Raw genomic sequence first — 72,089 nt, 5'->3', positions numbered from 1 at the left:
TCAGGTGCATGCAGCTCAGCACGCAGCTCTCCTCTCTGCCTGCCATACTTGGAAATAGCTGCTTGAGCTCGCTCCACTTCATCTCGCCAATAACGACGCGAAGCCAAGACTCTTAAAGAGGTCAGATGAAAAAGACCTTTTTTTTTTAAAAAAAAAATGATTACAGCTTTCACATTTACAACACGATAAACCACTAAAACTCTCCTGCAGCACGACAGAAGCTCAGGCCGATTACGCAAGTCAGCTCAGGCACGGAAGGAGTTAACACATCTGCAGTGGGCTACCTCTGTGTGAACCATGGTGGCTGTGGGGTCCTTCACACAGAGCTGCAGTTCAGCTTTCACATGCAATTACGTATTCATGCAAATTGTACCCACTTGCCCGAACTTTCACTTGGTGAAACCACTTAAGCAATATTTGATACTGACCATTTAAATGATGATAAACGACAGGATCGGGAAACTTAATTATGAGTTTCCTCTCCAGTCAGGAAAGAGTTGGAGCTTAAAAAAAAAAAATGAGATGCCACTGCTTATGAACATGTGGTGAGAACCCATGCAGGTAAAAATACATTCTGACAAAAGCACAAGAAGCTTCTTGTTATGATTTCACCAGGAAATGGTTCGTTGGATCTAAAGACAAGCGCCCTCATTCAGCTGCAAGTGCAGCCTCACCTCAGGAGTTAGTAAAGGGCCAGTGACTCAGAGGAAGCCTGCACTTTGCTATGAATGACCGTCTGTGACTCAGATTGTCACGAACAGGTGGATTCAGTTTGGTCCACAGTGAGTTCTCCTGTGAATACGAGCAAGAGAAGCTCACACCTTCACAGCACCACGCAGATGCAGAGCCTCGTCACCGAGAGTCAGGGTGTCTGCTCCACTTCTCCAAAGTAGGATCACATAGCAGAGAAGAATCCATTAGTCCAATCTGGACTTTGGATGACTCCCCGGCAGGACCGATCCCCCCCCCCCCCCCCCCCCCCCCCCCCGTTATAGCCTCCTCACCCCTCCAGTTCTCTTCCTTTTACTCCTACGCCCCCCACCCCCCTCACTGACTCTGCTGCCAGGAACTAAGATGTATGGGCCTCTGCAGAAAACCGCCTCCAAGGTAGCACCTCTCGCGACTGCCAGCAAAAATAAGACATTGTGCTCTCCCTCCTACCTCCTCCCTCCCCCCCGTCACGTCTCAACAACAGTCCCCCCACATCACAGTGCTCAGAGAGCTGCCAGGAGCTGCAGCCAACAGCTACACTCTGCTTTGGCCCCTTTTTTTTCCTCCTCTGCTCCAGAGAAGTTTACTTTGCACAAGACACAATTCATGCAGATATGAGGCGGCCAGTTGGAGAGGTAATGTGTGCTGTCGGGGATGGGTTACTATGTACACAGTGGAGCACAGCACTTGTTGCGTTTATTGACGTTTGGATTAAAATAGGGAATTACATGGGCTGGAGAGAGAGTCCAGGCTTGCCTGTAATTACTGACAAAATCAGTCAGAAATTACACTTTAAGAAAGGAATGTATCACCATCATGTATCATCAGTAGCATAAGGGAGATTTAACCACTCTTCTCTGGTTGATGCATCCTAATTCTGATGAATTGTGTGGTTTTAAAATCTACTTTCATAGTGATTAGAGCCACTACTTAAGGAGTTTCACATGAAGACACTGTGAGTCTGATTCACCAACATCCTGTAAAAACATGGTAAGGCTGCATGCTCCCAAAAACGGATGGCGCTTTCAGTTTGCGTGCGTTTTGCAGGTGAAACTCAGAATAACATCAAGAGTGACAGCAAGCACAAACAGGAGTTTCCTAATGAGGGTTTTGCACACAGGCTCTGTTTACATGTGGGACTTTCTGCTGGAAACAGTATCACTTCCTTGTTTGTTTGCTTGAGTGGCACAAAATGAAATGCGATCCCGTGGAGTTAGTTGTTATGGCAAAAGAAAACAGAAAAATGCAATTTGGGAGATGATCTGTCGTAAAAATCAACGTTTGGGGGAAAAAGAAAGAGCAGAAGAAGTCCCAACAATAGGTACAACACCAAAAATATCTTATGATGAAGTTCACAAATACAAGTCGTGATATGTTTGTTCTTTGCTACACACTGCCTTGTTCTCATCCACGCCTCCATCCCACAGTTTTTTTGTTTTTTTCACCAGGCAAAGCATCCATTTCATCGTCACATGCTACTATTCTTGGTCATTTTCCACTCCAGGTTGATGGTTTGATGCACAGGTAAATGCTCCGCGTGCCAGCAACAAAAAGGAAATCAGCGGGCAAAGAAAGTGTGTAAAAATAGTACAAGATTAACTGTATGATTTTTAAACTTGTTTAAATTATTATTTAATCTAAGCAAATAGGTTAAAGTCACAGTCGTAACTTCAGTTTGTCTTCATAATCCAATGTTCATTTCAAATAAAGTCCATTTAGATTCAACAAACATTAGTTTTGAACATCACTTTGTTCTTTTAATCATTTTGGTCATGCTAATAATTAATTTAATTAGATTATATATTCATGAGTTTATATTAGGAAGTTCAGGATTCAACTAATAATTTACAAAACCAAGAGAAATTGATACCTGCTCACCATATATATGAGGCTTACTGCAGGTTTACTCTATTTCTCAACTGAATCCATGTTGATTGGCCTACATTAATTCACAGTGCCAGGAAATGAAGTTATGTAAAACAAAATATATGAGTCGATGTGTTGACCCTGCAACATTAACTTTGGATGACCTCGGGACTTGGCGTTTACATTTGCATACATCAGAGTAATAATAAAAATAATAAGAATAATAATAGGGGGGAAAATGTGAGAGACTCACACATTCAGCTGGAATGTAACATTTCATGCTGTAATCCCAGGCATGATTCATGCCTGTAACTCAGAAATAATCTTGAATAAGCCTTGCCGTGACATTAACACAAGTCTATTTATAACACGGTTCCAAACCTCCAAATCCAAGAGAAGTCTCTTTCTCAAAATAATATCTAATTTTAGAAAATGCTTATTGTCGTTTTATAGGACATTTAATGATTAGAAGGACCAAAAAAGAACAAAAAAGCACATTAATTTTATTATAGTCCTGGGGATTTCCTGTAAGTGAAACACTGGCCTTCCTTCAACTCCATTGCTTTAGTCTTTAACAACCAGGACAAACCTACAATTAGTTCAGCATCATGTCTTTTAATGTCTGCAAACTTTACCGTGAGTAGGTTTTCTGTAAAAACATCTTAAAGCGCTTTGATATCTGACAACTTCCACCCAGCCAGCACACACACTATAAAGCCACGCGATCCTAACCGAGACATGCGCATGAGGAGATGACATCTGTCTTTGTACTTGTGGTAGGTCGCTGATATTCGGAGGGACCAACTTGAAAGTATCGAAGCGTGAATGCTCACTGACGTAATGGATACATCTGTATTTTAGGTCGAGCAATGGCTGACTGCTTCCTCCTGAGTGGACCAGCTGAGAAAACACTCGTCGCTACACACTCTGCGACATGAAAAAAAATAAATAAATAAAATTATTTAAAAAATCCCTCGCTCTCTTCCCATGGCACCCATTTGGTCCGGCCCAGGGCTAGTATCACACCTACTACTCATTTCATAATATATTGCTGCGTGTACTGGGAACAGCTGAACATGCAGCACATCGTGGGATGATTTATGAAAAGTGGAGAGAGTTAGAGCAGATCCTGATTCCACAGGTTGAAGTGTCTTTAGCACTCCAATTCGTTGATATCCAGTTCCACCATGGAGATTGACAACATGGGAAAATGTACCATAAATTATCCATCTATCCAGCCATCTTTTTCCCTACATTGGTTCGTAGTTTAGAGACCAAAGAGGCCACCCAAAATGGAACGAAAGATTTCTGTTTTCACTTGGAAATGTTGTCGTGTAAATATGATCTTATTTTGTCTTCTTCTTTCTCCCCTTCTCTAATGGTACTTAATAAATAACCGCTGGTCTTCGCACACATTTCACCCTCGTTCTTTCTCCTTGGTAGTTTAGTCTCACTGCTATCATCAGCCTCTATTATAGAAGAGGTTTGTTTGCATTAAGCCATGGGGGGGGGGGGGGGGGGGGGGTGTACAGGAGTGAAATAATGTGCACTTTTAAAGTGCTTGGTGGGATTAAATGAAAACTACAGAGTATCACTTAATGTTACTGTCAGGATTAATGCTCTTGGCTGGTCAAATGTATCTATGTGATCAATGTTACTTCACCAGCAGAACAAACAAAACACATCAAATTAATGTATTTTAAAGCCTCCGCAATGCTGCACTTTACTTACTTCATTTTTATATTAAGAAATAACCATAGCCAGATGGAACACTCAATAAAAAGCATGATAAAGATAGGATGAAGTAAACCATTTGAAAGCTTTTACATGAAATATTATGAAAACAAAATATTATCAACCCTGCAACATCTCATCTGCTACACTTTTGTATAATAACCTATTTTCAAATTAAAGTTTCTCTTCTGCACAAAGATATTGTCAAGCATTGCTGATCAGCGAAGGACTCATTAGTCCAGACACAATTGTTTAAGTCACGGTCATTTGCTTTTTAAGAAGCACTTGGAAAGGGGAAGTGGAGCAAGCAGCCAACAAAGCCATGCTGCTGAGGCAAAAACCCCAAAGGTTTAATCATCCAAACACAGAGGTAAACCTGAAGCACAAGGAACCTAGAAAGCACAAGAACACAACCAATGTGTAAATACAGACCAACTGGCAAACAAGATGCACAAGAAAAGCTCCAATATATACCACAGTGACCAGCTGAAGACAATCACACACTCAGACAGGTAAACACATCAGGGAGCAACAATCAGACATGAGGAGAAGTCAAAGAGCCTGAGGCCACGTTTAAATGTACTCGGGTTTTCACAAAAACAGAGATTTACTCCTCTATGTTTACAAAAAAAAATAGTTATTTACGTGGACCCAGATATACCTCGGTTCAGAGCTACTATGGGCATGCCAAACCTGTAGGGGGCAGTGTAACGAGAAGCATGAAGCCATGATAGCCAATCAGAGTCTTGGAAACCCCCCCATCCTTAGTCGACAGTGGAAGTGCTGCTGCTACTGTACATGAGCGCAACGTCCATAGTAAGCAGTTCTTCTGCACATGCACAAAAAGAACAATGTTTGCCTCCAGAGTGTCATGACTCCCGGTCCGTATTCTCATGGCACTTTTTTTTTAATCATTGAGAGTCACCATAATAGCAATCCAACTTTATTGTCTGTTTTTTCGAATGTCCATATTATCACTATTGTAAATGTTTAGAGTGAATAGTCCTTTGCGTACGGGTGTGTGTGGTTTCATTACCAAAACAACCAACTGCACCAACTGACCTGGCAAACTCGCTGCACTGTTTCTACGTTTCTGCTGTTACTGTGTAACCGGACCTCGTATTCAGAACGTTACCATGTAAATATGAAACTTCTCTGAAGCAAAACCATGAAGGCGATGCATCTTCACTTGAAACATTGTCACGTAAACGGGGGAAGAGTTACAATCTCAAAATAAAACAAGAACACTAAACGTGAATCATGACAGAAATATTGTATCTGTGTTCATCACTTATTTATGATGATTTACTGAACTGAATCGTCTTTCTCACAAATCACAACCTTCATACATCAGAATCTCCATATTGCAATGAAGCCTAGTTTTTATATTTTTTACCAAATATAATAACAACATTGCAATGAAGCTTAAGAGAGCTGCCTTTGTGACTAACTGAAGAATAAAAGTCCCCAGTTTTCATTGTATGAAGCAATGGATTTCCCAACGTCTGTGGTGACTTGTGGATGACCATGTCCCCACTCATAAAGCCTGTGTGGTCACAAAGTGGTTTTAATAGCACGAGAGCGGTGCTAATCATTATTCAGTGGCCTTATTTAAACCAGGTTTCATTTTGATGATGATTTCGCTTTTATGAAACACTCTATCATCTCGCAAGGTTAGCATGTAAAGGCTAATTAATGACAAAGATGACTCATTCACTTCAAGTTTTGAGGAGAACTAAAAAAGTGAATTCAAGCTTTGAGCAAGTCTATGGCAGTGGGTGCAATTATGAGGAACTGAGAATTCGTTTAGATCGTGGTGGAAGTGGGAGCTTTGCACCGGGAAGGAGGGCGAGCTTACAGAGGTGGGTCTGTGATCACTCAAAGTCAAATGATCTTATTCTTATTTCTGTTGGTACCAATAGACATAAATCAAAACACTCCTTCTCGCAACGTCATCATGATCGTTTCGATAAGTTAGCGGCTGAAAAGAAAGTAATAGCTGTACAGCAAATGTGTATAAATATTAGGGATGTCCCGATCACACTTATTTGCCCCCGATACCGATCCGATTTTTCAGAATTGAGTATCGGCCGATACCGATACTTTCCCGATCCGATCCTCACATTACTATTGCAAAGATACTCAATAGTCTATTTTTGGAGCTACTAAGATGTCTGAAGCTAAAAGCACTATTGGCAGAAGCTTTGTTTAGCTAGAAATTATTGTAAAACTCACTTATTGAATCAAAATTCTTCTCTTTCTCTTTAGTTGTTGTTGTAAACTGAGGGTACATCCACACAATGAAAAAAACGATATTTTTCCTCCCTGGCCTTCTCCCAAAAAACTTCCGTCCACACCTCACTATGAACACGGTTCAACACGAGGCTTCAGGGCATGTAGTACACATGCCAGGCCTTTAGGGGTGCTGTGACTCACCAAACACAATAAAAAAGCAGAAGAAAACAGACCACATAGAAATTTAGAAGTAGACTTCTCACACATAAACCACTATATATAACTCTAGTTTTATAGGTCTATGGCCCCACTCCGCCTGCATCTAGCTTCTGCAGGAGCTTGTAGTCCGTGATTGTTGTGGTTATTAGGTGACGTTGCGGACCGCGTTTTTTTTTTTTTTAGATCGGCGGGGTGATCGGCTGGATTTGCCGATCCCCGATCACTCACAAATCACTAATATCGGCCCCGATCCGATATCTACCGATCAGATCGGGACATCCCTAATAAATATAGAATGAAAATAATTTACACACCTTAAATTTCATTTGATTTGACCCTAACAGCACGAATAAAAGAAGAGACAAGATGTTATTCTTGTGCATGCCTCGATGAGGCAAGGCTCAAAGCTTACTATTCTTAGGGTCGCGTTTATTTTTCTGCTTCTTCTTCTTCTTCTTCTTCTGCTTAAGAACTTTGCCGCGTCACTAGTCTCGCACCATTTGGGAGCACGTAAACACAAAGCACATGAAAACGTGCGGAAAATTCAGGAATGGTGTGCTGTGACTTTTACAATCGGTACGGCTAAGCGTTTCTGAAAAGAAATCGCCAAAAACAGCTAGGTAGATAACAGGTTAGTTAGCATACTAACAAAGTTTGTTCAATTGAGCTGATATTTGGGGGATGGCCTAAAGCAGGGGTGCCCAAGTTCGGTCCGGGAGGGCCGGAGTCCTGCAGGGTTTCGCTCTCTCCTAGTTGAAGCACACCTGATTGCAATGAAAGGCTCGTTATTGAGCTTTTTCACAACCTTGGTGATGACATCATCCTTAGATTCAGGCAAGCTGAAACAGGGAGAGAACTAAAACAAGCAGGACACCGGCGCTCCAGGACTGAACTTGGGCACCCCTGGCCTAAAGGGTGGGCTAGGGTTATGGATCACTCGCTAATTAGCCGGGCTATGCCCACTTTTGACCCCACCCTAGGGTTAGGGTTACTGGTCCAGGCTGAATGCGGCATGCTTTGCTTTATCTAAACACCGCCCCCACCTTCCAGGCCCACTATAATAGATAGTAGGGGGTATCGGTCGGCAGCGGGAGGCAGGCACAAAAAACTTCCTCTGGAATTTTCGAGTATATCATATATAGTTTAACTTTTTATTTCTACTGCAGCTGCGTGTTAATCGATTTAACCAACCAGACGTTGCTTGCTCAGTGGGCAGTTTCACTATGTATTGTCGCCGGAGTTTTGTGGAGAATATGAAAACTATACATTTTTGGAAAGCTTATTTTATTGGCAATCAGAAAAACAATGTTTCCATTTGCCCTGATACCTGTATGGCGGCCATCTTCGATTCTACAAAATGGCTTCCGTCAATATCGCCACAAAATTCCAACGAAAGTTAAAATCCAAACACAGTGAACCTGACTATGATTATTAAATACGTTCTCAAATGACCTTTTAACAGTGTGGGAGTTTTTAAAGTCAAAGTTGTGAGAGATTTTGCAATGCCTATAGCTTAATCCACTCGGAAAGGTTTTTGTGTGTCTGTATGTGGAGTAAAACGTTGGAACAAACTGGGAGTACAATTCAAGCAATGTCAATCTGATTTAAACTGTTATATAAACATCAGATCTGGTCTCAATATAGAGGGTGGGTCTTAATTGAAATTTTACATAATACTCTAACTACTATTATTGATATGTGTTTTTTGTTTTCTTACCATTGTTGGTATTTTGTTGATTACCATTGCTGGCATGTCCTATTTATTAGTCTTTTTGTTTTCTTACCATTATTGTATAGTTTATTATATTTCCTCCCTGTATAAAACAGTCAAATATAATTTCTTTACCACACAAACAAACCTTGTGCCTCTAGCAAGGGGGCTGCCAGGGGGAAATACACTTTGCAGCAATTATGCTCTGTGAAAACTTTATTCTTCTCCGTGTCCTTTCGTTGCCATTAAACTAGCTTCTTGCGCTCTAGAACAGGAAGTTGCGCTTTCAGAATAAAAGCATCAACACACAAAACAGGAAGTTGACTTTAGCAGATAGAAAAATGAACTCGGGGTTATTTACATTCCTATATAAAGTTTCCTATTCTTCATTTCTTATTTGTCATCATGCCATCATATGAGGCTGGTTGGCTGTGGGAAGCCGAGGCAGATCACATGCTAAGTCACATCGCAAGCAGCCAGGATGCCCAGAGGCTTAAGTGAAGTCACATGGTATGTTATCAGCATTGTTTATTATGGTAAGCACATTGTATGTGTGTTCCTTCTGGACGGATAGAAGCAGCTGGGATCCGTTGGTCTGGTAGAGCAAGCAGATTCAAAGCCAGCTTCTCTCACCCCAACTCATGTCATCAGTCTGTGTTTTTTTTGATGCCACCTGATTCGATATTAAACATTTTTAACCAAACAAAGAAGCATCGTTGCAGCAAGACCTTTTCCCCGACCGAAGGCCCTTCAGTTGGTACTTTGTTGATTCCCATTGCTGGTATGTGTTATTTATTCAATTGCTGTATGATTTATTCAATAATGTGTATAGATGATTTCCATTCCGTTTTGAATCCATACTTACATAAAAATGGAAGATGTAACTGCAACGTTCATTATGTAAATATTAATTGAAAATGGGGGTGGGGTTTAATAAGTTTTCTTCTTCCCACTCCCTTTCAGGCAAAACTGGAGCTTTCTTTCCTGTTCCAGTTTACATTTTATGTTAGATGTGAACAGTTTATTTTCTTTTGCCTGAAATAAGAAAATGAATAAATAAAACAAAAAGTCAAAGTACATATAGAAGTGGCAGTATTTAGGGGGTATCGGTCAGCAGCTGGAGGCAGGCACAGAAAATGTCCTTTCTAGTTTTAGTTGTTATTGTCTTGTGAAAGATGTTAACGGGGAAATGGGACATTCCAAACTGGTAACTATCCTCATTCACAAGACAAGGCTTCAAGTGAAAACTCATTGCGTTTACCACAGAAAAGTTTTGAAAACCATATCAGTTTACATGGAAATGGCAGAAATGTTGAAAACATAGGTTTCATTTTGGGCCACTAGCGGGTGCTGTTGGTTGTTTTTGTACTGGATTCACACTCATGGCACAGAGAATACACGTCTTGGAAAAGGCGCCATTTCAGTGGCCCCGAGCATCGTTGTTAACAAACACCCAAAACTCTACGAAGGTTTTCCCAATTTCACTTGAAAACGTTGTCATGGAAACTGGGCCTAAATGAAACACCTGCTGTGGGTGGTGCAATTCAATTTTGTGAGAAGCTCGCTGTGGCAGTTGAGCACACCACAGCCGGGTTCCCCCACAGAGGCTCAGAGGCAGGGTTCCAGTTCACCATACTTTTTTATCAAAGTTGAAATAAATCTCACACACCACATCTGCACACAGGCTTTTCAGCCTGTCTCCCGCCTGTCACCCCATGTGTCTGGCGGCTCCTCCTTTTTTAACCACCTCTCTGCCACATACTCCCATCGCCAGATTGAGGCCCCGTTTACACGACAACGAATTTGAGTGTATCCACAAAACCTTCTTCACTTTTACCAGTGAAGAAAGTCACACGGAACCAGTGTGCAGATGCACTGTATCCACAAAGTTTTTAATCCGGCTCCTAAGGTGGAAAGATTCTTTCACGGCGCTGTACCCTCCTGCAGAGACTGCCGGAGGGTACAGAGCCTGTGACTGCGCATGTGCATCTCTCCCCCTCCCTCCTGCTCATCCAGATGTAAACAAACATGGCGGCTGCGTAGTGGTACGACTCGCGGTCTCTATTCTAGTTTTATCGTCCATATCAGTAGTTTAATAGTTGAGACTCACCCCTGATAGCACCCGATGTGTCATCAGTCCATGCGGATGTCGGGTTCTCTCCAATTTCTTCACGTTTATAGTGTATTGTTCTCTGCACACACGTCTGTGTAGTTTCATTACAAAATCAAGCACCAGCGTCCTCCAGTGGCCCGGCATACTAACTACATCATTGTCTCTATGTCTGCTGCTGCAGTGTAAACGCACCCACTTTTTTTTTGCGGATTAGGTGTTGTCACGTGAAACGTTGTCGTGTAAACAGGGCCTTAGGCCCACGGCCTAACCAAATCCCCCCCAGGGCGTGAGGTGGGACGTTGGGAGGCAGCACCGCTCAGGAGGCCGGTTACAGGGGCAACCCCGCCACCACAGGGAAGGGGATGGAGCACGCTGTGGGCCCCAAGCCCACTCCTCTTCTCCACACCTCTGCTGCGGTCGCCGCCCCCCTGGTCTGGGCCGGTGTCACCACTGCCTGCCTCGTCCGCCGCCTTCGCTGTCGCCTCCGCCCACCTCATGGTCTGGGTCTTCACCGTCACCTCCGCCCACCTCGTTGTCTGGACGTTAGCCGTCCTCGCCGCCGTCCGCCTGGTTGGCATCAGTGGCCTCGATCAGCTACTGATCGTGAGCAGCCCGCTCCTGCTGCAGCCGGGTGAAGTCCTGAAGCTGAGCGCACGCCTCCTCCACCGTCCTCTCTGGGGCCGCTGCTACCGGGGCGCTCCTCCGCACTCTGTGGGTCCGACGGGGAGCCAGTGTGGTAGTAGAGCACTGTGGGATCCCCCCACAGAGGCACGGAGTCAAGAGATCCAGAGACCGTTATTTTATTAAAGTAACTCAAAACCAAAACTCACACAGAGCCACCGTCTCTTCCAGTCTCTCATCTGTGTCTCCCGCCTGTCACGCCGTGTGTCCTCTGGCTCCTCTTTTCATGGGCAGAGAGGTGAGGTAGCACACCTGATTCCCATCAGGGACTTAATCACCTCTCGTCCACACTCACTGATACTTAAAGTCGTTTTGAAGAATGTACTTTGTACTATTTTGTGGTTTTTTTTAGTTTTTTTTTTACTTTTTACCTGTGATGGAGTACAATTCAAACAATCTGATGGCAAGTCGTTTCATATTTTGGGATTGCTAGAAGATTGGTAGAAGGTCTTTCAGGAAACGTGTCAAAATGCTGAATCATAGAGTCACAATTTTCAATTTTGGTAAGATTCTTTGAAATATAACATGATTGTCAATGGAAGGTCCACATGCCATAAAATACATCTGTTTAGGAAATCTTGTTAGAAGGTTTCATTTATGTATATGCTATACTAAGTCTCTGTAACCAACTCACCTGAAACATTTATCATGATCTTATGTTGAGTTCATAGGACATCTCTCCTCTTATGCTTTCATTGAAAACCATAAACAGCTCTTGGCTTGCTTGATCCATTATGTCTTTCACTATTTTTGCTTGTTTTTTCAAGAACCACAAATAAACAGTCTTCAGCAGTGCAAAGCAAATTAAAAGATAGAGTTGAAAGAAGCTTTGAAAAAGGAGCCAGCAGCATCCTGAGCACATGGAGGTTTCGGGGAAATGTGCTCTTTCATGCTGTGACTGGAAATAAAGCAGACATTTGTTTAGCACAAGGAGTGTTAATTTGTCAGAGTGATAATTGGATGTAAGCAGACCTTGTTGCACAGTATGCCAAGTATAACACACATGTGAAACTGCACACTCAGCATGAATTGATGGAGTTCCACAGGGTCCGAGGACATCCATCACTGGATGTAGGAATGGCTAAACACGCCAGCGCAGGAATCCATGCAGCTCGTAACTGCTGTTTGAGTGGGCAGGAGGTGGTGAAGCAGGATGAGGAAGTTCCTCGTTGGAGAACGGAAATATTGAGGTATATTCCACTTCGGCAGATCCTCACTTTGTGACTTTGCATTTTCTTTGCATTTGGAGTGAAATTAAGCATCCCTGAAAAAGCAGTTTTTGCAACTCCAGGCCGTGCATGTGGTCAAAACACTCACAATGACAATCTGCATGAGATTATCCAACATTATTGTTCCAAAAGGGAAACTTCAATCCATCTTCTTTAAAACTTGATGTAATTCAGGTTAGCAGTGGGCTGGAGCTGATCCCAGCTCAAATCAAACAAATGTAGACAGGCAATCACATTCGCGCCTCAAAAATTGCAAAACACACACACATGCACAGAACATGCAAACTCTGCACAGAAATTTTCACAAAACAGAACAGAACCAATTCACGCCTCTCTAAGTCTGAGTGATGTGGGAAGCAAAGCAGCAACTCTTACCCAATCTTTCTGGATAAGTTTGACATGTCTTTCTGATAAGTGTTAGGAGGAAAACAGATAAAGCTTTCCATGTGGCATGTTTCCTTTTCTGGCTCATTCTTTTTCCCGACTGCCAGAGACCTCTGTTTAATGGAGTGGTACGAAGAGGACAAGGGGGAGTAAAGGGTGAAACTTTGAGGGGGGGGAACACTGAACACGCATGAGGGAAAATAGTCCTCCCAAAAGACCGCGATGGCCAAGGGACAGAGTGTGTACTAATCTGGGCAAGCGGCCAAGCCAAACAGCCCGAGGGGGCAAAGGGGAGGCTGTAGTAGGGAAAGGGGGGGGGGGGGGGTGATATGAAGTATATGGAGGAGACAAATGCCATCGCTGTGTATAAATGAAAATCTGAGAAGTCAGGAGGACACCTGGGAGTTGTAGGGCTGTTTCCTCTAAAGTGGTGGGGGTGGAAGGGTGGGGTGGGGGATCAGGGTCTGGTTGCACCGGGATATGGAGCCACCTGTTTAATGGTGCTTAACATGCAGGAGAGGGGGGAAAAAGCACTTTGAAAACACAATCACCCTCATGTAAAAACACACTGCAGAGTGCATACTGTATCTGCAGCGCTGCCTGCCGACTTTCTCTTATATAGACACACAGTGAATAACCTCTTGGGTGCTGTTTTCTGTGCAGCGGTATGTACTGCCAAGTCACACAGCTTGAGCAGCACGGAGGTCCAGAGACCCGCAGGGAGATGGTACGTGACAGAGAGCAGACCGTACAAATGTGTGCGTGTGTGCGTCAGGTTGTGGATATCGTGTGCACGCTCCAGTAAAGATCCTGTGAGCTTGCGTGAAGGTATACATGCACACAATGAGTGGCAGCTTGTTTTGACAATTAAATATGCGAACAAGTTTGTTTTTGTGGAGAGGAAATGATAGAAAAGACAGTGGAGTGAGACAAAGGGCACCACATCTGATTTCCATATGTTCATTTAGCTAAAAACTATTTTAATCAAGTTTGTGGCTTCTCGGAGCCTAAGTAGCTGCTTGTAAAATAGAGGCACACAACCTCTCTGTGTTGGTTTGTGTGCGTGTGTGACCGGTTGTATGCACACGTGTATACAAACTGCGCCCGACTCCACCGCAGAGTCGGGAGAAGCGAGGAGAAGGCCATGCGAGAGCATCCGTTGCTCTCTCCCAAATTCTGAAAGTGATTTTCTCACAGTATCTCGCAGGAAATGATTCATTAGGGCCATGGCCCAGTTGGGCTCACTCTGACAGGGAATAAGAAACAGCTCCTCACCCCGGGCTGGTGCGTTTGGAGTGTGCACCGAGACGAAGGGGAAGATGGGAAGCAGCCCACGAAGCCAGCTTATGGGAGGGAGAGAGGCAGCAAAAGGGAAGCTACAATGAAAGAGGGAGGGCAGGAGACGGGGTGCGGGGTGGGGTGGGAGGGTGGGGTGGGGGGGTGGGGCGGTGGGGGGGTGGTCTGTGGCTTCGAGTCAATGCTACAACAGCTCCCAGACAAGCTCCTTTTTCCTGGAAGAACACAGCACAGCTCAGCACGAAAGAGAGTAACGCAATGTACTAATTCTTCTCAGGTCATCTTGAACACATCTTTGTCGATTGTTTGAGCTCCCTGTCTCGGCGCTGCAGCAGAAGTCAGCACCAACATGCAGTGAAAACTCCTGCTCGACTTGATATCTAAGGAAAAATGAAGGAAGAGAAAAGGGCTGCACAGGTGTGCGCTTGTCTTTTCTGTAAGGATTTTCCTGGTTGATTTGGCCAATCAGCAACTGGGATGACCTGTCCAAGGAAAACTCTGCATTACATTCCATCTACAGTCAAACATTGGGAGTTCGATGTTAAAATTTCTGACCTCTTACCTCTGTGATCCCTCGTGTTAGGGCGTACAAGAAACACCCATGTGATGCTACGCAGCTGTGCTTGCTAACGAAGTTACTGTCTGTTTGATGGATAACCCAGTGACGATTGTGCATAGTTTTTTTATTATTATACCGTAAATCTACCGAACCAATGCACGTTAAAGGTTTGATGCAACCAATTGCAATCGAAAGTGCTCTCTGCCAGCAATGTATTGTCACGACATTTCCGTCCCAAGGCTCCCCCTTGTTTACTTTATCACTAGTCCATAAACACATATCAGTCATAACATCATGACGACATAGATAAGGGAGCCTGAGGATCCCCCATACACAACACTCTGCGATGCACTGTTCTTCATTAAAGAGTCTTGGCTGCTCATGACCCTGGTTCACCACTTTTCCTTCTTTGGACCATTTTCATAGATGCTGACCACTGCAGACTGGAAACGCACCACAAGAGCTGCTTTTTGTAAACGCTCTGACCCAGTCATCAATTCTGACTCTCATCAAACTTCTAACACATCAGTTAAGAAGAAACAAAATGTTCACATGAAGTTGGATCTATCACACAGAGAGGGAAGGTCAGCCGCAAGGAGCAGGCGCTGGGTTCAGGGAGCGTACAGTTTGACTTACAGAGGAAAAACACCAGCAGCGACATGGACAAACTTCCTGTGTTTCACTGATATGATAAGACATGGAATGGAAATTTCAAAGTGTTTAATGCATGGCGTCTGAAAGTGTGGGAGCATGAGGACATGGGTCAGCCAGGCACTCCAACTGTCATGCAGTATGTTTTCTCTCACACCAAGTAGTAATTTATGGTTGAATACAGGATTTCCTAATCTTTTCATGTGATAAGATAATATTGTTAACGGCTGTTGGGACCCACAGGCCATAAAAAGCAAAATGTTTCTCATGCTAGTTGAGAGGTTTTAATGTAAATCTGCCGAGGCTTCATTCATAGTCTGCAACTACACATTATTGTTTTTCTCTAAAGTTTATTCAAAGAGCATTTCTTCACCAGAATGATAAAGAAGAATGCATTCTGTGAAACATTTAATCGATGTTTCAATAATTTCTTCTTTCTTCAAAACAAAAAAAGGAATCCATCCTCTTGGAAGAAATTCATTTTATTTAATTTTGAGTTTTGCTTCCTCAATAAACACTATTGTATCGTGAAGGTTAATAATTTAGAGTTTCAGGACTTCAAGTCCATGTTCTCCTATGATTTGGTAGTTGTTATCATTCTGAGTCACCCTTAACAGCAATCCAACTTCATTGTCTCTGTACTCCCAGTGTAGATATTTTTTACATGTTGTTCTCTGTGCATGTGTGTAGTTTCATTACATAAACAAACAACAGCACCCATTTGTGGCCCAACATGAAAACTACATTGCATTGTTTTCAGCGAATCTGTTTTCAAAACGTGTAAACATGAAACTACAACGCAAAATTATTGCGTTTTCATTTAAAACGTTGTGTAAATGGGGCCTAAAATGTTTTTACCTCCGCCACTTACAGGTGATAAAGAGATAATGTGTTAATCACCATGCTTTTATGTGTTCTTAATGTTGTGACTGATTGAGGTATAATTTCTTTTTTATAGTTTCCTTAATAAAAATCTGTAAACTTCATGATAACAATTTCTACACCTAAAGCATGCAACAATGTCGATGGAATATCAAGTACATACTTGCATGAGGAGTCAAACATGTGGATATCCCAACGTCCTAAAGAGACCCCGTCTACTTGAATTCTGCGATGAGATAAGGAAAATGAGATTTAGGTGGAATGCAGTGTGATTTTAACTGAACAGAGGAGTGCTGAAGACAAACCAGACTTCTCCTTGAAGCAGTTAGAGGTGGGTTGAAGGAGTGAGAGTGCGTACGAAGAAAAGAACGACCAGAGATAAGAGAGGTCTGGATTATACGTTAAGCCTCATTACTCAACCTCCCTCTCAGTTTAACCAAGTGAAAGATGGACGCACACACACACACACACACACACACACACGCACGCACGCACGCACGCACGCACGCACACACACACACACACACACACACACACAGTGTGTGTGTTTATGTGCGGCGGTGTGGGTGTCCAAGTCTCCACCGTGACCTTGTGTCTCAGATGAAACTTGTATTAAAGCAGCAAATTAGGAATTAGATAAGTGTGAGTGAGCCTTTGGTCTGGGAACACAGCAACCATCTCAACCACACTGCATTTAAGAATGTCACTTTCTGCCCTCAGCGTCATCTATCATCTCGTAAAACTATAACAGCCGCTGTGCGCGAGTGCATATGTGTGCGTCGAAGAATTTCCACTGAGTTACTCACGATTGCCGTCCAGTTTTTATGCACCCCAAAACCCAGAAATCGTGTTAAATGGTCAGATTCCGGATGCGTTCTCTTGACGAACTCCGATCAAAGATGATAATTTTCTTGTTATCTGTCACATCAAGACAATAACACTAAGATGCCAGATGGTTATTTATTCCCGTCCCACACCGAAACTGTATTTTGCTTGTTGCTCGTATTGTTTTCAATGACATGACAAGCGCTTGTGTTAAAATGCCTGTCCGTCGTCTTGTGTGAAGGATGCAGGAAATCCCACGGGACACGTGGATTTGATGAAAGTCAGTAGTACCGTGACATCATTGCCACATAATCGACTCTCATCATCTGCAGCATTGGGGCAGGGCTAAAAATTCTGGTTGCAGTGTCGTCCACTGCGCTTTTCACACCTCCAGTAATATGGCCAACACCATGCAGGAAGCTGGCTTGTAGCTCGCTTGCACAAAAAGTTAAAATTCGCAAAAATTCTCACAGGCAGTCCTTGTAGCAATTGTTGTGTATTTATGGCCATAAACAACCGGAAAATAAACACTACCGAGTTTCATGCAGTTTCGGCACAGATCCTTCTACGCCCCCTAGTGTTACGGCAGAGAGCGACTTTGCTGCTCATACAACCTCGAGGCAGAACTGAGTAGTGAGATGAGTCGTGTCAGTAAAAAGCTGCGATGTGCTGTCAGCTTAATAGGCTTGTCTTTAATATACGACCTAAAGCAGACACAAAACAGTGCTCGTGTGGTGGAACAGAGCCTCGTGGCCTTCGGACTTTTAGGAAACTGTGTCTGGTCTACATGTAGAAAGTCCCACACAGTCAACAGTATGATGCAGTTCTTCCTTTCAGGGGATCATCCATCCAACCGTCCTCTTTACATTCTTCATCCAGACGACAGTCATGACTTCTGGAGTCAGTCCCAGCTACCACTGTAAGGCAGAGAGAACTCTGGAGGGCCTCGTCAGGTGGTCTTTCACAAATGCATCTGGTTTCCTGTAGCTCACCTGTAGATATTGACAAACTGAGCAAACCATTCCTAGAAAGAATACTCATCAGTAACACAGGAAACCTAACGCCGATGACGTCGTTCTTGTTTAGGAGCTGCCGCTTCCAAATATTTCGTTATAGCACAGCACCCCAGCTGTTAGAACTACACTACGTACTAAACCGGAGAGCTTCCTGTGCAGTGATGAGCAGCCACCAGGACAGCCATTGCGCTGTGTTCCTGTTGTTGTTGTTGTTCTGCGTTAAACCAAGTCAAGCTGTCCCTCTGCTCTTGCCAGGCTTATTGTCATCACTGTTTTTCTAAGAGAAGCCATTTCTTGCGCACCAGAGCTGCAGTGATACACTGAGCAGATTACCTCTGCCGGACTCATTCATAAACAACAACCACATGCTGCTACATATAATAAAAAACATGACAATAACCACAGGCCTGATGAGAATCATGATTTGACTCAGTCTTCGCGGTATGCATCCATGCTGTCACTTCCCTCTTTCTCTTCACTTTTCCCTTGTCTTTGACTTTTTAGTCAGATTGTCCTCATGTGCTACTTTCACCAGATGTGAGCGAGCACATTGCTAAAAACATGGTGTGTAAACAAGTGCTGCAAAGCCGCTATCTTTCTCTTTGTCCTGCTAAGCAGGCCATTGGCATTAGCATTAGCTGTTAGCTCCATTGAATATAACAGATACTGTCAACATGTCACTTAACTGCTGACTCAGTCCTCCCAAAACAAACATTATCAACTGTGGCTTGCGTTAGCATTGGGCTGTGTCCATCGTATATCAGGGGGCATAAGGAAACACATTTATAAGAACTACCTGCATGCTGGCACGTTTAACTCAGCTGCTGAATTGGCAATTAATTATTTCTTAATCTATGTGTTTCAAGAAGTATTAACCAGAATGTAAAATTAGCGTTGTAGTACTCGAGACTCAGTCTTGACTTGGTCTCTGGTTAGGTGGTCTTGACTTCAACACTATAGAGCATCTTCCTTCCCACTCACTGATGCAACTCATTCAACAAATACATGTGTCTGGCCCAAACAATACCAAGAGTAATCTCAACAATAATAGAATATGTTATTAATTAAGGGAAACTATTTAAAGCAACGCAAAATTTTCATTATGTGTCACTAGCTTCTTGTATTTGCAGTAATTAGTAAAGTAACTCCACACCTGTAAACTGGTTAATTGTAATCGGTTTCTCATTCTCATACACACTGTTGAAAATCCAGGTTTACGGCTTGTGCGACACCTTAGCACCCATCCACGCAAGTATATTGCTATTCCAAGACGAGCAATTCATCTTCAATAGAGCCTGAGGAGAAAACTGTCAGTAAAATAACCCAACTATTTCCAGAAAGAAAGAATTGACTCAGCCAATGGACCTTGGATCAGCGTGTCAGCAACTGAGGCTGTACTTTCAAAAAGTTCACAACATGATTTAAATAATTACTTTGTTGGGAAAGTGAATGATGCATGGCCGTTTGATAATAAATTACAAAGGATTTCAGTTTCAAACAGCTGTTCCTGGAAGTCTCTGGATAAACTGAGATCTGGGCTCAGTACAACTCCCATATCCAACAGCATGAATAATTGATCTTTCTTCTTAGAGCGTTGACAGGTTGCCTCATGAAGAAGCGAGAATTAGTCCTTATCATCGCGGCAGTCAAACTCATGAAACACACCAAAAGTCCAACCATTCCCCAGTGTGTGCAGAGGTCACATTCACACATACACACGGCCACATCGGCCACTTTGATCTCAATAGGACCAGACTGGCGAAGTGATAATCAACACAAACAACTTCAAAGTTGAATAAAGAAATGTTCATGGCAAATACAGTTTTTACAAAACTTAATGCAATCTCAAATTTCAGAAGAAAAAAAGCAATACGATTTCTGCAGCCTTGAGCAACCTTGAGTTTATCACTATAAACTCGTGATAACCGTATAACTTTGATGATAATGCCATTTTTTGAGCGATAATGTAGCGAACTGACAGCTCTGACGACGCTAAGCTCATGTTTATTTTAAGACACTAATACATTGCAGCTACTATGGATATGGGTTAACTGTAAAATTCCGGACAGGAGGAGTTTAGTTAGTTCATGGCCCCATTTACACGACAGCATCTCAAGTGACAACGCATAAGTTTTCTGTTTCTGCCATCTGTAAAGACATAGAGCCCACGCATTTCCAGAACGTTGCGTTTTCGTCCATTTACATGACAATGACATCAGAGCATTTTTGAAAAGTTTGACTTTGGGAGCTGTTCTGGTTGCGTTTTCATTGCCTCCGAGCACCACTGTCATGTAAATGGGCCCCATGATTGCTTAAGTGCAGCTCCTCCAGTAAACAGGAGGTTTAAGAAAAGTAACTCTTGGGGCAAAAGTTTGCTGATGCATATTTCTGTAATTTATTAATAATGAATCTTTTTTTTAAAAGCATGATTGGATATGCTTTTACACTACAAATGTGACCCCCACAGGCTACATTGACCCTTTTGTTTAATACCCCTACCATGGGGTGGTGAGGTGGTACAAAGTCAATGGATGCGACGAGAGAAAAGACACAGTGTGTAAGAAAATGTCATCCCAGATATGTGATGATATTACTCTTAATCACGGAGAGAAAGTCTCCCTAAACAAACCTCCGCTCCAGCATGCTGAAGCACTGAAACCGCATCCTGGTGTTTCTCAACCAAACGTTAACCTGGTGACAGCGCTCCAAATGTTTCACAGCAACACACACGGCTCTGATGCCGTTGTGTAATTCCTGAAGCCAGCAGGATCATCTATCAGTGACAGAGTAGGAGGCAAGGTGAGGTAAGGTGAAAAAGGAGGAGGAGGGAAAGAGAAGTGAGCCTCGCACAGGCTGTATTATCTCTGCAGCTTGGAGACACTTTATATAAGCTGCAGGGTGAAATCTGGAAACCTGCAGAGGAAAGGAGGTCAATGATGTATCTCCTTGCAGATGAGACTGCACAGGCAAGTGCGGACACAGACAAGTATAAACTCACAAGTACAAAAGTCTGACGGAGAAATACGTTGCCTCACAAAACAGTGATTCGTCACAATTAAGCACATGTAAACCTATATGGTGTGTAACCCCAACACGCCATCTATCACTGAGCTGCCAGCTGCCTGTACTCTCCCACAGTTTAAATCTCTCCGCTGAATAATGGAATATCACTCCAGCATACACCTACAGTAAATCATGGGAAACACACTGCGCCTGCTGTACAGTTCATTTCCATGCGTTTCCCACTCTGTGATTTAGAGCAATAGCTTTAGCAGTGCAACCTTCCAGTCCCACGCATATTCACAGCAGTTAAATCTGTCATTCATCATAGGAAGCCGGCTGTTGCGTGTGAGGTGTCCGACACACCTGGAAATAGACGTATTTAAGGATGATTGTCTGGAAAGCAGATAACACATGTTGACTAAACAAACGAATGGATTGTTTTGTTTTCTCTTGAGTGCTCTGTGCGTGTTACTGTGACCATCACCAGCCCTCCCTGGATACTAGTCTATCAAATTTTATGAGGTGATGTCTCCTATTGTCAGCCAGAGAGGGAAGTGCCACACCACAGTGAGTACGGGGGGGGGGGGGGGGGGGGGGGGGGGGGGGGGGGGGGGGGATAAGGGACAGACAGGGCACGGAAAGAAGAACAAGCAGTGCTGCTATTGCAAAGTGTATTGACTGTGACACAACTTCACCACCGTCTAACCCTAACCCTAAACGTAAGTGAAACCCTATTCATTCATCCATCTTCCCATCATTGGAGCGAAGCCCAGCGAACAATGAGCGAAGGCTTTCACCTGGATGCAAACAGTCCAACTTCATGGAGCTTAACTCCTGGTCTGATTTACAAAGCGTGACGAATTGCGTGCTCATGCAGTTTGATTGTGCTTTCAGCTTGCACGAACTTTTGGAGGTGATCAACTAAGAGGAGTGACATCATGAGCCAACAGGAGTATCTGATTGAGGGTTTTGCGTGCATTAGACCCTGTTTACACAAAAACAATCTGCTGGAACTGGTATTGTTTTCATGTTTGTTTGCAGGAGTTCTCCATGGAGTGATTGGCTGGAGCACGGAGCTCCCACAAGCACAAGATGAAACATGATATCATGGCGTTGGAAGTGTTGGCGAGCAAATAGCAAATAAATCAGAATTTTGCCGGGGGGACGGACAATAAGGGAGATGGTGAACAAGAACAACAAAAACAAGAACAACGTAAGCAAGATCTCTGAAGAGGTATGCCACAGAATATAACGTGTAGTAAAGCTGTGGGGAGCCAGCAGAGGAAATGCCGACCACTACAATAAGTGCTCATGTATGTATGCAGTAGCTTTTTATATGCTCAGACCTTCAATAACTAATTGGTTTTGAGAAACTGACACCCTGTACAACCGCCTTCCATCCCTCCATTTATGCATGTATCTTCTATACTCCAACACTCCCAGTATAGAAGATTAGTTCAGGAGCCTCATACGTCATAATTTCATCCAGAGTGGGCCGGACCAGTAAAACAGTGCCATAATAAAATTAAAGTTTACACTTTAAAGATTTTCTTTGTTGTGGCGCCAAGTATAATGATGAAAATGTCAGTTTTTTCACAAAACCAAACAATTACTACCAAACTTGACAACAATCTCAACAGAAAGACCATTTTAATGAAACTTTCTGGTGCAAAATGCAGTGAAATGTCACAAAAACTTCTCCTATAGCTGTTGCATTATGCATGTTTTTACAAAAATCAGCCTAACAGCAACTCACCTTAAGACGGAAATGCTAAACACTACACCAAGTTGTTGTTGTTGTTGTTTTTTTTATTTTTAATGCCGTTGCGGATGCTTCTGCTAAGTGTTTTCCCAACAAGCAGCCACTCCTGCTGTTTGGGTGAAAGCAAAAAGCCTCATCAAAGCCTCAGCCTGCTTCCTGTGGGCCCACCGGGGATGCGCTCGTTGTCACTGCAGGTCACAGACGAAGGTGACCCCAGACTCTAATAACCAGCAGCAGATGAGCCAGTGTGGGATGAAACTGCAGGAACACATGAAGTGGATCTGGTCGGACCACACTCGCCGATCGGATTCTTTTTTGTTCTTTTTAAGCAGGGGGTCAATGCTTTTGTTTTTTTGAAGCCTTGAGGACAGCCCCGCTTGCCTTCCTGTTTGCTTTAAGTCCTGGGATTACAAGGACAGATAAAACATGAGTGAAGACACATTCCAGAGGAAGACTTGTGTCTGTCTTCTCGCCACTGATGATTTGGATCAGTGGTTGTCAAACGGAGGGGCGGGATTTCCCTGTGGTGAGGAGTAGTAAAAAAGATTTTTTTTAAATCTGGTGATCAAAAATCTGCTTCAGAGAAAAATAATAAGGGTTACAAAAGTTGTGACATGTATAAAGACTGTTCATTGCCTATATTCCAGCAATAATATCTTGTAATGAAAAAGACATTATCGTCTGATTATAGTGTGGCTCCTCCGGCTGTGGATTATCGGCTCTAAATAATGTCACCAGCACTAAAAACACTGTCATGGCAGAGACAGTAAACAACACTGACGCTTTCAGATACAGTTAATTCCTAATCATCTAAATTGAATATTTTCAACTCTGATTGAAAGAAGCTGGATTCATGTCTGCCAGATGTGATAATACTGAGTAGCGATCAAGCTTGAAATGAGCTTTCCCACTGAGCAGCACGTACGAGGAGGAACTGAATGTCCAATGGGCACCGCTGGCATCCACGGGACATTACAGTCATATTGCTGATTTTATCAGCGTTCCCGCCATTGTGGTTTGTTTTCAGACTGTGTCTTTCATTTCCCCCTCTGTCACAAGACTGATCCATAATTGTTCCTGCAGGGGAGGAAATTACTCTATCTCTAGGACAGACAACGTTCCAGACACAGCAGGTTTCATCTAATATATGCACTGTGCCTCTACTAAACATATGAATAAGTTCAAACTGAGGAAATGCACGAAAAGCATCATATATGCAGCGGGATATATGCATCTCTCGATTTGTGAAAGTATCTCTGAGCAAGACACTGGACCCCAAATTCCTGCCGATAGCATGCGAGCTCCCTGCGTGACAACCGTCACAGTTGGTGCACGGATGAGTCAACGTCCATGTGAAACACGTTGAGACTGCAATATAAGTGAGTTCTGCCTTATTTGTCTTTTACTTGACACATATACATCAGTTCAAAAGTACATTAACAGCAATCTGTGCTCGTCCCCTTGTTTCTTTTTCTTGATTAACATTTATAACTTCTGTTCATATGTTGATTATTGTGAGTGTGTATTTTCTATCATTCTTCTGTGACCTGCGTTGCGGGATACTTTGAACTTCCCTCAAGAGGACAAGAGGATAGAGTATTTTCTAGTTTTACTATTGACAGCAAATAATGTACCGACTGCCCTCTAGGAGGAGTTGCAGAGTCAGCAAAACATCAACAAATACTATCAAAAACATTTTCTATAACATGATCCTATTGATTTCTTACCCACTTTAGTTGCTCGCCTCATTCTTAAACTCCTAATAACAATTGTCATTAATTTTATTATATTATCAACTACTGTTGGGATCTGTAGAAATTATAAAGGACTGCAAGAAGCCTAACATTGTACTGGTAAAATTCCAATATAAATAAAGCTTTGCAGTCATTGAACTTGTTACACTTTTCAACTTCAGCCTACAAATAAGTATAAATATTGCTGCATGGTGATGCAGTGGTTAGCACGCTGGCCTCTTGGTGAGAAGTGTGTTAGTTTAAGTCCAGGCCATGCCTTTCTTGTGTGAAGTTTGTCCAAAGACATGCATGTGAAGTCAATTGTTGACCCAAGATTCCCCTTTGATTTGCACTGTGATGGACTGGTGACTGTCAATGATGTGTTGTGCCTTTGTCCATTGTTAGCTCGAATTGAACTGGATAAACTTTACATAAAATATTTTAACTCTTTCTGTTATTAATGTGTGTGTGGGTCTCTACGGAAAAGAGGAGAACTGCCTTTCCGCTGTGCTCAAACACATTTTCAGTCCAGCAAAGAGGCTTATGTCACCTTTGGGAACGGCAGGCGGGCCACACAGCTCAGGTAATAGTTTCTCAGAATGACTAAGGCCTTTATCTGATGAATTTTTAATGAAGACAAAGAGTCTTGTTAAGTCCTTTGTGATTCTGACTGACAGTATCTTGTATCAGGCGTCTTTATCCCATCTTGTGAAAATGTGCAATATTATAGTGCCTCTGTCCACACTCTAGGGTGTAGCTATATATGTTTATGTATTTATTTATTTATTTATTTAAATACATTTTTTTGCTGATACATGATTGATTCCCACTCCCACTGGCTGCAATATGAATAATACAGTTGTGTCTTTTTAATAAAAGTAAAGTCACAGAATGACGAGATTCACTTCAATTTTGAATTATACACTGAATAAAAAAACACAGTGAATGAAAAATTACGCCCATTAAGTCCGTAATAAAATCGTTTCCTCTCGTGCACGCACGTTGGCCAGTATTTGTCATGTCAACAGCGGTGTGATCGATGTCGAGCCACGCGGCGGACAGATGCTGAGCGGCGCGCTGTGATTGGTGCGCCGCGGTGGGTGTTTCCGCATACAGCGCGAGCGCAACTTTGGAGAGGAGGACGCACCGTCACGTCGCGCCTGTGGAGACAGAAACGTCTTCTACCGTCCCTAGAGGGGGAGAATAACGGAGCCGGGTCGAGACGCAGGGATGCCCTACATACTGATCAGCACGCAGATCCGACTGGTGTGTATCTGTGTATGTGTGCGTGAAGGGAGGCGCGAGGATTTATTTATATATAACCGCACAACGTTAAGCATTAAACGAATCAATCACTTGAAAAATAGAACTATGCAATGACCTACAATGTTCTGCATGCTGGATGAAAAAACTAAAAATCCAAACAGGATCGGAGCAAGTTGTGTGTGTGTGTGTGTGTGTGTGTGTGTGTGTGTGTGTGTGTGTGTGTGTGTGTGTGTGTGTGTGTGTGTGTGTGTGTGTGTGTGTGTGTGTGTGTGTGTGTGTGTTTCCCCTTCCTTTACTTTTTCTCTGTCACTAAATGAAGAACACATGTTTCACTCCCTTGTTGCGCATGTTCATTTTGCAGTCTGCAGCCTAATTCTATAGCCCCTGAGTATTGGATCATCTATTTTTAGTCTGTGCAGATATGAGAGATTATGATCCGCACCTGCCAGACGGCTGCAGGTGTACCAGAGGGACTTAGAACCAGAGCTGCACTAATAACAGGAAGGCTTTGTTTTTGGAGCTGCAATCATTTCTCAGTGAATATGCTATAATTTGTGAAAGCAATGCACATGCTGTCTTTCAGGAGAATGGTCCAACAAATGTGGGGGATGAATTCTCTGATCCGGCAGTCATGAATTACCTGGGAGCGAGGAAAACAACCATGCTGGGAAATAATTTGTAAGTACTGGACCTGGTGACATAAAGGAAACGTTGCAGAAACCTGTTTGAATGAGAGAATGTTAACCTTCGCATGCATGAATGATAATAATAATAATAATAATAATAATAATAATAATAATAAAAACCTTTCATTTGAGTACAATATAAGCAATGTAACAGTAAAGTGCAAATCTTAAGTACTTTTATCCACCTCAGCACATCAGTGTACTCAATGCAATTAAATGCAGCTACTTTATGTAACATTTTCGTTGTTATTAAGTATAACATAACCATTGCGAAAGCATCTTTACTTGAGTACACATTTTTGGTACACTTTCCATCTCAACTATTCGATAATGTGGTATGATAAGTAAACAATGCATGATTCTGTTGATTATTATAAAGACACAAAAACAAAAACCTTCACAGAAACATGTTAATAATATGATTAAAGTCTCCATAGCATGAATAAAATGGTCTAATAAGTAGGCAAAAAAAATTTTGCTAACTAAATTAAATTGAAATTGAACACAGTTCGAGTAATAGCCGGCTCCAGAGTGGTTGTCTCTCTAATCAGGAGGCTACAGGTTCGATTCCCCATCCCTCCCTGTCACCTTGCATGTCAGAATGGGTGAATGAGTGAATGTTAACAATGAAAATCGCTATATAAGCTTTTTATTCAACACATTCATACTATATATTTGTTTGCTATTAAGTCACAAAATGCTGACAACCAGTTCATTTTGACTAAGTTGTACTCGAGTATACCGTGTCAGTACCTTTGCCGTCCTGTGAAGGACAGTAATATTGCCGTGGTAGACGCTCTCCACCGTCATCTGGCAAACACAGGACGGCTGAGTTGTACTCCCACTGATCAGACGAGGGGAGCTTCCACACGTGAGCAGGATCTGCTCCCAGGTGTGCTGTAAATATGCTAACACTGGGGCCACATTTCCATATTTTGGTACTTAGCTCTGGTGTTTCTTTCCTTTTGGCAGTTAGCTTGTCCATATTGACGGCAGAGCTGAGATAGAGTCACGTGTAGAGGAGCAAAGGGGCGGGGAGAAAAAAAAAACCCTCCAGTGTGGTTGCGGAAAGGGAAAGGCTGCTGCTTTGCAGATTTAGAATAAACCATTCAAGGTGATGGAACACAGATCAGGAGAAATGTTGTCATTGGCAATCTGATTCAAATGCTGCTGGGAAATGAACCAAGGTGTGGAAGGAAGTGAACGAGCACCAGAACAATTAACAGCATTCTCCTCTCCGAGCAAAGTTTGCCAGAGGAGAGAAACCCCACATCTGTGCAAAGCAAAACGACTTTCTGTTTATGCTCGTTTTTAGCTCCGAGTACCATGTGGACGACCCGCCCCGCCTGGTCCTGGACAAGCTGGAGAAGCTGGGCTTCCACGTGCTGTCGATGACGGGCGTGGGACAGACGCTGGTGTGGTGCCTCCATAAAGACGCCGAGTGACGGATCACAAAGGGACGGTGTTGCTAGACCTTGGTCAGCCTTCACAAGTATGACTGAATCAGCTGTTTTAACATGTCCTCGTTTCCTATTTTCTTGCTCCGCAATCCACCACAAAGTCAGTCCTTTTGTCAGGATTAAAACATTCAGATTATCCCTCTCACAAGGTTTCAGATTACCACACCGCAGTCCTGCAACTGCCAAAAGATATTCCTGATACTTAAAAAACCCAATCACCATTAATCCTGTGGTTTACTACTAGTGACTTAAAGTAGCTGGTGACGTAGTCTCTTGTCTGTATGAGTAATATATAACCAGGTCACTGAATATTCCTCTTCCAGCGAAACAATCAAAAATAAGGTTTTTCACCCTAATGATGTTTGAACTTCTCACTGAGCACTGACCACACTGGAGTCCAAATACAAATTTTCCTCTTCAAATTAACGGTACACTTTGAATCATCTCTCTGTCGCCTCAATGATGAGTGAATAATAAGTGTGATATATTGATCCCCTTAGGGACACCGGTCCGCTATTAAAGAGCTGTGCAGTGAATTGTGACTTTTTGGTTCTTTAAAAAGTGACGGGCACTTAGTAAATGTGTTGTGATTCCCATAGGCAGCATGGCAGTGGAGTGCTCCCCCCTCACAGCAAGAAATCCCTGGTTCGAGTTTGCATGCTGTCCTCATGCATGCGTTGGCTTTGTACTAATGCAATTCAAAAACATGCAAATTAGGTAAATTGGTGACTCACTATAAAAGAAAGATGGATGAAATTCTTACACTTTCCACCTGTTTATATGTAAATACTTTCATTTTAAAGTCTCCACTTAAAGTGCATTTTGTTTCAAATACATAACGTTGGTGTACAGAGTCAAAATGCTAATCATTGTTCCAGTGCCCAAATATTTGTGGACGTGACTGAAGTAGATTCAGTCTGCGCAGCCCCAAAGGTAAAAATGCTGCCATAAATGTGTGTACTGTAGTCTTGTGTAAAGATTGTTGGGGCGGATGAATAAACAATGTAATATTATTGATGTGATTATCAATAAAAGAAACCAGATAAAGTCGATCAAACGCACATAGTCATCAGTTGACGCGCACCCAAAAAACCACCACACATCCGCCATGATAAACAGGCTCTGGTGGAGAGTCCTCAGAGCCGGACGGCACCTGTCAGGGATGCTGCACGCTTCAGGATGACGCACGCGGGAGTGCAGGAGAGCCAGAAAAAGGCGTGGGTGGTTTCCCGGATCGCAAACCTGCAAACTGGAGACTCTGCCAGGCAGGGCAGCCAAACTCTCCCCAGACCTGCTGCCTCACGCTGGACCGTGATTCCACCTGAAAATCAAGAGGCTCCTCCGTGTATGAACAACACCCACATGACAGTTTGGATGCAGTGTGTAGAAAACAAGGCGGAACTATTCGGAGGATGCACACAACAGCTCCCCCCCCCTCATCACGGTTCGCATGCAGCACAAGCCACCGTGGGCTTCGGGCAGGGTCGGTGGTGAATGTGTTTCCTGTAATTGTATTTCCTCTGTTGTCATTTGGACTCAGTTTGTGTGTTTCTGCCCCCCCCCCCCCCCCCCCCCCCCCCCGCGCTCCCCCCAACATTGCTGGGATACTGAAAAAAAGACTACACATAAACAAAACCATGTGACGGGGGGATTTTGCAGGAGGAGAGGAGCAGATGTCTCCCACCACACCGCTCCGCTCCACAGCTGGACATTGAGTAACGTAGCGGCGGCGAGGCGGCGCAGAAGTGGCAGGGAGACGGATGGCCGGATCGGATGCCGCCGAGCTGCCATGTGGCTCCTAAATGACACAACGGTGGGAGAAAGCGCCGCCACGCTGGCCTGTAAATACAGACGAAGCATTACGCCATAGTCCTCCGGAGAGACGGGGGGGAAAGCACTATTCCGATGGACGGATGTTCCAACGGGCTGAGGACCGCGTGACAGAACTCACGGTGACCGCAGCAGTCTGGCACTCAAAGGTTTGACTTAATGTGGGTCACGGAGTGGTAGCGTGTCACTTAGGGGAGCATAAATAAGCAACACAAGAGTCAACAGAATCGCCCAGATATCTGTTGCATAAGCCTATTGTGAAACAACTTAGAACAACAACAGCTTAAAAACTCCTGAGGTAGGCATCGGGAGACAGAAGACAGATTTTTAAAGTGGAGCAAAAGTTGTAATAAATACGCTGCTTAAAACTTTTATAATACTGAAGCCGTTTTTATCTTAATTTGAGTGGAATTGTGAACCCCCAACCTCGTTTGCAACCTAATTTTCCGGTAACATTGTTCAGCATTCGGTGAGTTTGTAAAAAAAATTAATAAAAAGCTATTGGAGACGTTGTCTGGACATTTCACTGTATTTTGCTCCAGAAGGTTTCATCAAAATTTAATCTGTGTTACGATTGCAGTCATTTCAGTAGTAATTGTTTGATTTTGTGAACATATAGATAATTTCATCATCCTCCGCGCCACAACAAAGAAAAACTTTAGTTTAAACTTAAAGGTTGTTATTTTGCCGGTCCAGCCAACTGCAAGACGAAGACTTCAGTGAAAATTGTGGGTGTAAGCTGCGACTGTTGCCCCTCTGTGGTTTGCACAGTTCAGAGTCAGAAGCATTTTCATGAACTATATTTATCAGATACTTACTATAGAGCTGATAAAGGTGAACGTCATTTAATGAGTAGCCAACAAATACACTTGAGTCTGGAGAAAAGCTTTTGCATATATGCACGCAAAGTAGAGAGAGCAAACATCTGAACCAGCGGAGCCGTAATGGCGGGTCTCCAGAGCATGTTCACTTTTCATCGCATGAGGCCACAAGAATTTCCCCACGGATGTACCTCACGGTCCAATCGCATGCTGATTACTGGTTTAGCATGAGGAGGGAGAATGATTTCCATGTCGTCTCATCACAGAGCCTGCGGTTTGGAGTATTACGGACACGCCACTCCTTTCCCACAGTTCCCCGTGGTTTTCACAGCACACTTGTTTGGCTACCATGAGGTAATGAGTTGTCAGATACAACCAGAGCGTTTGACTGATGCAAATTGCATCATTATACCACGATAACGATGCAGTGCGGTGTTTCGGGACCGCGGCCTCTTCTACAGCTAATCTGGTCTGGATGTTGGGAACATTTCTAAATGCCTTGTGATTATTTACCTGGAATAGAACCAGAGACCAAATACAAACATTGCTGTAAACAAACAGTGTATTGAGTGGAGTTCCGCTGATCTTTGGAGATTGTCTATTTTCCCCCAGATGTTTTCACACATTGTTTGTTGTAGTTTTAGGACCCGAGTGAGTCTCTCCATAACTCATCAGTGAGCTTCTCTTTCCACACAGCAGCACAGTATTTTGTGATTTTAATATAGCGGCAACATTTTTTTAAATTTTTGGGGCAACAAAATTCTCTGCTCGTTGTTTGTAATTACACAGAGAATATTAAACCACACATCTTTAATTATTCCTTCCTGTAGCATGTTTTCCTCACGTATCTCTTGTATAAAGTTTTGGTGAGCAGACCCTGATATTCAGATTGTTCATTACTCTTCCTCTTCTGTTCTTGTATGTTTACAATAAGTTGCCGTCACGTCATTAATCGTATGCATTTCTTTGTCAAAGTTGTGTCTGACTTGTATCATATAACAAGTCAGACATATAAATCTCTGTGGTCTACTTATATTCTCTCCTTAATTTAGAAAAATGTTTGATTTTGACAGTTTTTTTTCCCGTCTAACTATTATAGTTGGGCCCCATTTATCCATTGTTTAAATCTTTAAAAGTCCCTGGCTTAAAATCAGTGTCATATGTAAACTTCTATTTCATTTTCTAATCTGTACTTCTTCACTACTTTTGATGGTGAATTTGGTAATTGAACATATGCACACAATTTGACTTAATATTTATTATGATGATATGCATTTTGGAGCCAATGAGTTTATTCTTTTAACAGAAAAAACCTGCTTTATCTAAGAAATGTGTGTATAAATAAAATGAATTGAAAGCTTGTTATTGAAAATGCAATTAAATACAGATGTGGCTGTATACAGAAGTAACTAATACTATGGGTAGTGTTTGGGAAAAGTACCGTGCCGCTTTAAGTGCACCACGGAGATAAATGATTTTGATCAGATTTGGACTTTAACTTAAGAACAACAGTACATATACCTGTTGTAGAGTACAATATACAACTTGTGTAGTTCTCACTCTTCAGGATTTTGCATGATTAGCAAACAAACTATCCATGAAAGTGCCAAGCTGAATGTATAATATCATTGATTTGTACTGATCCGACAATGTGACGCACTTAATTCAAAGAGAAAATACATAAAAACATGATTCAAACTTCAGATTTCAACGCCAGAGAAACTAATTATACGGCGTGTTAAGTTTTTCTTACACACCATATGTGAGGAATTGTTGGGTTTTATCAAACATTTCCTGAGTATAAGGAGCCAAAAGATGTCCGTGTTGTAAGTTGCTATATGATCAGTTTGCACAAAATGACTCTGTACAAACTCAACCGTACACAGTCTGAGGTTTGTGGCCTAAAACGTGTTGATGAAACACAATGTGCACGTTTCAACTTCGACCTTACTTGATCTCTTACTTCTGTGTCTTCCTTAGTCGTCCCCCCATTTTCGGTAAAGAGAATATTAGAATGGTTTCATTATTAAAAATGTTTATTGTATTGGAATATCACACAAACAAAAATGCAAAACAAAACACATGTGGGCTTTATGAAACTAAAGCCTGAAGTATGTTTCGGTGTGACTGTCGGTGGCGGGGAAACGAGCCGCGCTACGAGCCGTTGGCATCGTCGTCGTCTTCTCTCTGCATCTGCTCGATGAGTTTCTGACGCTCGGCGGCCTGCCTCATCCTCATCATCACGATGCTCTCGTAGTCCCGCTCGTTGGAGAGGGAGCCCTGCGCATGGAGACACGCACGCAACGTCAGGTCAGATAAACAAGTAAACATATTTTTTGTATCATAAAAAGACTTAAGTGATGCCGCGGTTGGCGCTCTTGCGTCACAGCGAGACATCTCCCGGTTTGATTCCAGGCTTGGGGGTCTCCGTGGTTTGTGTATTATCCCTGTGCGTACGCCAGTTTCCTCCCACTTTCCAAAAACATGCTTATTAGGAATACATATTGATCACAGTGGTGGACGTGTGTGTTACTGTCCTTCTCTTAGTGCTGACCTGGTGTTTTTGATTTGATCATCTGATCAATAATTTCTTCCCTAGAAAGTAGTGTTACAGTATTTGAATGAGAATTTCAAGTGATTTTGGGTTCCAATGTGGTTCATTAACCACAAAGGGCCACATTTGGCCATGTCCAAGTTAGAAATGTTTTATTTAAGTCATATATATATATATATAATGTTTGTTCTCGTTGATTATTCCAAAAACTTTCCTCAATTTATCCATACATCTTTTAATGAGAAAATCCAAAAGAAGAAAACTATGTTGGGAAAAGGCAAGCCCCTGACCTTGAGATTACCCTGTACCTACTCTAGTAAGCTCTCCAACGACTCCCATGACAATATGTCACGGTATAGCAGTCATATCATCTGATCAGCAAGTCTTTTGGTCTGACAGTGACAGCAAACTGGAACCAACCGTGAGCTTTTCTCTCTTTTTTTAAACTTTGGTCCAGACCAGGCGTACCGCATCACAAGTGTGAACAGCGCCTTGGTTTTTCTACTGAAACCAAGTCGATGCTGGTGTAACACTTCCCAAAAGGAAAACATATCTTGGTGTGGAACCCTGCTGCAGTGGTCTCGTTCTCTCAGTGTTTAGTGATGATGTCAACTGATCCATAACACTGGCAGAATCGCACAAAAGCCAAACGTCTCTGCGTTCTACAACGCGCCAAAAGCAACTCATGGCAGACACAGCAAAAATAACCACTGCCAATGTCCAATGTCTGTTTGCTTTCACAACCAGGCCTGTGGGTGTGGAGCAGAGCGGAGCGGCCCGCTCACATATGTAGATGCGACCATTAGGCATGTATGCGACTGCAGCCCACAGAGAGACTGTGACGGGGTAATTCCGCTGCCTGAGGTTATTACATCCCAAAATGTGTCCTGGAATGAGGCCTGCTCTCTGCTGACGGAGCTTTGGCTTGGACGATGAGGGCAACAGATTTTTCTAACTATGATGGGGGACAGGAGAGGGCAGCCAATGGCTAATCAAGCAGCATAAAGCGTATTCCTCACTGTTGGGATAAGCAGCCGCGGGACCCTCCAGGCAAAGATGAGGTACAGACCAACCAAGCGTTTCGTAGAAAAGATCAGGATGACAACACAAAACATCGTCAACTCCAGGAGGAACAGGCAGCAACAAACAAGTGCAAACCAAAGACATGTGCTTCTGTTAGTTTTCCCATTATTTTGGTGAGCCCTGGAGAGCTTCCTGACCTTCTGCTGCACTGAGTGACTCTCCAGCTGTGCAGTGGGAACGGGAGGGACCCGCAGCAGGTGTTGAGGGTGGCAGTGCACATCATAAACAAACCGCGACTTCCCCTCAGAGAAGCTCACAATGACCCGCTGGACTTTAGAGGATCCCACACATTCTGGACATCGCTGGCTCCCAGTGCAGGATATACAGACTCTTTAAAAGCTCAACAAACACACTACCTTAAAGCTTTTGATTCAATCCGCCAGTTTGAACTTCCAGCTTGAGCTGCTTAACGTGTTGTCATTATCGGGTAATAAAAAGCAGGTTGCATTCACATCTTGTTTGTGGTTGTTCGATTCATGTCAAAGTGCCCTTGAGCAAGATGCTGAACCCCGACGCGCGTCTGCTTGTGTGTATGGCACTTTAAAGCTGCAGTCAAAAGCAGTAAAAATGTATATAAGTTGGTCTATTTCTTATACAAATATTAAAAAATATGGCTTTCATTGTCCACATGATTACCTATAAACTAAACAGTTTTCCTGAAACAACTTACCAGCGTTCCATTATTGAGCGGTTACCCCAAACCGACAGACTAAGCAGGTTTAACTTTAGAATATGGGATTCAAGCCCTGTTTACACGACGTTTCAAGTGAAAGCACATGTTGGGTTTTTTTTTGTTTTCGTTTCAGAGAAGTTTGGCGTGTGCATGGCAACATTTAAAAAACGATGTATGGTTACATGGAAATGGCAGAAACGCTGAAAAGGATGTAAATGTTATGTACTGTTGGTTGTTTTTGTATTGAAACCACACACACACACACACACACACACACATCCGTGCGCAGAGAACATTCTGCTATAAACATGGACATTTGTATAGACAGACGACGAAGTTGGATTGTTATTACAGGTGACTCCTGACTCCGCTATAAAGTCCCAGGAGAATATGGACTGGGAGTCATGACACTCTGGACGTCGCCATTGTTGGTATTGTCCATCTCCATGCGAATGTCTAGAACAACTATTTGCTACGGCCGTGGTGCGCATGCGCAGTAGCAGCATTTCCCGCCATTTCCAAGGAGGTGGAGCATTTTCAAAAAGTTCCACCTTGGAAACCGTTTTCAAAAAGTTGAATTTTCAGTGGCTCCAAGCAAGGAAAGTTTTCTGTTTTCACTTGAAAACGTCATTATTTCTCAAAATATCTAAAGTTAAGACATCTTCAGCTAATTGCAAAACCTCTATCAGACTTCTGTCAATGAAAACAGCAAAAGGCTTAAATGATACAGAGAAAGAGTTTGTGCTCCCATAGAATAGAATAACAAACTGTCTGCTAATGATTTTCTTAAGTCGTGCAGCCCTGGGTTAAAAAAAATTAATAAAAAAAAAAAGTATTTAGTATGTTGAATGTTACAGCAAACTGTTTTAATAATGTAGACTTTGTTTCTGTTGAAATTTGACGATACGTTTGACACCTTTAGCTGATTCTACACTTGCGTATAATATGGTGTATATACTCACGAGGGGGGAAAGGAGGACCATGTGGCCACGGAGCAAGCTATTGTTTTTAAAGGATTATATTGAGGAAGTCCACTCGGCCAAGGAAGTGTCTCTTTAACAAGACAGTAAGCTGCAGGAGAGAGCGAGAGTCTGCATTAAGCGCAGAGAGCGAGCAAGTGAGAGCAATTTGAGGAGGAGAGGGAGGTTTTTCTCAATGCACTCGCTGAGCTAAGGCATCTGGAAAACATCACGGGGACTCCAGCATCCATGTGCTGAGAGAAAGAGGGTGAAGCATGGAGGAAGAAGAGAGGAGAGGGTCTGTGAGGGGAAGTTACCCCGCACGCCTCTCCTCCTCCTCCTCCTCACCCCTGGATTGAGGAAAGCTGCTATTATCATTCCAATAATGTGAGCTCAAGCCCTCGTATGACACGTAACTCTGAAATATCACGCGAGCACCATTAGGTAAATAAACAACTCTTGCATCTTCAAATCGAACGAAACACAAGTATAAAAGCATTGGTACAAAAAAGCTCAATGCTCAACAGCAAATAAATGCGCCCTCTCTAGTGCCCTCTACTGGTCACTGCCCTGAAGTTAAGGTGAAAACCTTTGAGTCAGATATGGTGTGACCTCCTCTCTACCCACGGCGGTCACGGGCAGACTGCGCGATGCTAATGACCTGGGGGAATTCTGAGCATTAACAGGTGCTTTATGGTCAGTGTGACGCATTTCTTCGCAGGATGAGGGATGTTTCCTTGCCCGGGGTGTTAACTTACAATGTACATGTTTAGCCAGTGCATCACTCTATAACTAAACACTTGGCGTGTGCACATGTATGCGTGTGTGTGTTTGGTACCGTAACACGGGGGCCCAGGGTGAGTAGGAAAACCACAGAACACAAACAATGGGCCCCTGCACAAAGCTGAGCGAGGAGGGCACAGGGCCACCGCAGAGGTGGGATGGTAGTAAAACACACACACACACACACACACACACACACACACACACACACACACACACACACACACACACACACACACACACACACACACACACACACACACACACACACACACACACACACACACACACACACACACACACACACGCATGCATACATACAAAAAAGCGGAGGATTAGTGGGTGACATCAGCACATGGCTCGGCCTCCGAACAGCACACCCCGGTTTGACCCCGGGCCAGGAGTGACATCATGAATACCACCAGTGCTGTGAGTCAGGCCGTTTAGCACACACAACACAAACTCTCACACTCCTTCCCACACGCAGCAGGAGGCATGGCGGAGTGCAGGTGGCCACTGTGCTCCCCGAGCACGAGTCGTCAGATCAGCTGCGCATTACGCCATTCCTTCAACTGCGAGCATGAGAGCACAAGTGAGTGAGAAAGTTTGTGTCCCGTAAATGAAAAAAAAAAGAAGAAAAAAAGAGAGATAGATGAGTCTGGGCTTGAGGAAAATGAGAATAAACTATACGAGTGCGGAAGGACTCTTTTTTTTCCGCGAACATAATTCCATTCCACGCTTTTAGGATCCGCAACAGCGCAGCACAACAGGTTACCCAATTTGCATGAATGGATTACTCATTAGCACCATCAGCCGTTATATATCTCTAACTAGATGCTCACTGTGCCAAGAAGTGACTTTATAGACTCGCAGGAGAAGAATGGGTTTTTCTTAACAAGCCTGCTCTGTGGTCCGGGTTAACATTTCTGCCTCTAATGCACTGTGGTGAAGTTAATCAAGGAGCTATTTATCTGGAGTGTGTGTGTGGTAGCGGAATGTCTGCGTGTGTGTCACTGAGCTACGGAGTGTGTGATTTATGACGGGCAAATACTTATTTCAAGATCATTTGTGTGTGTGTGTGTGTGTGTGTGGAGGTGCCCGAGCGCTGCTGCTGCTAACTCAAACAAACAGGCCGGGGTTCTGCACACGCAACGCCGGAGCCAAGGTCGAACTCCCTGCACAGACAAAACGTAAAGCTTTGTAAATGGCAGAAGACTAATCATCGTCCATTACTCTTGCAGACACAAAACCCCAAAGATTTGGTTTATTACAATGTTTTTGCGAGTGGCAAACAAACGCTTCATAGAGATTACAGCCCAAATCTACTTCCTGCCTTTAACCCATTGCATGCACGCGTCGTTCAGGCACTCCGCTTTCTGACTGGGACTCCAACACACATTTGGTTGAACCCTATTATTTCTGTCACACATAAGCAGAATTCTGATGTATATATATATATATATATATATATATATATATATATATATATATATATATATATATATATATATATATATATATATATATATATATATATATATATATATATATATATTCAAGCTTCATTCTTCAGTAGAAAAACAATGCGATTAATCGCAATTAATCATAGAAAATTGTGCAATTTATTGGTAAAATAATTTTTAATCGATTGAGAGCACTAATATATATATATATTTATATCAGGGTGAGTTTGTAAAAACCTGCATAGTGCAACATCTACAGGAGAAGGTTTTTTTTGGACATTTCACTATATTTTGCACCACAAGGTTTCATTTAAATTGACTTCATGTTGAAATTGTAGTCATTTTCAGTACTAATTGTTTGGTCTTGCAAAAATCTAGACATTTTCCTCACGTAAACTTTGCACCACAACAAAGAAAAACTTAAAAGTTTAAACATAAAGGTTATTATGGCAGTATTGTACTCGGCCGGCCAACTCAAGATAACATTGGACTGTTTGTGGCAACTGAACTTAAATCACAGATGAGATTCACACACTGTGAAAAGCACACAGTAGTATTAAACACCTATCAGATATTAATAGTTAGGCCATAAAATGAAAATAAAAAGCTGTGTGTATGCAGTAGAAAAAATAACAAAAATGTACTGTAACTAAATATAGAGACCACAGAGTACAGCAACCACACATACAGAGGGGAATTCACTGACAATACGTCTGGAATTTAAAGGCACTGAAAAGACAAAGGAATAAATCCCAAAGCCAAAGTAAAATTAAAAAGAGACACAAATATGCAATATTTTCCCAATTTCCTTCTGGTTCTGATGATTCCAGGAAAACTATAAAGTTGATTTCAAGTGCATTGTTGGAGGGTGACATTCCATGTGTGTACGTGTGGTTGTGTAAGCATGTGGTCATAGGTAGTCACGGTATTCAACAGAATAGAAGCCGTTTGGGTGGAGACTCGGAGGGCGGTTGGAATCTGCAAAAGTAAAGGAAATAAACAGTGAAAAGAGAAATGGCAGCAAAGGCCTGAACTCCTGGTGCCCTGGCATTTCTCTTTATGATGGATGAGCTCAGGGAACCTAGAGTAAGGAAATGTGGGAGTTTGGCCTCTTTAATATCCAACAATACATCGTTGTAAAAGCAAAATTATGTCTTTCACATCCTAGCCTACCGGGAAAAGCCCTCTGATTGCAACCGATTTGCCATTAAAACAAAAGAGGCCATGGAACTGGTTAAGAATACAGTCTGAACCTTGGAGATGTTAAAAAAAAAAGAAGACCTTTGGCTTTACAAAGGGAGCAAAAAAAAATCCAACAAGTCAAGGTTCAAACTACAAAAATGAGAAATTTCAGTTCACTTCATTTGTCCGAAAGTGTTCTCATGTCAACGTGGTTCCGTGTCTTCTCTGTTTAATGTGTAGAAAAAAAAAACTAATCTAGCGAGAATAATCTTGCTATGTATTGTTTATATCAACTCCACGGTCTGCACGGCAATCTAAATATCAGAGCTATGATTTAATAATTACTCAAGAGTCAGTGCCAAGAGACAAAACATTCCCCAGCCTTCACTGACCGCCCACATTACTGAGAAAAAAGAGTGAGTGATACATATGTGCATTAAACTTATTTAACCAAAATACAGCAAAACTGAGGCGGAAAATAGAGAATGTTCAAAGGTATAAGCCAGATTATAACAAGAAAGAAATATAGAAATTGTGTGAAAACTACTTCTAACAACAAATATCACTCATCAAGCTAAGAAGAATAACATTGCGCATAAATACACACAATTTCTTACATTAAATCGATTCTAGAAATATGCAAATCAATTGATTTGAGTGGTGAGAGTGAGCCAGAAGGCAAAACAGCAACTATCTAACATGCAAATTGTTGGGCTGTTTCCATTGTTATCGCAAATAGGGAAGATTCAATCAGCGAGGGCCTTGTCGTTAACAATAATGAGTCGTTATGCCCTCTGGGAGGAACTCAAAGTGAAACTCATCCACAGCGAGAGGAGCCAGTTGATGCGGTTTGATTAGGAGTCTTTCCTCCGTGGGTAGAAACTGTGTGTTTTCAGTCGGTCACAGATTAAATGAGAGCCTCGGTGACAGTATGTTCAGTTGTTGCTGCTCCGAGCTACAGCTACTTTCAACCAAACGAAATGCGGCAAAAAATATTACAATGATTTGCGCAACATTCACGCAAATGATACCCACCCAAACCCAAACCACAGTTAGATTTTCATAAAGGTCAAATGCTGAACCACATCTGCATTCTACATCTCCTTTCTTTCTGTTTCCCTTCATCTGTTCGTCTCCTGACGGTATCGCGGCACACCGGTATGACCGCAACGCTTTACGGTGGCAATCTTTGATTCACAGTTTGACATTGTGCAATGTGTCAAGTCATACACTGATGACAGGATAGAGACTGATGGGCTGGAGGGATTTTAGCTGACTGATCTCTGTGTTACCTAATAGAGCCATCTCCATACTACGTCCTACGTGTTGTCCCATTCTCGTGTGCGATGAGTCCGCGCCCTGTTCGGTAGAGAAGCATAACACCTGCATTTTGGTGTCAGATCTTTGTCATGCCGGAGTCATACGAGTGAGCGTCATTTCCTCTCAGTAGTCCGACCCAGGCTGCCAAGTTTCTGCTGGAGCGTCTTCAAAAAGCTCCCGACTGAGTCATAACTTTAAGTCAAACAGTGACAACAAAGGGAAAGACGACGTTAGAGGTTCTCACAAGCCCTGATTAAAGGATAGCTCCCAGTAACTGTTCAAACAGACGGAGCGAACAAATTGTGCAACTTTATTTGCCGATACAAACTCGAGTATTTCCTATTACAGGTAATTCATGAAAATACAATGGGCTCAAATTTGATCAAAAGTCCTATGGTTTCTAAATGCTCGACATCTAAGGGGAAGCTGGGAAAACCCACAACAAAGAGGCAAAGGAACATCCAGCAAAGCCTCAGTTTGGGCTTCTAGCGCCAGTCTAAGCAATATCTGGAAACACTTTTTATCCTGTGACATCGAAAATACAGCAAAATGCAGCATCCCAGACTTCAAACCACACTGCCCGCTATGGTCAGCTCTTAGAAAAGAGGCTTCCACTGAAATCCAGCCCGGGTTAAACGCATCAGCCCAGCGGCCACATAGCATGAGAGCACAACCAGCAGAGTGATGCCGACCTCGGTCAGACAGCAGGTCTTGTGAGATCAAACCCAAATACTGCAGATATTGTGAACTCTTCATCCTGATTGTCTTTTAGCATGAAACCAGTCTTGTGCCCAAAGGTAGGAGATGGAGGTGGGCGGGGGCGTTCTCAGAAGAGAATTATTCTACAAAGTAGTTTCATTCTTTGGTAATTGTTCTTATAATTTCATTTGCGTGAGTAATTGAGTAATAGTTGTCTGGTCTTGCAGAGTGTTCTGGCGCTGCAGTCCAGAGGGGATGAAGAGAGGAAGAGGAGGCATGCCTGTTGTTTATTTGATCAATTTGAGGAGGACTGAAAATTACAAATCGTCTTTCACAACCTGGAAGTTTGAGGGGATTTTTTTTCTATAAATGCAAAGCATTTAAGCTCCAGAAAGAGGGATTCTTTCTGCTGGAATCTCTTTGTATGTTGCCAATTTTACCAAATGCTCTAAAAACCAGAGGTGAGAAAAGCCCCAAAACTCTGTCATGACAATTTATAACTCTTCAGACAAAAAACTTCAGTGACATTGACAGGATTTCCAGTTCTGTATTCCCGTTGCATTCCAGAGCAAAGACAACATGCTGGAGGCGTGAGAAATGAAAATGCAACAAGTTATCTCCGTTGTGAAACCCACGGTGCCTGCTCATACATGTCTGTGAGCGATACCGTGCGTTGATTACATAGATAAGCTATAGGCCTTCAGTCAAGCAGAAGAGCCTGTGAAGTGGGCATGACTGCAGGGCTTTACACAAGCCAACAGCAGAGAGGGAAGCAGGAAATGGGCAGAGCAGAGAGACAATGACATGGAGATTAGAGATCAGTTAACCCCCCTCCAGTGAGTGGCTGACCTGTTTGCTCACTGACTATGACTTCCTTTTTTTTTTTTTTCTTCTTCTACCAAACACAACCTGTTACACACCAAGTCAAACTCTCTCAGCCGTCGGCACTCGCCAACACACTCACGCACCATTGAGCCGTTGAAATAAGTTGGCTGTTTTCTCACGTCTTTCTCAGAGTTACAACCTTCAGATCGGGCACTCTCGCTTCGTTCCCACTTTCCCGCAGGTGATGGTAACGGCAGCCAATCAAGTGGCAGGAGTTTTACTGGAACACCTACGACTGTGAGGCCAACTGACAAAGGGGAAGATCCAACATTGGGCAAAACCTTTAAAGTGGGTCAACGTTGGATGTGAACTTAGAGAAGCTCGATAAAGACCGAAGAAAAGCCTTGATGTCGTAACACTTTTCCACTCTGACTAGCCTTTGCTTATCACCAAGGACAGGAAGACTTTCACCAGCAATAAACCTTTTTCTGCAATGCGAGTGGGAATTTACGTCAGAGGAGCAAAAGCCGACGGTTGAAAGACCCAAGGGTTGAAAAGCAGAGACAACAGTGCAGATGCAGGTAAGCATATGTGTTTCATAAATCTTTATTTAAAAGAGTGTTTGAAATAACAAAACTCAATGGTAAGCTTGATGGGGTTTTGTGACTGTGGAAGAGACACTCTGTTTTTCTGTCTCAAGGCTGAGCAATGAGGTCCTCTGTGCAGCACTGACAAGCCCCGTCATGTCAAAGGAGAGTCTGTCAGGTTGTGCAGGTACACACAGCTTAGTTTCCTGACAGAGACGGGTGTGAACGTGAGGGATTCAATTGTCCCGGGACGATAGGTAAGAAATCACTTATCAATCTCCATTTTATTGTTAGAAATCCTACAGGATTACCTGCGTGTTAAGAAAAAAAACCTTTGCAGATGCTTTTGGTTAAAATATTTGCAGGATTCCTTATCAGTCACTGAGATTTATTGTCAATAGCACCGCGAAAAAACAAAACAAAAAAACATAATTTAAAGCGCATTTCGTGGCCAATCTGTTTTAATGGGCTTCTTTAGTTTTTACTTGGCCATGAAGTGTTTCCTGAACACGATACTCATGGCTGAAATCCTAAAGACCCCTCCTTGGCCAAACTGACATGTTTGGAAAGGAATGCTGTTATGTCCACGCTCTCCAATCTCCCGCTGCTACTAAAGTGCCGATAAAACCTTTACGGGCCAACAAAACCTGTTTGCTGAAGTGGCTTACAAATTTACAGAGTGAGTGTTTCAAGTCACGAACACAGATCTGATGTGGGCAAAGCTGTCGGGAGAGTGTAAAAATCACAGACACCGAGTGGATTATCTAATCGGCGCGCCTGCGTTGATGAGCTGAGGTTTGTTCTGCCCAATAAAATCATTACAGGTCACGAAATGCAAAAACCAATGTGTTCTCACTCAAGTTGTTTTTTTAGTTCGTTTTTTTTCTGGGGAAAAAAAAAAAAGAAGAAAATTTCAATTTTATATAACCATCTGAACTACTTTAAATATTTTTATGGTAATTTTTCAATTCAATGCTTGGAGTGTGACATTGTTTATGTAATAACAATTTTACTTGATTAACGTTTGCATCCAAATTGAATGGGTATACATGGACCGCACAAAAATGCAAACCATGCGGTCGAAAGCAAAATTATTATCATTATTTCTGACAGATGTTGAGAGAAAATGGGATATTTAAAAAATGGGATTTGGTAGGATACACTATGATCCAGCAGAACAATTACAAGGGATTTGCATTTTTGTAGCTTTTGTTCCTGGACGTCTTAAGTGGGCTAATAGACTTCCTTTGGAGGATGTGCAGCAGACCACACCTGCGTTTACGGGTAAAGGCGGATCGGAAAAGTAAATATTTATAAATGAAAGCTTCAAAGCATTATTGAACATCGTTGTGCTGCCAAATAATGCTGAACTTCATCAATTTAAGACCAAGCAGAGAAGGTGCAATTTGTAAACAATGGCTGCTGAATCACACATGCAGTCCAATACTTACATCTGGTAGTAAATGACATGACGTGCACAGACGTGAACCATATTTCATCCAGATGATGGGAAAGCCATAATATTATAGTGGTATAAAAACAACAACACAGGAAACTTCATGACTCGTTTGTTAAAATGTAATTGTTTCTTTTGTTTTCTGATTTCATTTAGATGGGACTGTGCTTCACCAGTTTCTAAGGAGGAGACCAAAACGAAGACATAACTATTGGAATATAACAAAACAAAACAAAAAAAACTATAACAACGAGATCTGTCAAGATGCCGCTCAGAGCATCACTGTACAGAAAGCCGTCCTCTAGCCGTTGGTCCAGCAGGCACTCAAAGCGGAAAGAGGTGCTGTCCGTCAACATGATCAGCCTACCACTGGCAGACTTCCGTCACATCTCTCATATTGGAAACAATGCTCATAACGACAGTTTTGGAGATCTGTCCTTTCTAAAGATGGGCCACAATCTGCTTCTACAAAGTTCCCAAAGTGAACAGAACATCTTCCTGGCCTGCTCGCCGCCTCCGAAGCCCCCTCGTCTGAATCTGGAGGACACGGAGGTCACAGGGAGCTCGGACTGGTCCGTGGACCTCCGTCATCAAAACTCCCAGAAGAGGAAGAAATGTAACTCGATGCCACTGCTCGACAGTGACGGCGGAAATGAGGAAATGATGGACGGGTACCAAAGGGGGAATATTGTCGCTTCCAGTCAAGTTCACTGTTCTGGACGAGGCAGCGTGAGCTCAGACAGAGATGGAGACTTTACGGAGACTCATGAGAAAAAAGCCGGGCAGAAAAAGGACGAGGACAGTGGCTTTTCGTTCAACCTCGACTTGGGCCCTTCGATCCTTGACGACGTTCTCCAGGTCATGGACAAACACAACTAGGTGCAACGGTAGCCACGTGACTTTCCTGAAGGTCTGGCACATGGAGAAAGCACTAAGTCATCACTCCTCTTGTGGATACACTCCTAATCATGCTAAAAAACTGAATCTGGGGATGTATACGTGCGGTATACGTGTGGGGTGATAGTTTTGATTACACATTGTGGAACAGAGGAAAAGCTCACTGAAAAAGTTAATGTTTTCCTATTGTTCACCTCTTGTAAAGATCGAAAGAATGTTATAGTTAATTATTGACCTCTGTCTGTTTTTAAACTCCAAGAGAGTTTCACCGTCTTTTACATTTCTTCTTTGCTATTGCATTCTCTCAAACCACACAGCACAGCACAGAAGAGGGCTGTTAAGACTTAAGAGTGTTGTGTTTAAGAAAAGAAAAGCCACAGCTGGAATCCAAGGTCCTCGAGCTGTGATGTCTTGGCATGCTTGCCAATCTATTGTGTGCAGAGGGCAATTTTTACTCCGCACGCATCCCAGAGGCCCCAGTCAAAGGTAGTCCAAGGTACCCCCCATCTCCCATTCCCAACAATGCAGTGAAAACAAACACTTAACTCTGCTTCCAATAAAAGACAGCCAGCGGTGGCAGATTGGGCTGCAGACCAAGCTAGGCCACAGGTCCAAGACCTCAGAAAGAAGAAGAAGAAAAAAAATCCCAGAGCAGGCTGTTTTCTTAGCTGCAAATCAGAGTCTGATGCTCTGGTGAGTGGCGCACGAGAAGGAAAGTGGTAAAGGGTAATATGATACTTCCATATACGCGGGGGGTGTCAAGGGAGACCAGAGACATCCATTACTTCAGCAAAAGTCCTGATGAGTGTTTAATCACAACCTTCTGACCAAACAAACCCCTCACACGTGAAACAGTTATGCAGCATCTCACTCACACTGGCACACAAGAAAAGAAAAAAAAGAAAATGCACATGACCATCGGCACACAAGGCCAAACTGAGGTCCATTTTCCACCCGTGTTGGAGGAAGATCCAGGACAGAGCCTCAGTCTGTGCTTTAGTGAGGGGTTGCCAGCTTAAACCGTAGGCAAAACCCAGTCCCAGTCGAATTCCTAAGTGCCCAGTGGGTCATGCTGAAAAATACACAAACCACAAGTGTCCTGCTTCAAGCGCTGGATTTGGAAATTCCATGTATGTCGAACATGGACAGCAATGTTTGTGGATACATCTGCACGGTATATCTGTATTGGAATAAGTCGTTTTGAACTGAATATCACTGCTGCTGTTTATTGTATATGTTTTGACAGAAACACTTCAAAACAGGAGCACTATGTACTTTGGGTTAAGTTTGAAAAAAAAAATGTTATTAAAATTCCAAGATTGGGGTTTTTGTGGATAGAAGCATTCGTGTCAATATTTTACAAGAACTCGTAGAAGGCTGCTTACACTCCCTGATGTGCTGACATTCACTTGGCTGTCTGAGTGTCAAGCTCCAATATGGAGGCAATGGGTCTTTTCTGTCAGTTTTTCTATCGCAATTGTAGCGTTGGGACTATAGAACACAAACATTATTTCAAGGTGGGAAGACATGCACAAGCCTAAATTAGGCCGTCAGGAAGTCATGTAGAGTCATAAATCTAACTGTAGTAAGGAAAAGTGGACTTGGAAGCATTTGCTGGGTTAATAGGTTTATGTCCTGCAGCACCCCTGAAGAGGTGAGACTGAGGCCCCGTTTACACAATGTTTTCAAGTGAAAACACAAAACTTTGGTTGTGTTTTGGACGTCTGTTTACATAACAACAGTGCTCGGAGTCACTGAAAACGCACTGATAAATGTGACCCCTAAAGCACAGTTCCCTCACAAGATACATGTGGTTCAGTTCCTCGTCCACTCTAATGGTTGGCAGGTCGATTCCCAGGTCTCACCTTGTGCATGTGTCGGATGGCAAAAAAACTATATCCCATGTTTCTTCCAATGGTGGGCAAGAGCCCTGCATAGCAGCCGTCACCAATGGGATGTGATTGTGTGTGGAAATGGGTGAACGTGATGGACCATGTAAGGCGCGTGTAGACTGCAGAAGTGGTATAAATGTACTTCAGGAGTACATTTACCTTATAGAACCGATATCAATCCGCCGACTGTCAAAAACATAATGAAACTCCATCAATTGTTAAAAATCTCCAAATAAACTTTTGCCATCTGCTTTTTCTTGAAAAACGTTTCCTGCAGACGAGAATCCTTGACCTCTCCGACTGAGTCACGCGCACAAAAGCTCTCGGTGAAGACTCAAATAAACTGAGGCTCAACAACCGTTCAGCCACATGACTGATGCGAGACGAAAGAGCCAGTAATTGAAGACAAATTATCTTGTCCGCACTGTGAGCACTGGTCGAACTGTGAGGTATCACAGTCACATCTGGCATCACTTCTCTCCCGACAAAAATCCAAACTTGCTGTCATACAGAATAACAAAAAAACTTGTCATCTCACTGAAGAGAAGCTCTTGTGAGATATTCTTTGTCAGTTGCTAATTAAAAGACACAAAATACTGTTTTGGCAAAAAAAAAAAAATGTAAATAAAAAAAGTTGTGTCCTACCGTAAATATTGTCTCACAGTACAGGAAAATGCTGCCCGGTTCTACATGGATTTCAACACAAAAGGGGATTTTGGGAAACTGATATTGTTTATGTCGTCTGTAACATATATATGTATCATGTCATAATATATTATGGAGCTGTAAATGTTTATGCTGGAGCAAATCCACAACAGGGATCCCTTCTCATGATATGCATGATGAACTGGGTGTATTTCAGAATAACACAATAAATTTGAAATTATGACCACACCACAGTCATAGCAGGCGAATCTCTGTGTCTAAAGAGAAGATGCAAACATGTCTATGTATTTCAGACTTTTGTAAACAAGAGTATCTTTTAAAATAAACTATGAACTGCTCTCCTCCTTTTCTTTTCCCGGTCTTGACAGACCTCTACGGCTACTCCAACTTCATAAGCCTTCACCCACTTTCTATTTCGACGTATCCATATTAATAAGATATTGCATATTAACAAAAATCCTCTTGTTGGGGTTGTAATTGCAAAAATACAAGTTTCTTTTATTCTTTCAAGAAATCATTCATCTCCATTCAGGTTTGGGTCAGGATGCCAACAGCATACCCACAACGAGTGCATCTCATCCAAAGACGAGGGCTATTTTAGGTGAGAGTGTACTCTTCTAGCACCACCACACCAGCAGGCTGGAAAAACAATCCCAGAATAGCTGATTTGCTGCATCTGGTTTTTCTCGTGACAACGCCGCCCCCCCCCCAATGATTCTCCAGCTTCAGATAGAAGAGGCAAGTATAAAAAGCTCAAGTTTAAATCCTTCACAATATCTTCACTTCAGAAATATGGTATGCTAAAATGTCCAATAAACCATGAAAGAAGACTTGGTGATTAATGATTGCATCACATCTCCAAAAGGACACAGCCTGCAGACAGTGCTTCTAAATCTAAGACGGTCTGTAAAAATCAGATGAATTATTAGCCAGACCTTGTGGAGTCCGTGCTGTCGAAAGCTTCTTTTTGACGGAGCAACCAATCAAAGCTATCAGGGAAGGCTGGAGCCGACATGTGCAAATATCTGTCCAATCCATTCCCACACAGGCCTCAATTATAATAAAACAACTGTTTATTACTCTATATACACTATGCAGTCTTTTCGTAAAGATTCACAGAGATTTAAGAATGTGTGCAAAGCAGTGTTTGCACTCGTGAGAAAAGCTTATAAGCTTCTTTCTCTTTCGATTCTGACAATTCCCAAAATCTTTCACTGGGAGAGCTTATTGTGCTTCGAAGTAAAGGCACAACAAATAGCAATCTGGAGATGGGATTAAATTATTTCTCATATATATATATATATATATATATACATACACATATAACGCACCATACAACACTTAGTCATGTTCAAATTCAGTGAACCCTGGAGGGGGGTCTTCATGGAGAATTTGTGTCCTCTCTATTAGTCCCCTGTCATTTGCCCCAGATACATTTATTAAGTCCAGCAGAGCAGGAACTGACGCTGCGGTTGAAGTCATCCATGTCCCCGAGCTCCGCAAATAAGACCCTGACACTGAGGGCTGTTTGTGGATTGTTGGGGTTAAAGAAGCAGCTCCTCTGTGATTGCAGATGGCTGATGTCGAGGCACGACGACACAGGAGAGATCTGATTATTAGATTCTACATCGGGCCCGGGAAGGAGACCCGCTCCCTTCCCCCCATATGGCTTCTCATTACTTCCATCTCGCTTCGTCAGAAATAACCCCCATGTCCAGTGACCCCAGGCCATCTGTGGATTAACACAGTTAATATCTCCACCGGTTCACTTATTATGTCATGCGAGGCTCTTAAGCAAGAGGTTTTCTCACTGAGGGCTAATCCAAAAATTACCTGGCCGCAGCAATGTTTTCTTTCTCAGCTGCAAATCTAAAAAAAAAAAAAAAAAGTCCTGGATATCGGCAATGCTCACCGGGTTATCATAATAACATTTACAGAGATTAGTGTGACAAGTCCCAGTGTGCAGGTCGCAGACGCTAGCCCCGAGTAGGGGGTCTGAGACACGGTGGGGTGAAGCCCAGTTCAGTGGCGGCTTTGGAAAAGAGGAGAAACTCCACTCATGGCCTTCTTACAGTACAGGTAAACAGGTAAAATGCAGATGGAAAAACAAATTAAAAAGACATCGGTGGAAAAGGATTAAATGAGATTGTCCTTGGACTGGAAAGGAGTTTATGGGCTTTCGGGGTCCTCAGGCATGTGAAACAGTTTTTCAAGATGGAAAGATTGCAAAATTGACTACTGTGATTTCAAAAATCACAGGAAGCAGCACACCAGAAGAAAAATAGATTAACATCGAGGTTTTTTTTTTTCTTCTTAATAAAGCATTAAAGTGTTGTCCATCCAACACTGGCCTGCAGAGAGTCAAACCAGGGAAAGAATCCAATATCAAATGAATAACAGTCAAAATGTATGAAGATTTTAAATAATTATTGAGAGGTTGAGGCAAAAATTATGTTTAGATGAGCTATGTTTAAATGTTACTGAAGAATAAAAAGAGGATAAGAAACATATAAACATGTAATATAGGCCTTCATTAAACTAACAGAGTCCTAATAGGAGTTCTTAATAATGTAATTAAAACTAGAGATACTTGTTAGTAAGATGTTTAATACAATTCATGATGTTTTTCTCTAAAATGACATGGCCATGGCGGCAGTAGCGGACCTGGCTGGTTTTCTACCCGATGTCTTGGTAGGTTTGCCGTCTTGCCATGCTCCATGAGAAGTTCAAAGTCTGGGATATTTTTTGATAAAGTTACTCTGCTTTAAACTTCTCCACAACTTTGACCCGTCTGGTGTGTTTCTTGGTCTTCCTGATGCTGCTTTTTTCTAATAAACGTCTGAGGCCTTCATAGAACAGCCGAATATCTACTGAGATTAGACTGCCCACAGGTAGACTCTATTTGCGAATGGGGTGACTTCTGAAGACACTCGGTTGTACTGTGTTTTATCGCGTGGGATCAGAGCAAAGGCAGTTGAATACCTTTCCACCCCACACCTTTCAGTTTTTTTTTTTTTTTTCTAAAAACAAATGGGAAACCATGCATCATTTTCCTTCCACCTCACATTGTGTTGTGTTCATCCGTCGCATTAATCCAATTAAAATACATTTAAATTTGTGGTTGTAATGTGACAAAATGTGGAAAAGTTCACAGGGATTGAATACTTTGGCAAGCGGCAGAAAAAACAGTTTGACTATTATCAGATCGCCTTAACATGAATGAGGGAATATAAAAATCCCCTGAACAAAAAAAAATATTTTTTTTATCTTAACTCTTTAAGATAAATAAACTTGCATTTAGTCTGTATTAGATATTCGTGATGTGGAGCATTTCTGTGGTCTCCCAGGTCATTTTTATTAATGAGAGGCCAACCAGTGACTACGGGCCGGAGTGAGGCCAGCGCCGCAACCCTCCAAAACAAATAAACTGAGGTCCACTTAACCAAACACATTGTTCGAGACCAGACGAAAAGAGTGTGAGCACCGGGTTAGTATTTGCTCCACTGTTACAATAAGAAAAGGCTCCGAGCAGTTACATACCTCTCTTCGTGGGGTGCTGTTTAGGCAAGAGTATTTGTGTTGGAGGCCGAATGGATGGGAACGCAGAGCTGACAGGTTTTATGGAAGACGGCAGGGGAATTACAACAATGCATTTTGCGTTATACGGTACCTGTGTCGGCATGAACGGGCCAGGTTGAGATGCTGTGGGAAAAACCTCAGGCCGTCCTTCGAGCCACGAAATCTTCAAGGGGTTCCCACTCAGGCCACTTTCATTCATAACAGCCAGCTCCTAAACAGGCAGAGTAATCTTTATTTCTTTAGGTCAACCAAACTTTCTTCTGAATCCTGTTAAGTTCTCCATTTAACGGTTGGGTATTCGTGCGGGCAATACAGAACACTTATGAAAAACACAAGGTGAACTGTATAAGGGAAAGGGTTTGGCCATGAGATGGGTATGGAGAGACCGCACAACCTGTGCCCAAAGCCCCGTGGACTGGCAACCACATGTCGTGAAAAGGAAACCACAATGAATTTAAAAAAAACAAAAAAAAAAAACAGTACAGCATCATGACAAAGAGCCCGAGGAACCAGACAGTGGAGAACAATGAGGCAGCTCAAGTCCTTCCGTCCAGTGGTTCTCATCAAAAACAGGACAGAACGACGGAAGCAGAGACTGTCCGGAGGTCTGAAGGCTATGAGAGGTGTCACTTTCTGTAATAATCAAACTCGGCAGGTGAATTTAAAAAAATAAAATACAATACTGAGGCAAGGGAGTAATAAACAAAAGTGGTTTCATGCAAATGAATCCTTCGGAGATAAAGGTCAGTATTGAACAGACACGATGAGGGAAGCGTAGGTACTTACAGCTGCTCTTACTGTTGCAAATTCAACCACAGCGCTTCCTTTCTTCTTACCCGATAATATCACATTCAAAACATCTCCGTACTGAAAGCGAGAGAGGGGAGAAGAAAAAAAAAATTGGAAAAAAGAAAACGTCAAGTGGAAGAAGAGGAGAGATGCAGAACATTTGAATTAGGATTTCCTTACACAGCACAACCAATAACCATGAAAACAAAAAGCATATGCAGACTGAAACATTTAAAACAATGGTGAATAAAGCAGCAGTTCCCGTTAGGATCCAGTCTGTGTTTGGTTATCTGACCTGATGATATGATTCGTGTGTTTGAGTCTGAACCGGCAATATTTCAAAGAATATCTGAGCAGAGCCGCGTGGTGGTGGAGTTGTTAGCACTCGTGTGTCAAAGCAAGAATATCCTGGGTTTGAGTCTGGGCTTGGCTTGGGGGTCTTTCCGTAGGGAGTTTGCTTGTTCTCCCTGTGTGGACGAGTGTTTACAGATAATTTGTGACTCTAACTCGCCCGTAGGTGGGAAAATGACCGTGTTTGACTGTTTGTCTCTCTGTGTCTGACTGATTTTGGCCTTTGCCAATAGCCTGCTGGAACGGCCTCCAGCGGCCGCAGCCTTAAGTTGGATTGAGCGGCGTAGAAGACGGATGACAGCAGTTTAAGATAAGCAAAGCTGAAAGGTGCTATTTCAGCCCATCGTTGTAGCGAGGCAAAATATAATAACCATCACTATTAGCGTGAAGAGGGGAATGACAGGTTTGTCATAACTGACTCTCTGCAGAAAATCCAAAGTGACCGGAAAGGTCATACCTTTTAGAGGAACCATGGTGAGAAGAGAAATACTATAAATACACATTAGCAGGAGGGCCAAAACTTGATCCCTATTGTTGGCAGCAATCAGAGGTGCAAGGGGATTTTTATTTTTTTTTAAATTCCCTCAAGAGTAGGTGTTTCGATCACAACGGGAGTTTCCTGTCTTTAACCTCGTTCCTGCTAAAGCTGGGTTGGGGAGCAAAGAGTCGAAAGGACACGGCCTTTGAGAATCTCATTCTGGAAAAATGTAGCTCTCTGGGAATAGGAAAGTCCAAGAATTCTAATGCTTACTAAGGACACTTAGGAGCTGGCCAACAGTGACAAAGGAGAGTCTCAAAAGTCTTCTGTTTCATAAAGTATAAATATCGTAGCAAATTTTTCGCCCTCAAACAAGATGTATTATTTTGAGCAGCCAAAGTACACAACTCCCCACACGTACGCATGCTTGTACACACATAACCATACTGCTTTTCCCACACAGCTATTTCTACTTGGCCAAACCATTAACTGTCACTCAGTTGAGCTTGCCATCTCAAACAGCCTGTTTTTTCCTGAGATGCATTCCCTTTTGCTCAATTATTCAAAAACAACAAGTCTCCTTTCCAGTTCTTACTCCCACCACCTTGGACCGTATTGACTCCATGCGTGCATAAGAGAAATACAAACGCCTTTTTTTTTTTCCCCCACCCGACCTCCATGATGTCACTGACACTTGCCCTGTTCTTATTTCACCCCATGCCCCCCTCGAAAAGCCCCTCCGTGGATCGTGGCACAAGGTGGGACTGGGTTGCATGAGAAGAGCACATTTCCTAATACCTCCCTTGGCACTGCTTAATCACCTGGTGTGAGGGGCACAAACAATGGCGTGCATGGCTTTAAAAGGGCACTACAACATTGCCCTCAGCACTTTCACTGCAACAAAACTTAATGGGCCTTGTTTAAGGGGATGAATAAAACAATCTACTGCACTGATGTCATGCAGACCTCAAGTATGGCTGCTCTCTGCAGGCAGGCTTGTTACCATGGAGCGCTGCCTGCTGTCTGCTGGGATGCAGACAAAGTCTCTCGTTACAAATCTGATTTTTATCTTCGTGTGATAATATATCTGTGGCAACATGTATAGCAAATTTCCTGGAAATTGAATTTAGGAACCTTTTACAAAAGTTTTGCTTTTTAAATAATCCAATTAATAAAATAGATCGTATATTAAAACTATTCCATCACACCAATTCAAAAATCCCCAGAATCTTTTTTTTTTCCTTAATGAACAACAGTGCATACACAAGTGAGATAAGCAGGTATCTAAACCCTTAAATTATAGGAATTGTTGCAGCTGACAGGATTTGCCGTGCATATTTCTCATAACCAGAACTCTTTGAGAAGGTATAAGATCTAGTAAAAACTAAGAAAATGTGTATTTTGCACATTTCCATATGTACTAGTCATTAAAGTAGCCCTAGGACATCTGCAGTAAGATTATCCCATCAGAAGATTCACCAGCACGTCACACTTTTGTAATATTTGCTTCTCAACCTCAAAACACACGTCATATCAAATAGGTCCTACATATCTAAAGTTAAAAAGGGAGCAGAGGAAAAAGCCACAGAAGACATTCACTCTTTGCACATTTTTGACAATGACACAGCCATAAAAATCGAAATAAATCCAATTAATCTGGTCTTAAATATGTTTGGGAGATATTTCCAGACAGCTGAAGACAAAGGGAGCTTGGCTGCAACTGTTATATAAAGAATAATAATTTTCCTGTGAGTGTATAAACCATTGTGGCTATATTTGTGTGTTTTTTGCCCACCTTTTGTAGAAGTTTCAAAATAACGTCTTGAGAGTAGCCTCCATTCATCTCATCGTCTTTCTTAGACTTCCATTTCAACTGAAAAAAAAAAAAAGAAGAAGAAGACACAGAAAGAGGACATAAAGAAAAAGCCGACATCAGGCATGCGAGAAGTGCATGATAATCTCTAATCATTAGAGCACAATTGATTAAATTCAGCTGACGAGGAGGCCGAGCATGCCTTGCTGGCTCGGCTATGATGAGCAACAGATTGGTGGGAAACCAGGCTGGCTGGAGCAGCGCGAGAAAGGCGTTCGTTAAGCTTTTGGAACATCACCATGGCACCACCTGCGAGACCTGCAGTCAATTTCCATTCATGCCCAGGGTGCCGGACAAACGGGTGAGACTCAACACATGGACCTCCTGACCGGAGAATACATGGTGACTCACCTCGCCAGACTAAAGAGCGTTAGTTAAAGTAATTATGAAGTTATCCCAGGAAGGTTGATGCCTCAGGTGCTCTGTCACGGGCTAAAAATCTGAGGTAGTCCGTGTCTCCTGTTGTGTCTCTGAACTGCAGCTTAACTTATGTGTTTGTGTAACAATGTTTATGTGTGTCCTTCCTGAAAACCTGATACTCACCCTGACCCAGTGTTACCGAAATTACCGCACATCTACTTTCTGCACAACAGCAGCTTTGACAAAACATCATTTATTGCTTCTTTTTTTCGCTTGCCGTGCGTTCCAGTATTCTTATATTGTGTAACTTCTCATATTCATGTACAAAGAACAGAACGCATGCCAATACCACCACAGACACTTAAAGTAGTAGTACAAATGGCAAGCACAAAGTGTTGATTCAGATCCAGCATTCTGTTCACTGTCAAAGAAAACAGCATTTCTGAGAAAGTCCTAATAGCATCTCTTACCAACAATTACACTCGATAATGTGGCGTCTGCTTCCAAGAACAGCCTCCTCCACCTACTGATAACCTCCCGGCTCATTCATCTTGGGATACGGTGTAAAGGCAATTACCATGATGTGATGTCTGTGGTTTCAGCCCAGAGTACTGACACATTTCTGTTTGATCATTGTCTGAATAAATAAAGACAGGAAAGACATTCTTGAAACCAAATGCTCTTTGTGCATTCAGTGTTTTGAGACCCAATGAATATGAAGGAGCTGTCATAATCGGAACACTTACGACTGTTTGAAAAAAAAAAAGAAAAAAAAAAACAACTCCTAGAGAGAAAACACTGGGCCTGATCAAGATATTTACTGATGCATATAAAGGTAATACTAACAGGAAATTGCTCTTTAAGATTTATTAGTACAGATTTTTGGAGAGAGGCTTTCATAACTAAGATTCAAACAATCGCAAAGGAACAATCCTGAACAATGTTTAGTCAGTGAAGTGTCCGCTCGTCATTTTTACATTAATATTTCACTCTATGAGAAAGAATTGAACACAGATGCAGATCAAAAATCAGCGCAGAGTTCAAGAGGACAGATCTTTATTGTGAATACTACTAGCTGGTGGTAAAAGAACACAATAACTATGAATAAGGCAAATGAAGAAATCTCTTACCATCCCTGTGAGGATAGTAAAAGTTTAAGACATTTATACCGGGAAACGATTAATTTCTTCTCTGAGATTTGTTACCAAGAAAATAATAAACATACAGGAAAAAAATTGGTCATTTTTCTTTTTGCTGGGCTTGTCTAGTGAAGTTTGCCTTTTATTCTTGTATTGCTGTATGACTTTAAAAAAGACTATCGAGAGAGTCAGGAGACGTCTTAATTCATAGGACCTAATGAAAGGATTTAACTCATTAGAGTCAAGGATCATAAATAATTGTAGAATCTTCAGAGACATACATGACATACACCTCTTAGAAAATAAATCAAAACATTTGTACGGTGATATTTTAACCAAATATGTTTCATATCTGTTACAATATTTCAGTCATCAAAATTGCTAAACTTGCATTTTTCCTGTTGAAATGGTGAGAAGACACCCAGTGAAGTGGCAATTCTGTAATCTTGTACAAGTCTTTGAGCTTTTTTGATTTCAATAAGTCACCACTGCAATGTTTGTATGCTCTATTTTATGTGTCCTCCCTTCACAAAGAGTGAGAGATGTGTTGCATCGGTGTCAACAAGATATTTAGTCAGATTGACTTGATATTAAACTGAAAATGCAGGTGAAGCTATTATTTCCTCAGCCACGCTATAGGGGGCAGCACTGAGAATACATCTGCAATTAAAGATAAATTGGAAAACAAGTATTTAAAAATGTCGAGCCTCGCCTTCGCAGAAACATTCCCACGTACATGATTGTGACTTTTTGAAAGAGTCAGTCTGCTGTTTGTTTTTGTAAATGGACAAACCAACATGAGGGAATGACTCTGCTGCACAAGATGGCAAATTCTAAAAGCAGACTTAAAGTCCAAACGCATTACCCATCTTCCCCAGTATCCGTGAATAGGAGGAAATATAATAAGCCCTCTCCTGGCACACACACTGGTCTTCTGACAATATCATGCCAACTCCGGAGGAGGGGTATGAAAAAGCATGTGTTCTCCAAATAATGAATTAAAAATAGCTTAAAAATTATTCCAAAATGAGACTGCGTCTGCATTTTCGATTAGACAAAGCAGTTCTTTCTGTACACAGTTGGATGAGCTCCCTTCCTTCTGTTTTCCATGTTCCTGCATTATTCTCAAACAACTGCACCTTTCGTCTGCCGATTAAAACCTCAAATTTGAAAAGCTTACCTTCAATTTGGGGGTTACGCTGCTCTTGGAACATATCTTCACTCCTGAGACTGAAAAAAGACAATCATTGAGAAGAGATGAGACAGAAGTGAAAAGACAAAGAAACGACTGTTTTGTTGAAATATGGTATTGGAGACGGCAGTCAGGGGACTTGGGGAGAAAGACAGCAATTTTAAAATGGCTGTCACATGTTGGACGTATGGCGCTTGCAGACAGCGAGCTGATCCAGGGGAGGGCCGAGTGCGTGCAAATGGAAGACGTGCTGACTATGCATGAGTAATTGTCCGGCCACAAAAAGGAGTCTGCTTCAAGGCCAAGACTCAGGGCTTCGCTTAAAAATACACGCTTCCATTCTTTTCAATGCAAAAAATAGTTTCAAGGGGGGAGGTAAACGCTTGTTAGACAACTGTGTGTGTGTGTGTGTGTGTGTGTGTGTGTGTGTGTGTGTGTGTGTGTGTGTGTGTGTGTGTGTGTGTGTGTGTGTGTGTGTGTGTGTGTGTGTGTGTGTGTGTGTGTGTGTGTGTGTGTGTGTGCGCTCAGCATTCCTCTGCTATATTCCCAAGTTGTGTTTTACTGCCAAGGAACTAAAATAGACCTCTTCAAATATAAGTTCAGTTATTGTTATTATCTATTATGTGAATAATATTTGGTGAACCGCAGGGTGCCTGGTGGCTGCTGTGGTTGGGTTGGCAGTGTGATGGCTGGGAAACAAGGGGGTTCACTCAGCTGAGGTTTCACTGTAGACTTGGGGGGAAAAAAAAAAAAAAGACTCCAGTGAATTTATCGGGGTTACAGTGAGTGGTGTAGTCAGATGCACGGACACAGACAGGCCTGGGCGAACGCTTGGATGCAGACGTACTTGTTTGACTGTAGTTTCCTGTTTGTTCCTGTTCTTCCCTTTCCCTCTGGATCTGCTCTCGGATGAGCCTCTGTTCCTCTTCAAGCTGTCTGGATCCTTCCTCCCTTAGCCGTGCGATCTTGCAGAAACAGAGTTATATGCACTGATGAGCGTTCAGGCTTTAAGTGAGAGCAAAATGCGCATTTAATATCTGACCTTAAACAACAATAGGCTGTTCTCCGTTTGCAGGAGGGTGTGCGAAAACATGATTTCATGCTTTAAGGCAATAATCACACCCTTAATGAGGGAAGAGAATGGAGCAGTGCCACCTATTGGTTATTATCACCCTGACTTTACGTGCATTCCGTGCACGCAGCAGATACAGTGACTCAGCTCGGAAGTATGCGCGGCGTTTTTATTTATCACTGGTGCGCTGAACAAAGTGCATCAAGTCATGCAATATCACCTAATGGGGCTTACTGATAATTAAGAAATGTCTGTGAAAGCAGGTTCTCCCAGACACAGCCTTTGTTCTTGGCCCAAGTTTTTAGATGGTTTCAACTCAATCAGGAAGAAGGCCTTTGACGAAAAACAGAAGAAGAGCACCTGGGTGTGCTTTCCCATTTCCTGGATGCTCTGGAATACCTCGTTCGCAATACACAGCTGTCGTGTAGAGGAATCAATATTCTCAATCTTCTGTATTCTCTGATGGCAAGGTGTGGTTTCTCTAAAATGGTCCTACCTCTTCTTCGAGTGTTCTGGTGATTTGCACCTCCTCCTGGCTCTGTGCTTCCGCTTGTCGTTCTCTGGCCTCCAAGTCTGTGACGATAACACACACATCGGTCATAGACTTACACCAACAAAGGAACAGGACAAAGTAGTATTCCTAACAGCCTCTTATTTCAATTCAAAGCAACAGTCCATGGAGATTTCCAAGCATGTCCTGAAATATATTTTTAATCAAGAGTAACAACAAGCCTAAGACCAAGCTGTAGAAACTGTGAGGTGTAGAAGGGGAGAATAAACACACATTCCGTGTCTGTGTCATAGTTCAACTGTCTTTCCATGCAGCACATTTTCTGTGATTTTAAATTGAACTGTTAATAGAACTGAATCCCCTTTGGATTCTATTTGACGACTAAACAGTAATTACCATATTAGATTGCTGTATGCCTAGAAAACAACCTGTTCAATATGATGTGTGTATTTAGTCTATAAATGGTTTGGAAGACAAAATGCAAAAAAACTGTTTTAGTATCTGTTTTTTTCTATTTCTTTAAATCTATGTGAGCCATTTGTGACAATTGTCCAAAAGGCTGATGCAGTACATCCGGAAGGCTTCACTTTTTCGACATTTTATCTTATGTCCTATTTGAAAAATCAATTAAATTCATTTTCCCCTGAAAAGTCTACATACATGATTTATTAGGATATTCTACAGGGCTGATGGGTTTAAGAAGCACATTGAAAAGTTGATGAGAAATAAAACTCTGTGGTCTGATAAAACAAAGACTGAGTGAGACCACGGTGCCAGGCGTCATGTCTGCAGGAAATCAGGAACCGCTCATCCCCTGTTCAATACCGTACTTATCAGCATCCTGCTAAAGGGGAGGATTATTCGCAGCATGAACTGAGGGACTCATCGGGGTCGAGGGAAAAAAAGACTGCAGTGATGTACTGAGACATTACTGACGATGACCTGCTGCAGAACACTCGTAAAGACAACAGCATCAAACACACAGACAACACAACAAATGATTGCCTTTAAGCGACTGTGAATGTGTTTGAATGCCGTAGCCAGGGTCAGGACTTTAACGTCCCGGAAAATGTCTGCGCACTGATGATCCTAATCCAAACTGATGAAGCTCAAACGCTTAAAAACAAGTAGCTTTATAGTCAGAGCAATCAAAGGCGGTAATACCAGATAGTGCTTTGAAAAAATATTGAGCTATAAATACATTAAATGAATAAGCAAAAACCTTTTGTTATTGTTTGGTACTGGGTGAAGTGAAGGAAATCTATTTAATTCATTTTGAAATAAAGCTGCATTGTGACAAAATGTGATCAAAGTTAAGTGTTGTAAAACACTTTCCAGATGCACTGCATCAATTTTCAGACTGAACGCCAAGTAAAGTTGTCCTGATTTAAATGGACAATTACAGTATAAGACATCCATTTTTAGTAATGCAGGTGCAAAGCTTTAAAAAAAAATAAACAAAATAAAAAATCATGGTCCACAGTTGTTTGTCTTAGTAATAACAATAATTTCAAAAATAAAGACTCACCAAGCTTGATTTTCTTTCTTTTATCGTCTAGCTTACTGTTTCTTTCCTCTGCTTGTTTCTTGGCCGCACGAACCTTGTCATAGGCAGCCTGAAAAACAGAATGCCATCATCATGTCAAACAAAAGGATAGACTGTGTCCTCATTCAGTTTCAAAATGTTGGAAAAGCACAAGAAAGCTGCAGGGGTACGCAAAAGGGAAAATGTAAGGGGTCAGGGGAATACCTTTTCCCACAATGCTTTTTGTTTTTTTGTCCTTTTAACTTTTAAGAAGAAATCCTAATGATGAAAAAATCTGTGGTTTTAATTTCTTGTGTCCTCCTCCCACACTTTGAAAACCTCTCGTATGTTCATCGCAGATTGAGAAGAATCAGCGTATCTTACCTTAGCGGCAGCATCTGTGAGTACCTCAAGAGCCTGAGACAACTGGTGGAAAAGCTCCGCTAGGAAAAACAAACGAGATGAGGATGAAGATTCGGCAACTGGGCACACACAGACATGTCTGTAACTATTATTTCCTTTTGCGTTGAGATCTTAAGTTAAAGATCTGTGTTAAAACAAGGAAATATCTCACATTTGCTTGTTTAAAAAACAAGAGGGCAATGTTGACACGAGGAGCTAGAAAAGAACACCTACACAATAAGTTTGGGGGACCTGCCATGGCCACTAGGCAGCTCCGAGTGTCACAACATGGGGAGGGGGCAAGACAATGAGGGACGGTGGGGGGTATCCCCAGTCAGTGAAGAAACGTGACCCCGGAGTCACCTCTTACATGCATACGAGCTTCCCCTACGGGGCAGCTCGTCCCACAACTGGCTCGGCTCTCGTGCGAGAGAGACCGAGTCTGTCCGTGTTCGGGTTCAAGTGTTGAGGCCCTCCAAACCACTTCTTTTCCATTTCTGGGAAACCGACCCCCTGCTTTTGTATTATCCCTCTCAACCTCCCAATTTCCCAGTTTTTTTTTTTTCTTCTTTCTCTTGACATAATCAAGAATCATCTGAAGCATCCAGCAACCACATAAACCTCACTTGAAAACATACCTCGTGGCCAGTCTTTTGTCTAAGGTGCTCCCCCCCCCACCCTATTGACAAAAAGCTACATTGAGATTTCCTGCTCTAATTGTTGACATGCCGGTTGGCAGCAGACTGCGAAGGGACTCATGAACTCATGGAGGATGGAGTGTGGAAACGCTGGTGGTGTTAGCGGTACATGGAGATGTTTGGCTGGTCTCGTCCGGTTATGAAAAGTCTTGTGAGAGAGAACTGTGGCTTGGCTGTCTGGGACATTTTACCCCATAGAGAGCGACTCTAAAGTATTCGGTTTTGATGTGGAGGCTCGATCGTCACATTTCAGCCATTCTCAAGCGGTTTACGTTGAGTAACACCTGAGAAAACGTTAAGCTCTCCAAGTACCACAACTATGAGCAACCTGAACATCTAGTAGTGGAAATTCACCCAATTACCTATGGACAGTTCACAAAAGAGACACTTTTGCACACCTCGGGAACTCAGGATAAACGTATATTATCAAACTGCAGCACGTCTTTATCCGCGTAGCGCCAGACAAAGTTTGCAGACTGATGTACTTGTACCACAGTTTGAGAATCAACCCCATAGTTGATTGAAAGAGCTCTCCAGAAACCCCAAAGTCTTGAGGCTTCTGGCTCAGACTGTAGACAACGTGCAGAAAATAACATGATTAATGACAATAACTGGCTCTCTTACCTGCTCTCGGGTTGTCTGGGTTCTTGTCTGGATGGCACGTCAAAGCTTTCTGTCGATAAGCTTTCTTGATCTGGAACGATAAGAGCAGAAAGACCCCCAAGTTTTAATTTCTTTATTTCTTTAATCAAGAATGGAAAATGATGATGAGGAAAGAGAGATAAAAAAAAAAATCATGCACTTAAGGACAGCATTTGGCATGAATGTAAAAGCATAATTCTTGCTTTCAATATCAATTATCTTTATCCTGCCATCTTTGGACAGGAGAACGTAGCCTGAATACAAACCGATGGTCTTGCTGAAAAGATGAGAAAAAGTGGAACATTCGAGGTGGCATGTGAGCTGCGTTTGAATCAAAGCTTGAGGTTGTTTCGTTTGGATCTCATCAGCACCTGAAAGGACGCCGTGCTTCGTGTCCGTCTGACAAGTTTGTGATGGTGTCCAACCGCCGTGGCACACGGGCCACAGTGAATTGTTCAAACAAGGATCCAAAACTATCTCAGGCAGGACGCCAGTCTGCAAGGGGAGTGTGGCCTATGCTGCAGCTCAGGGATTTTCCAAGGGTGTCGAACAAAGAGCCTATGGGCCAAAACTGGCCGACCAGGTGGTCTTATTAAGGCTCGCAGAATGACCTTGCAGAGTGCAAAAAAACCACTAACGACGTATTAACTGTACTTTTTAGAAATAAAGCTGCTTTTCCTAATGGTCTGTCCCAGGCCAAAAACAAGCAGGTCTATCACTATAGTTTTCTTTTGGGGACTTAAATAATGGCAGACTGAAATCGTGTCCCCTTTTCCACCAGGAGAACCAGCTGCTAGTTCAGTGCTGGCGCTAGTGCCCAAGCTTGGCTGGTTCAAATCACCTCCTAAGAACCATCGACATGGAGCCAAGTGAGAGCCACGTCTTTATGTCCCAGTGAAACGTCATTACGTCACTACATCCAGTATATAGAACGCTAAAGGCCTTTTAAGTATCTATATCAAGTATGAAGCCTTTGTGGCTCACTGGTCAAACGTCTTCTCTCCCACTCAGGAGACCCGGATTCAAGACCTAGTCATGTCATGTTTGTTTTAAAGACAGTTTTGTTGATTCTTTTTCCATCTATGTATACAGCCATTTACTCAACAACCCTCTATAGTCTAAGCAATGGTAGCGTGACGTCCATAACAATATACTTATCTTTCGTTTGTAAAAATATGAAAACAAAATGCTGAAAATATTCTAGAAAACACACAACCACGACAAACAGAAGAGGACAAACGAAGCATTCCTTTGGAGTGCTATAATGTCATATCATTCTTTTAGTTCCAGCTGATTTCTTAACTGTGGGCCACGGCGTGGAATGTCAACCGTTCATTGGTCCTTCAAGGGACAAGTTAATGACAAGGTGGTTTTCATTAGACGTCTGCTTCTTTGGCAAAAGACAGGAAGCACGGAAACTTTGGAGACCAAAGGGGGCTGTAGAGCGCAGCGCTCAAGCCGTTTGCACACAACCTCAAAAACACATGCTTGCACAGTATACACATTGCATGCTAAGAATTTGGCACATACATCCTCTCGTACATACATGCGGAGACCGAACACATCCAGTGACATGCACTTCCTCACCCGCCTCAATCAGCCATGCCAGCGTTCTGCACGTTTTCACCCACTGCACCCCCCCTCGGCGCAAATCAATCTCTGTGCCTGTGCGTTGTCCGGGCCACAAAAAGCTGGGAGCTCCTTTTCCTCGTGTCTGGGAAATGTTTGCGTTGGACGCGTTTGTCTCCTGGCATGTGCAGTGTTTCCCTCGTAAGTTGTTTTGCACAATTTTATCTTTAGAATGCACGCCAAAGCATATTGAGCTGACCTTTTACAGGGGAAGGAGGGAGAGGGGGGGGGGGGGGGGGGGGGGTGTAATCCATCAGCGTCCTGACATTTTAAAACAATTTCAATGAGTCTCTAGGACAGTCAACTTAGACACATTAGGCTGGGGGTCTAACGTCGAAGGTACAAGAGCGACGTCTCCACACGACGGTACCAATCCAGTGCACCTCCTGGAGATTACTGCGGATCAGGCAGCTCCCAAATGTCACAAGTCCTTTCTTCGGTCTCAACTGGATTTCTTTCATTAGGGCTAAAAGAGTAAATGAGAACCTGGTTCACTGAGAGGGCTCCGGGAGACTAGACATCATTAAGGGATATTTAGTCTTGCAGCTTGGCACACAGCGCCTTCCTAGAGATTGAGACTGACACGCAGGGCCGTGGACCGGAGCCAAACGCATATGCTCACTGTTGGCCAAAACCTACATCCCCCTTTTTAGCCTCCCTCTGTTTATTTTCTCCTTCTCTTTTATTCTCCCCGTGATTCCCCGTCACAAGGTCGTCCAAGATCACTGGGAATTGCTGCGAAGTCAAAAGGAAGTGAAGACTCAGGGTTTGGATCAAATGTATTATCATCTACAGACAGTTTTTGGAATAAGCAGATCCAACTGTGGCCACTCTTATACACTCATCACATCAGTCCCAGGAATATAGAACAATAATAAAAAATAAAATAAAAAAGTTCCAAAATTTAAGTGTTACAATAAGCATCAAAGTTTTTCTCATGAAACTAAATTAGCTCTGACCTTAACAGATTGGAGACTTTCAGCTTTAATTTCAGGGTATTTTCCTTTGAAATCAGGTAAAGAGTGTAGGAATTAAAGCCTTTCACACTCTGGAGTTCATATTTATGATCTCACCAACGCAGCCAAGTCTTCTATCTGTAAACCCATGATGCCGTGAGTATTCAATAGGTCAAAGAATATATGTGGGGGGGGGGGGTTTCTGAGCCCTGATTGGTTGACGTCGGCGCAGTGCCATGCAGGGGGTGACCCAGCAATAATTTTTATGAGGAATAAGGCACAAATATAAAACGGTACATATTGAGAGGGGGTCTCCATGGATTTCTAAATGTAGGGTGTACAGAGCCAAAAGAATTTAAATTGTGCCACGGTCCACGTATTTATGGGCCTGACTGTTGAGTCACATAGTTTGCATCACTGCAGAGTAAGACTCCAGTTAAAGATCCTCTGATGGTGTTGGTAGGCTCTACCTCTACACCAATTAAATATTGCTATAACCTTTGTGACTTTCTTCTTCCACATTGACCTTCAGGCTCAGTAACAAGTGGAGCTTTTATACGGAATCGTAATCCTGCGTAGATGAAAACGCAGAATTCTCAATCAGTGGAGCTCGAACTGGAGCCTGACTGAGATCGTTCAATCTCACATTAAACCAGTATTGCAGGAGATACCCATCATGGAATCTTTAGAAATTAGCTGCTTCTAAGTACATGGTGCAAATTATGCTTTGCAGTTTGTATCCGCCGTTGTGTATTGTTCGTTTGCACTTTTGCACAGTTTTTTTGGAGACAAGGCCTACCCAGGGACAATCATTGAATGTTATACTTATATTATACTATATACTGTATGTTAAACTTCACTGTATACAGAAAACTATCTGAACAGACGAAATCAAACCCCTGAAGCGGAACCAACATTGGATAGAGGCTCCCTGTTGCCTTATCAATGTTATGAAAAGTACATTTGTTTTCTGTCCTAAGCCGTATATACTTGTTGTCTGCTTTTCCTCAGCCTCTGAAATCTTGGACTGGGTCTTCTATTATGACAAATAATCCTCAGGAACTGGAAGGAATCGGAATAACCACCTTTTCAGACATGAACGACTGAGTTGGGCAAAGATGCTGCTCATGAAGGACTTCTTCATCAAACCTGTTTTTATCTGCGACACGTAGATTTTTTCGAAGCGCCACACTCTAATGTCACAAGGGAACCTGGAGACTGTCATCCCGGCAAATTATTTCATCCTGTTCGGATTACTGCGTCAGTTATATTCCTGTTTGTCCGGATCGAACACAAGCAAACTGGAATGAACACAAAACACTTGTGCCAGACTGTTAGTAACAAGAAAGGACACGTGGTCCTGGTTTTATAGTCAACCAATCAGACTGAAGCGTCATCCTTCATTAAAAAAACCTTTTTTAAATGTGCTTAGCAATATTCTGCTTCAAGCTCGTGTTTTATTCATCCTGGTTATAAATGTATGGTTTTGAATTAGCTTTTTTTATGTGAAGCACTTAAAAAGAGCCATATGAATGGGATAAAATACATAAAAACAACTATAATTTTCGGGATTGATATATGGTGGATCTGTGTATTTTCTGAACACTACAAAAAAACGGGTGTTTGCAATATTATTCCTTTTTTGTAGCAATATCTCTCAATAAAATCTTGAATAGAGCCTATTCATCTGTGAAGCTGCAGCCACATTTGTAAGGAACATGCATTAGTGGGATGAGCATGACAGTGCCAGACAGCTTTTCTGTGCTTCGACCTAACAGCAAAATTGTATTTGTTCAGGTCTATGACGTATCACACAGGTCAGCGATGTATCATTACTGAATCACAGACAAAATATTGCTTTGTTTTTGCTTTCAACGCGACTGCCCGCATTGTGGCATGCAGACAATAATAGTGTTTTATTGTTAGACTCAAAATCTGAATAGTCTTTATTGCCAATGTATTAAAAACAACAAAATTTTAAGTGCATTCCGTACATGTGCCACAGTATGAATAAATAAAACGACCTAGAAATTATAAAGGAGACCAATTAAATATATATTTTCAAAAACACCCTCACACAGCTGTCATTGTGAATTTAATTCTGTGTAACATTTTTATACATTATCTAAAGGTGCTGGGTGAAAAAAACAAAAAAAAAACTGCTTTACTCGAAGCATCCATGCTATTTTATGACTTCCAATTAGGGGTTGAAAATGTCTGGCAAATTTCCAGAAAGGTTCAATAAGAACTTAAGCAGTGGAATTTTGGAAAAATCCCAAATTGGGAACTTTCCATAGAAATATATGGGATTATTGGGAATTGAGGGTCATATCCGATTCTAAATATTTGTTTTGTTATAAGCAGGCATCCAGAATAACACAATTAAACAGATTTATTTGTAAGTAAAATTTTATCAAGTGTCAACTATTTTATTGAACAACAAGTCGTCGTCGTCCCCCCCCCCCCCCCCCCCCCCCCCCCGCACTTGAATAACCTGGTTGTGTTTTTGTAAAGGAACATGCTAGAATATAATGTCTCCGACTATATTTAAGTTCTCTATTGAGAGCCAAACTTCAATTCAGTAAAGTCCTGGTTTATTCCCATAAATTCCCATTGAAAAGTTTCCAATTATACAAATTTCTGAATTTTGCAACCCTGCCTCCAACTGCAACTGCACAGTAAGATGAAACGCCCAAATCCGTTGCTAAACCTCGAGGACGAGGCGCTAAATCAGTCCGCTTCCCGTGTCCTCCGTCCCTTGCAAGCGGCTGACAAGATAAACATGTCTTCACATCAGCAGATGTTTACAGTCGTCAGGGGCGGAAGTTTGTCCAGCTGGGCTGTCCGACACGAACAACCCGTCATCGTTCAGATTGTTCTGGGGGAGCAGCCATATTGGATTTCATCCCCATTGTCTCCTTCACTCCAACATCCTTCACATGGTCTCGCCTCCACTCTACCTTCAGTGCCGTTTGGTTGAATAACGCACGATTGTTGTCATCAATGCCGTAACACGCAAAGCCATGATTGAGGGTGGAAGATTCAACCGCGTGTCGCAAAGAAGCAACGATCGAGAAATTTTTAAATTCTAATATGCTAAACCGTCACATGCTATTCACTTCAAAACTAGTTCCCAACTATCGCCAACACATTTGCAAAGAGAGCGTCCTGAATAAAAAGAAGACTACAATCTTGTAGCAGCAGGCCAACAGTAGCCTAATGGGTAGTGCCTGGTGAAAAGCAGACGCGGCGCGCTCCCCCGATCCCTGCTTGCCCACAGTCTTAACTACATGCCCACATCTTGTCTTCATTACAACAGTCCTCGGTGCCAATTATAGCTGACAAACTGGTCCTGGCGTGGCCACAGCACGGCATCGCAGGGCCGCTATAACCTGCGCTGCTGATTAACTGCCTGATCTGCCATGGGCCCATCCTCCCTAATTACAACGCAGTGCTGTTTACAGGACGCTATCAGCTGGAGGACAACATTAACAGGAGAGGAGGATGTGAAAACAGAGAGAAGAAGAGGCAGTAGCCAAAAAATAAATAAAAGAAGGAATGTGTGAGGAGAATCACTGGAAAACAGTAATTGACCTTCTGTGTCTTTTTATGTCTGGTAGACTAATATAGAGATAAATTAAAGCTGTAACTAAAGGTTTAACTAAATACAAGGTGATACATTTGTCAAATTAATTCACTGAGAGGACTTACTTAGTGATTACTCAATCTGGCCTGGATAAATAACTCAGACACTCATTTCCTTAAGACTATCCAGCTAGTCCAGATTGTAACAGCTTGGCCTCTCGTTGATTTTAACAAACAACATTACATAATTCTCGGGATTGTGTTATTTGATCTTAATAAGGTGATCCTACGCTACTCGGTTAGTTCAGTATTTTCCATTTGATACTCACTTATTTACTCTGTTTATTCCTGTTATTTTATCATTTTATGATTCAACTAAGCTGTCTGATTTTCATTATTGCTAGTTTTGTACTGCCGATTGTTCTAATGATATTCCTGAGCTTCTTTAATCAACTAAACACTTAAGGAAAAAGTAGCTCATTGGATTGCAATCAACTCTTACAATGTAATGCCCCCCCCCCCCCCATCCTTTTAATCTCTTGACAGAAAGTAAATCATCAAGGCATGTAGTTACTGCATACACTACAACACTTTGGGTAATAGGAGCATTAAGATTTAAGGAGCTGAATAAACCACAAGAAATTCTGTGTGGTCTTGGCTGTAGACATTGTTTCGCCAAGCAATCTGTGGTAGGTACAGCTCTTTAACTGGTGGCCAGCCCTTCTGTAAACGTCTTCCTTCACATCACAAACAAGGCAAAGATCAGGCGTGCCTGTTTACCCAGCATTTATTTGCCACCCAAGCACAGAGGCAGGTAGACAGCAGTGATAATAGAGAGAGCGAGAGAGAGATGCTAAATAAAGGATATAAGGAATGCATGTTTTTCTAAGTCCCGGCAATAGTTTACAAGCAGTGGCAGGGCCCACATAAACAGGCTTTGGGACGCGCATCTTCCCTTTTCTCCGTGATAAACAACAGGCCCAATAGCGGTGATGGAATAAGTAGCCCCGTTTGATGGCATCTGTCTTTAGAAGCTTGATTCATTTCAGGGCCTTCACCACCCACACTTGATGCACTTACACAGAAAACCGCCTATCTCTCTCGACCATCAACAGACCTCACAGAACCAGCCTCGCTCTTTTTTTGGAGTCTCGATTCTGCCCAAACCACAACCACTAACTTCCTCCAGGATAATCCTCTAGGCAGGACAAAAAACTTTGAAATCCAATTAAGAAATTAACTTGTTCCCTCATTTTGGCAGCGACTGTAATTTCCCGTTGGGCCTGTGGATTGTGGACGGTGGAAAACTGCATGTAGAAACAGTTCCAGAGAACTGGCTGGATTCAAGATGAACTACTCAGAGCAGGGAAATACTGATTCCTGTTTGGAGATGAGTGAAAGTCCATGTTGAAACTAACATCTGTCAACACAAAAAAATCTGTCCCTGGCATGCAGAAGTCAGCAGAGCAGATGTAACATTGGAGAGAAGTCTAGTATGTCCACTATATTAAATATCACACATCACAGTAATATTATAGTTTTACTGAATTCTCGAGCCATGAATGAATTATTTCTGTTCTACATAATCATAACACTTACACCTTCTCAGTAACTTGATTTTCCATTAAATGATGCATTCAGCTGATCAGCCACATACGCGGTCAGTTGCATCTTACTACTGTGTTGTTACTGTGAACAAGAATCGAGTGGTGCAATGTCTCCACCCAGTGGCCGTTTGAGTATATGTCAGCTGAAGAATTTAACAATTTGGATTTTATTTGTCTTATTGCCAATAATATAGTAACTACACCTGAATGTATTAAAGTCAATTGTTCATATATATCTAAAAAGAAGTTAGTCATATTGCAATGTGTTATTTTACTCACAAACAAAACAGAAATAGATTAAGGTAACATCCCACAGCATTCTATTTTAGTCATTCATGCCCAACAATACCAGTAATTTACTACTTCACCTGATCAATTAACCACCACAGTGCACTCACAGCTGTAAACAAATACAGTTAATGTTTCTTTTTTGTTTTTGTTTTTTATTTACTTCAAATGAACTGCAGCTAGCTGTACCGGCTAGCCACTACAAACACACCTCTTTCGCTGTAGCGGTGTTTTCAATCCCGAGCAGACCATACAGATCCATCTGGAGGATTTCTTTCGCCTTTCCGGACATTTCGTTCAATGAGACACTAAAGTCTAACCAGTAAAAAACAAATGAAAGAGTGTTTTCCTAAAGATTCCCTACAGTGTTAGCTTGCTGTAGCTATTAAACGCAGGAAGTCATTATTTTAACCCGGAAGTACATTGCATCCTGGGAATTGTAGTTTTTGCTATCATCTCCATGCATGTTGTAGTTTCTTGGTTTGTTTTGGGTTTTTTACATGTTTTTCCTCCGATGCCACATCTATTTTTGAAATTGAACTATTTTAATTTAATTATTTGAGAGGAAACAATTTTTATTTTTCCAAACTCTGTGGTCAACAAAAGTATTTATGAATACTACTTTGTACAATAAAAATAAAATAATGAAATAGCCTACCTCAAAAATCTGACAGTTTGTTTTTATGTTCATATTAATTTGAAGCCTCAAAATATACATTTTTGGTAAGGGAGTATTATTATGTGGCCACAATTAAAGGTTTTGTCACAGATATCATCGCTGGGGCTCCAAACAATATATATTTGGTTATGAATGTAATGCAGATAAGTGTGCACAATAATATCCTACTTGGAAAAGTTCCCTTCTATTTGTGACACTTGTCTGAAGATTAAACTATAAAATATTTTTAAACCATAAAATTGCTAAAGTGGAGCCATTACTGTCAAGCAAATGTCTTTATTATTATTATTATTATTATTATTATTATTATTATTATTATTATTATTATTATTATTATTATTATTATTATTATTATTATTATTATTATTATTATTATTTTGTTATTATTATTATTATTACTATTATAATTATTATTTATTTATTTATTTATTATTTTATGTATTTTTTTTATTATTTTTAAACTCTGATTATATCTTTCAAAACATGTTTAACTCCTGGAGAATAGATTTGCAATTTTAATCCACGATAAGGCCACAAAAATGTCATCCAGAAGCTTATTGCAATTACAACAACTAATTTAATTGATGAGAGAAAAGTATTTGGTTTTAATCAACATGCATGCAATAGAATTTCCTTTTATCCTTAAAATAAACAACAGTAATTTTCCGTACATTCAACTAAATCAACTGATATCTATGTCAAATGTGCTTAAAATGAACATCATCCTACAACTACCTGTGAAAACAATACTTTATTCATGTTTCGAAACTCTTTTGAAGGCTCCTAGTGGCCCGTGTCTGTCATAGAGGATAGTTCTGAAATTGTTTCAGTTTTTATGCCTCTGACACAGAAACAAGTCAGAGTCAGAAGAAGCCTGCCAAAGAATTTGTTTACTACCATGTTCCTCTTTTGTTTATACTTTGGTCATCCTGGTTCCACCTTTGTTGACATTTCGAGGCTGCTTCAGTCCTAAAATAAGGTTGAGACACCTTGTGCCAGTGCAACACACACAAATAGAATGA

The 72,089-nt window shown here is 42.1% G+C and overlaps 3 protein-coding genes across 6 annotated transcripts; 2 read left to right on the top strand and 1 right to left on the bottom strand.

Annotated features, from left to right (window-relative positions):
- The first annotated feature begins 25,720 nt into the window (after positions 1–25,720).
- gchfr (GTP cyclohydrolase I feedback regulator) lies at positions 25,721–29,073 on the top strand. The gene is made up of 4 exons (XM_080480252.1): positions 25,721–25,876; positions 26,460–26,554; positions 27,878–28,054; positions 28,622–29,073. Exons 1-3 carry the CDS (start codon positions 25,841–25,843, stop codon positions 28,005–28,007), a joined length of 261 nt encoding a protein of 86 aa, XP_080336378.1. The 5' UTR covers positions 25,721–25,840; the 3' UTR covers positions 28,008–28,054; positions 28,622–29,073.
- Positions 29,074–32,693: 3,620 nt separating this feature from the next.
- On the bottom strand, positions 32,694–70,792 carry dnajc17 (DnaJ (Hsp40) homolog, subfamily C, member 17). Of its 2 annotated transcripts, XM_080480379.1 has the most exons (11): positions 70,600–70,789; positions 62,306–62,375; positions 60,966–61,024; positions 60,585–60,672; positions 59,042–59,118; positions 58,321–58,438; positions 57,462–57,511; positions 54,705–54,782; positions 52,078–52,158; positions 51,383–51,502; positions 32,694–32,953 (listed from the first exon to the last, which is right to left on the bottom strand). In XM_080480379.1, the coding sequence occupies exons 1-11, from the start codon at positions 70,678–70,680 to the stop codon at positions 32,828–32,830; spliced, it is 948 nt and encodes a 315-aa protein (XP_080336505.1). In that variant the 5' UTR covers positions 70,681–70,789; the 3' UTR covers positions 32,694–32,827. The 2 variants fall into 2 exon arrangements, with proteins under 2 accessions (XP_080336505.1, XP_080336504.1); XM_080480378.1 differs by lacking the exon at positions 32,694–32,953 and having other exon boundaries at positions 50,733–51,502; positions 70,600–70,792.
- Positions 42,188–48,050, top strand: LOC308120021 (cdc42 effector protein 3). 3 transcript variants are annotated; one of them, XR_013936009.1, is made up of 3 exons: positions 42,188–42,795; positions 42,915–43,058; positions 44,414–48,050. XR_013936009.1 is itself a non-coding variant. In XM_080480380.1 (2 exons), the coding sequence occupies exon 2, from the start codon at positions 44,522–44,524 to the stop codon at positions 45,134–45,136; it is 615 nt and encodes a 204-aa protein (XP_080336506.1). In that variant the 5' UTR covers positions 42,931–43,058; positions 44,414–44,521; the 3' UTR covers positions 45,137–45,288. The 3 variants fall into 3 exon arrangements, 1 of the variants encoding a protein (XP_080336506.1); XR_013936010.1 differs by lacking the exon at positions 42,915–43,058 and having other exon boundaries at positions 42,304–42,795; positions 44,414–47,652; XM_080480380.1 differs by lacking the exon at positions 42,188–42,795 and having other exon boundaries at positions 42,931–43,058; positions 44,414–45,288.
- Positions 70,793–72,089: the final 1,297 nt, after the last annotated feature.

This window comes from Lipophrys pholis, assembly GCF_963383615.2.
Source record: "Lipophrys pholis genome assembly, chromosome: 14".
Lineage (NCBI taxonomy): Eukaryota > Metazoa > Chordata > Actinopteri > Blenniiformes > Blenniidae > Lipophrys > Lipophrys pholis.
Note: the sequence above shows the minus strand (reverse complement) of the source record. Positions and strands in the feature narration are given on the sequence as shown.

Excerpts from the sequence above, each read along its gene's own strand:
- gchfr (XM_080480252.1), top strand. The coding sequence starts at position 25,841 with ATGCCCTACATACTGATCAGCACGCAGATCCGACTG. Across the intron at positions 25,877-26,459 it reads TCAGCACGCAGATCCGACTG|GAGAATGGTCCAACAAATGT; the intron begins GTGTGTATCTGT and ends GCTGTCTTTCAG. Across the intron at positions 26,555-27,877 it reads ACCATGCTGGGAAATAATTT|CTCCGAGTACCATGTGGACG; the intron begins GTAAGTACTGGA and ends GCTCGTTTTTAG.
- LOC308120021 (XM_080480380.1), top strand. The coding sequence starts at position 44,522 with ATGCCGCTCAGAGCATCACTGTACAGAAAGCCGTCCTCTAGCCGTTGG.
- dnajc17 (XM_080480378.1), bottom strand. The coding sequence starts at position 70,680 with ATGTCCGGAAAGGCGAAAGAAATCCTCCAGATGGATCTGTATGGTCTG. Across the intron at positions 60,673-60,965 it reads TCACAGATGCTGCCGCTAAG|GCTGCCTATGACAAGGTTCG; the intron begins GTAAGATACGCT and ends TCTGTTTTTCAG. Across the intron at positions 51,503-52,077 it reads TTGCAACAGTAAGAGCAGCT|GAGCTGGCTGTTATGAATGA; the intron begins GTAAGTACCTAC and ends CTGCCTGTTTAG.